Source organism: Rosa rugosa, chromosome 7, assembly GCF_958449725.1.
Source record: "Rosa rugosa chromosome 7, drRosRugo1.1, whole genome shotgun sequence".
In the NCBI taxonomy this organism is placed as follows: domain Eukaryota; kingdom Viridiplantae; phylum Streptophyta; class Magnoliopsida; order Rosales; family Rosaceae; genus Rosa; species Rosa rugosa.
This window is the reverse complement of record NC_084826.1, coordinates 22957823-23029333: the sequence shown is the minus strand read 5'-3', so window position 1 is coordinate 23029333 and position 71511 is coordinate 22957823. Positions and strand designations below refer to the sequence as shown.

Below are 71511 nucleotides of genomic sequence, written 5' to 3'. Positions count from 1 at the left end.
CTCGAAACGAAGTGCAGTACCTCATCTGGAGAATAGTAGCCCTTGCCAGGTTCATCGCCAGCCTCACCGACAAAGTGTGCTTCTTTCTTCAAAATATTGAAGACACAGCACGAAGAAGTGATACAGTGGGAGCCGGAACACGAGAACGCCTTCACACAGATTAAGCAATACCTGGCATCGGTACCGCTACTCTCAAAGCCAATACCAGGAGAGATATTATTCCTATATCTGGCAGTCTCAAAAACAGCTATGAGTGTCACACTCATGCGCAGGGAGGACACGGAGGAGCTGCCGGTATACAACTCAGGAAAGGGGCTCACTAACACCGAGACCCGCTACCCGGAACTTGAACAGCTCACACTGTCTCTAATGGTAGCAACCAGGCGATTTCGCCCTACTTCCAAGCTCACAGCATCCTCCTCACAAATCATCCCTTGAAGCAAGTATTACAGAAACCATAAACCTCTGGCAGGCTAGTAAAATGAGAAATCGAACTCGACGAATTTAACATACATTACAAACCCAGAACGGCAATCAAGGGGCAGGCGGCAGCGGATTTCATAGCTGAGTTTATCCCTCCCGAGTATAATCAGACTCCAGCAGACCCACCACAGGCACCGGCAGCCCACCGAGAGGTATGGGAATTGCACGTCGATGGCTCCACCAATAATAAGAACAATGGTACCTGTAGCACTCACTCAACGAGACCCAGTCCCCAAACCCTCTTGCCTGGGGATTTGGGGGACTGGGGAAGCAGGGAGTAGGACGATAGGCCCCACGGAAGAAAGCTCCCAGTGGCCATTTCGCCGTACACTCTCGATGTTTGCCAGAAAATAAAGTCCCCACCCAAGAGGACTCTTGACCGGGGACTTGGGGACTTGTTGATGCCACATGGGCAAAGAGGTGCAAACATCATAAATATACAGCTCAATAGCCACCAAAAGCAACGAAAAGACCACCAGGTGCTAGAAAACATGCGCCAAGCATCAGTCAACTAGCCCTTGACATGCGAAGGGAAACATTCCCACATCAAGAATGAATAAGCGCTCCACCCAATATCACCTATAAAAAGGGGAAATCTTTCCCAATCAAGTAAGTTCACTATTACACTTTATACATTTCCCTATCTTTATCTCAAAATCAAATACTAACTTAGGCATCGGAGGGTTATAAACCGACAACTCCGGTATCCCCTTGACCTATTTCTGTGTTGACAGGTATCGAAATAGAGTGTCCAGCCCTCATCTATGTGGATAGCGGCTCCCGACACCGCATCAACACCCACCGTGCCACAACCTGGCTCCACCCGTGTATATTACTGACGATAAGGCAAATTGTCTAATAGGAAAGGTGCAGTACCAAAAGGAGATATGCATGACCTCCTATGTACTGCTTCCCAAGATGTGATGTTGCTAGGACAGCCAACCGCTTTTTGTAATGAATGTATAATTTTTGCAATTTTACAATGCATTTTATTTCTTTATCAAAAGCAACCAAAGTATTATACACTACACAGTTAAATTGAGCAACCATAATACCCGCAGCAAAGCGCTAATACTATCTAACAAAGGCAATCAAATTATCATGCCAATCGTAAGACCCACAGCTACATGAGGGCAGGCTATCTAGTAATTATAATAACCGATTACATTCTTGATTTTACTAACTCGTATGCTAAAAAATTTCAAAATAATTTACCATTAATTATTTGAATGAACCTATTTATGTATTCAATTTCATTTCACAAAATTTGTGAGCGTAAATCGCAAATACTCAATATTGTTTATCAAACTTTTATTATATTCCTCGGCTTCATCCTCGATACGAGGATTGGTGGATTTCAATTTGGTTGGCGTTGCTGAACAGGCTCCTCTGATTCGTGCCTCGACCTCGTTGTGGACGGCTTCGCGGCTATCATCTCTCTCGTCGGAATAGGCTGATCTTTGATGGAGGTTTTAGGGCGGGGCTGCTACTGTTGGTGTCGATTGTGGTGGTGTCAGGAGGCGATTAGCTTCTGGTTTGGTGGCAGATCGGGTGTTGGCCTCGTTGGGTTGGCAATGACAAGACAACTCTGTTGCTGTCGAAGCCAGAGGCACTGAAGGTCGGGCGATGCATTTCTTGGGTGCCCAACGGTGGTTGGGTGTTTAGATCAAACTGGCCATTTTTTTTGGATGCTTTCGGACCCAAATTCAGCTCTTTTTGTTGGGTTTGGGTTCTCCATGGGGTTGGATTTGGGACCCAGGAGATATCTTGATTGTAATTTTGCTCAAGTTTGCTATTATCTCTATTTTGGATGTGCTGCTTTTAATTTCAGGTAGATTGATCATTTCTACATTCTACAAAGAGTCTCAGTACAATCATGCTGTGAGTACCACAATTGAGTGCCTTGGCGAGCAGTGTGTTTTAGGCTAGGACGAGTTTAGTTTTGATTGGTTCACCGATTTCTTACACACCTGGATTGCAGATTCTGATGGTTTGGTCTACAAATCTCAAGGTCGGGACAATGCTATTGTCGGTAATTATGTTGAGGAGACTGAGGATTTACCTTCAGTTTTTGCTAGTTTCTTTGTTAGTGTTTCAGAGCCTTGTTTTATTGTACAAGGACAACTTGTTGGTATAGTACACCTTCTGATTTGTCCTTTCTTAGCTCTAGGGTTATGTCGGATATGGCCTTTGTATGCTCCCCATTGGGATGCCCTCTTGAGCGATTTCTATCGCTAATTCAATGAACTTTTCCTTTTTCAAAAAAAAAAAAAAAAGACAACAAAAAAGAGATGGACCTATTCCTATTTTAGTATTTGACTAACGAGTGGAGATCGGGACTTCAATTACTACTATGTTGAAGCACTAGTTGCCTTCGAGGGACGATCCAAGCAAGCACCACTACAAGTCCATTTAGAACGTGTGCCAAAATTGCTTAATGAAAAAAAATACTAGCATTCGTTTACAAAAATTTTCGACTTATATTATGGTCTGCAAGTCTCAATCACTTTCCACAAAGGGTCAGCATTTTCTTCAAAAAGTGGAAGCCATACCCTAAGAAGTTGCTTGAATTCACCAGCTAACCTTAAATTCATTTTACACTTTCGTCTCATCATATGGTGTTGATAATTTGGTACAACTTTTTAGAATCTTAAGCACGGTTCCCTGCATAAACTCACCACATCCACCCTTACAGAATGCGCCAAACCACAAAATTGGAATAAAAAGAAAACAGAAGCTTAAACAAAAAAAAGACAAATATTGGTTTAGATTCGTTTCCGACCACTTATGCAACAATATTGTCTGATAATTCCTTATACAATGCAACACCAAACACACTTAACTAACTATAACTGTTTCTTTCTAAGAATAACCAAACAACTTCACTATAAATTACATTCTTCATTTCCTTTGTAATCCTCAGCCTTGCAATAAGCAAAGGAGAAAAATAAGAAGTTCTTTCATATTAATCTCATATTCACCATCATGGACATGAAGAAGATCTGCCTTGCCCTCATTGTCGTTGCTGCCTTAGTGAGCGTTGCCTTGGCCAAGGACACCCCCAAGGTGACCCCCAAGTCAGCCCCTGCTCCCATGGCTGCCAGCCCCAAGGCGACAGAAACTACCGGTGCTCATGCCCCTGCCCCAGCCCCATCAAGCGCCGCCACTACCATGCCTGTTGCTGGTGCCTTCCTTTTGTCCTTCTTTGCCTACTATTTGCAGTGAGCTCAGAGAGCATGAGTTTTTATGAAAAGACAATGAAGACTATGAGAGTGAAAATGTATTAGGAAGATGGGATTCCCAAGAGAAGAAAGGGTGTGTAGTTCATGTACTGATCAAGGGGGTTGAGTATTAGTTATATATACAAGCTACTTAGATTGAGTTGCCTGGATTCTTTCTATTCTTTGTTCCATGCCATAACTAAATAAAATTAGAAGAATCTGTATACGTTATGAGTCCGTGTCAATTACTTGTTTTAGGCATTCAATTACTTGTTTTAGGCATACAATGTATCTCTGTGGTTAGCCACATTTAACTAACTCAACTACCTGTTAACCACATTTTATGTCTATAGAAATTGAAAATACATGCATATTCTACTAGCGCCAGTGTCCTGTTACAATCTGAAATCTTGTTATTTCCGAGTTTCAAGTTAAATATTCAAACCACTCTTTTTACAAACAATTTATGTCAAGATGATACAAAACAGATACTTTTTCTCTCATTTTTTGAATAGTTTTCCATAAATTATAGCCAACTTAACGATCAAAAATTAGGATCCTCCATTATCTTTCTGTGCAGACATGAGACTCTTTGTCAACCAGATAGCAGTTTCTCTAGATGAGACAGCATCTTCTCCAAATGGTCTTAGAACCCCAGCAAGCTCTTCAAGTTTGTCCTGCTTTAGTAGCCGTGCACATAGCTCAAGCAGAGACTCCAGGGCATCAGCTCTTTGCTGTGTTGGATTTTCCCACTCACTCTTGGAATCATCACCACCTATTGCAGTTAGTGTACTCAGCAAGGATACATCACTGAGTGCCTGATTACTCATGTGAGCATCATCTTTTTCTATATGCAGGGAGCTATTACTATGACCTGCCTTTCTTCCCACTTCATCTTTTTCTTTCTGTGGTGAAGTATCATTGTTTCTTCCAGATGACAAGCAATTCATTTGAGCACCTTCAATATGTACATTAGAACTTTCCTTTTGTAAACAACATCTGGGTTCAACCTCGGATTTAGCTGATGAGGAGCAATTATCATTTGGGGAACCAACTTTGTCGGTGCAGCCTGAACTGTCCATTACCAGTTCCCTGCAATTTTCTTCTTTAGCTCCCTCTCCTTCTGTTCTAGCTACTTCAAGAACTTGTTGGTTTTGAAGTGTCTTTTCATCCTCAAAGTTCAGAGTCTTGCAAGCAACCTCTTGCAATTGTTTGGAATTTGTACTAGCAGGTTCTTCTAGTTCTTCATTCCGATTTGGGGTACTCTCTGATGTAGTTTCAACATCGGACATGGTAGTCTCCTTTTGGGGTATACTGATGGCGTCAGCTTGCTTATCTGCATTACAAACAGATGCTTCTGAATCAGTTGGACCATCTTTTGAGCCATCACTGGTATTAGATAATTCCAGACTACAGCTAGCACGACTAGTACAATCAGCTTGCTTATCTCCATTGCAGACAGATGCTTCTGAATAAGTTGGTCCATCTTTTGATCCATCAGTGGTATTAGATAACTCCACATTGTAGATATTAGGTTCAGATTGCTCATCTTCATTGCAAATAGACGCTTGTGGATCAATTGGCCCATCTTTTGGACCAGCAGTGGCATTAGATGGTTCCACAGTACAGCTACTAGGATCAACTCTCTTGGTTTCAAGCTTTTCTTCAGTACAAGCTGTGAATACAGGGTTGGCAATGTTTATTGAATATCTCTTCATAGCATCAGGTCTGGTCTCGAATGGATGAACCTTTTCCAAGTGCTTAGGTGTTGCAGCTTCTTTGTCTCGGCTGTCCTTGCCACCAATGGGCTTGCTAGATGGTGATTTCCTTGTAGTTTTATCTTTCAAGTTGTTTAAAGGAAATACTGGAAGAAAAACAGATGATGCATTGCGGCATTGAAGGAGGTATGGTTGTAAGTGTGGATGCCTTAATAACTCTGCAGCCTAAATAAATAAATATGTGATATTAGAAAAGGTAATGGTCTCAGAACCATATAAATTATTCCCTGAAAGTCTGGGGCTAACTAACTCACTGTTGGTCTATGTTCAGGACTCTTCCTGAGCATGCTCTTGATAATTTGTTTCCTATAATGTGGAAGCCGTACCATATAAATTAATATAACAGTGTAGCATGTAATGTAATGAGATAATAATATCTGATGAATATGAAATACTACTCACAGTGTGGAAGAATACACAATTGGAAGAGGAGAAATGGAGGAACGGTTAATTTTATTGATGAGCGCAGCCATGTCCTGTTTGATGAAGTTATCTAAGGATTTATTTACTCAAAAATCTAAAACAAAGAAAGGTTTAGTTATTGGCAGCCTATAACACACAGCTCAAGCTTATACTTACAGGAGCTCTAAATGCAGGTTGGTGTGCAGCAATTTCAAACATACAGCACCCTGGAAAGCAATAGAAACAAAACAGAGAAAATCTTATTTCTACACAAAATGGATGGACACTCCCTGTCATATTAACAGATAAGTAGCCTTACCAAGTGACCATATATCAGATTTATAGCCGTAAGGTATGTCTGCAAGGAGCTCAGGACACATGTAATTTGGAGTTCCAACAACCTATGTTGAACATGTAGGCATTTAAATTAATGGACACAAGTAAATTGATTTAGCCAAGTAGTTGTAAAGTTTAAACTTAGTTCTAGGAGCTCAGTCAAAAATACTGAGGAATGAACCTCTCCAAAAGTGGGTGGCCTCATCGAATCTAAGAAAAATGGTTGAATCTAGTACTTGGTGAGGGAAGAAAGAGACAGCCAAGCTTGTACTAGCATCTGGTAGTTTGCAAGCCAAGCTTTTTTAGGTGATAGGGTTTTAGGCGACAGTTCTGTAGGTAGAGGCATAAAGACAAAGAAATATCAAACATGAGAGTGAGAGTTCATACCGAAGAAGTAAGATCTTCTGTATTCAGTAATTTTGCTAGTCCAAAATCACCTACAAAGTCAACGCAAATATACATAATTACTAAAACAAAATCACAGGGGAAGTCAAACTTAATGCAGCATAACATTGCTTGTCTTTGCAAATCAGTATGTTTACGTACCAAGTCGGATGCCATTATCCTTTGTAAGGAATATATTTGAACACTGTAATCAATATATTTATATTAGAATAAACGTGCATAATAATTCTTCAGTGAAAGGGTATAGTATATTACCTTAACATCTCTATGAATCACACGATTAGAGTGCAAGTAGTCAACAGCTAGCAGCAATTGAGTCAACCATTTGCAAAGTTTCTGCATGGCAAAAAAATTTTAACAGTGCAGAGAAGTTGGTTGCTGTATTTTAAGTGCAAAAGTGAAGTTTATCAATTCTCACTAATTACCTCCTCTGGAAAAAATTGTCCTCTGGCCTTCTTTACCATCTCAGCCCTGTTAAAAAAATGAGTTCTTGCTATTCAATAAATCATGGTAAATATTGTGCTAGACTTTCTACTTCTTAAGTAAGTTTAAAAAGGTATTGATAAAAAACTGGGGTCCTTAATGAGGTCACAAAGGAAGTCTTAATCCTCAGGCATCATATATAATACAAGGTTGAGAAGCATTCTGAGTTGTCCATCTTTGATAAGAACTGGAACAATAGATATGGATAGTTTGACACTTCACTATACAACAAGATATTAGATTGCTAGTATATTTTCTCTGACTGAAAATCATGTGATTGTTAATGAGCTTCAAACTTCATTTGAAGAAACTTAAAGAAAGGAGGTACTATTTTAATTCGGAAAAAAAAATAATAAAATAATAACAATAATATTGTTGTTTTAATTCCTTATTTTAAGCAAAGGAGAGCAACATCATACCAGCCCAAACATATTTAAAACATGAATTACAAATGATTGTTACTTACATGTCACCTCCTTCGCAATAGCTGGTTACAATGCATACACAGTCTCCCTACAGATAATAGAAGCTCAGCATGTATATACGAAGGCATATATAGTTACAATTGCTAGAGAACCAGATTTATGTCGTCAAGCCATGTTCAAAATATGAGTAACTTTAGATATAAAAGAATCAGGCATTTACCTTGTCCACCCAAGCATCTTTATACTCCACAATATATGGATGATTTAACTTTGCTATTAAATCCATCTGCAACAGAATTAGGAGGAATGCCTTCAGTTGAGATTATGCAACTTGTTTTATAGCTTTTCTCTAAAAGGGAATTTACAAGAAAAACAGCATGGGATTGTGCAACTAGAAGGATAATCAAGGATTAATCACAATTCTGTTCACATTTATATTAAGAATGGTTCTTCTGTACTCGGATACACAATCTGAATGTCTGTGGAAACACATCCTTGTGTGTTTTCATGTGAAGATTGTTTCAAGCACATGCTTCCCAGGAGACAGTTACAAAACCAAATCATGGTATTTAAAAAGAGTAGAGAGCAGCCGAAACATGGAATATAAAAAATGACAGCATTGATGATAGCTCATGCACCTTATGCTCGACTGCCAAGAACAGGTATTTTGGATATGTGATGCTCAGACAACATAGGATGTGAAAAAAAAGAAGCCTAACCCTTTAACAGGGAACCATTCCCTTGTACAAAAAATGGAACAATATAAAAGAAAAATAAGAGACGACACACAGTTCTACATGTTTCGAGAAAGCAACCTCTTGGTGAGCTGTGCGTTTGAACTTCTCCGTTTGCTTAGATAAACGAATCTTCTTTAACACATACCTATTGGAAAAAAAATATAATCATAAATAGATACAATCAATAATAAAACGAAATTCGCAAATATGAGCTAGATACCAGTTGTCTTATCAACTAGAGAAATTATGGTTCTCAAACATCCCTTGTGAAAATTCATCCCCTGTGATGTGAATTTTGCGGATCGTAAAAAGACACATACAGGCCCTATAATCCCACTAATCTTTTCACTCGCTAAATTCTGCAGAATTATCTTGCATATGACAAGACCTACATGCTTAACTAAAGACAAATTCCCTTTCAAAAGCAAATAGGAAAATACTCTTACTTCTTTCTCTGTCCCTTACGAAGAACAAGAAAAGCGGCTCCAAAAGCCCCTCTCCCAATCTGCTCTATGATTTCATAATCCTCCATCTTCGACTTCATTTCCCCATCCTCAGTATCCATAGCCACCTAACACCTTCAAAATGGTCGACCCAATTCAGGAAATCACTCCCACACAATAAAACCAGAATCTACTTCTTCTGCAGCAAAATTTGACCCAAAACTAAAAGACCCAGAAGAGAAAGATTAGCAAAATACCAAAACAAAGCACAAATCAGCTCTGTACAGCTCCAACTGGCAAGTGAAATTCCTCAAAGTAGGAGTCTTGGGTGCTGGAGACTCTACTAAACAAGTAGAGAGATCTTATAGGTAGACAGAGAGAAATATAAGAGTAAAGGTAGACTCCACAACAATAATGATATCACACGCTAACAAGAGCACTAATATGATAATCAAAGAGTATGATGACTTACCCAAAAAAAGCAGAGAGAGAGTGAGTTGTGAGGGGTGGAAGGGCAGCCTCAATGAAGGACACAACTCTAAGCATATAAAAATACTTAATTTGGAAGTGATTGTCTACCAAATTGGAGAGTGGGGGGAGAAAAGCTAAAGTGACAGGTAGTGAAGACTTAAAAGGGAAAGCAAAGACTTTGCTTGCATTTTCAGGTTCATGGGAGATCAGGTCGATCTTCCTTATCAGCGGGTCACCATGGAATGTTTTCCAGCGCGTAGCTGTGATGTCACTGTCCTTTGACACACTCATAAATCTAACTCGTGCTCCCTATTTTTTTCTTTTTCTTTTTCTTTTTTATTCATTTGTGCGTGTCCACTTCGTTGGAGTGATTCTATAATTCAATTTAAAAAATTAGTCCCTTCATACTCTTTACATTTTTTTAATATTATCGCAGTCCATTTTTTTTGGTCGAACAAAAATAACGGCCGAGTTGATTCTATAATTCCAAAAATCAGTCCATTTCGCAGGACAAAAATAACGGCCGAGTTGATTCACCAGCATGATTTGATACTTAGTGTTGCGTCTGTCAATGGCTCGTGTCGTGTTAGGTTCGTATCAGGTCAGGTTATATGTCGTGTTGCATGAGACAAGTTCAAACTCAACTCATTTAATAACTGTGTCGAAAATTTAAATTCAAGTCCAACTTATTTATTAAATAGATTACCTGTTTCCAACCTGCTTAACTCATTTATTCCGGAGGTCGATGATAGGAAATTTCGTTTAAAAATAAAGAAATCAAATTAATTGCATTTATAAAATGATATTTTTGAATGAAACTTTTACGTAGACTAAACTAACCTATAATAAACCTATTTACAATGTAACATCTCTAAAATTATACATTCATAATAGAATTATGATATTTTATATGGACGAGATTGCTAAACTAGTGTTTTTATCTATGTGTATTGATAATGTGTTGTATATTGATAATGTAAATATGATTTACTTTTTTTAATAATTAGAAAATTACAAGGGGGTGGGGCGGGGCACGTAAAACCAAAATCTTGTGAATGAAAATGAATGAGTACAACAAAAGGAATATAAAAGCTACTACGATGTGGTTCGATCTAGCTGGTTGAACTGCTTTCATTTAGTATCATAGAATACTGCTCCCAAGTACATGAATTTTGGAAATGATTTCCGTACTTCATCACATGGTTATTGTATGTGTACATGTTGTTCCCTTTCCACATGCAATCCATATATCGGATATTGTGGAATTACCTAATATGATGTTACAGTGTATGAAAGCATACAATATTTGAGACGAAGCAAAAAGGAAATCATGCTATGGTTGGAGCATTCAACTTGATTGCAAAAAAAAAAAAAAAAAAATCAATATTTCATATTTTCACTATAAAAGTGTGAAGTAAAAATTCATTGTAGGTGACAAAAAAATTTAACAGAAATTTTAGAGAAATTTCGGACAAAATTTCGGTGTGAATTTTTAAATATATATTGTGTGTGTAGATATTTCAGAAATTAAGAATTTCGTGGAAATGTACGGAAAATTTCGGAAAATTTCGGGAAACTTCTGACGGAAATGATATAGCATATGAATTTCGTTTCGGTACTTCAAAATTACGGAAATTTCGACGGAAATTTCGGCAGTTTCGGAGAAATTTAAAACCTTGCCTTTAATAAACAGGTCGTGTCGTGTTGTGTTGGACAAAATGACATATTTAAGAGTTATCATTGCGACCCATTTAACTAAAAAAATTGATTAAATTCACTAAAAACTCTATAAAACGAAGAATATAAATAATTATATATAATTCATAAATAATTAAATCCAATAATGATGAAGAAATATATTTCAAATTTTCCAATCCTATAATCAAATACTCCCAACGACCAAAATTTCAAGAAGAAATATAGCATAATCGGATTATAAGGGTTCACTTCGTGTTAGAAGGTTGACCTGCGACCAACTCGTTTATTAAATGGGTCATGGCGGGTTGACCTGCGGCCGACCCGCTTTTTAATCGTGCGGGTTCAACTCGTTTTATTTCGTACAGATTTCAAGTCGTGTTATGGGATCGTGTTGAAATTAACAACCCTAGTTTCATGAATCATGCTTACATGCTTTATAATATAATTAGTCTACTTAATATATCTATACATTGATATATCATAAGGATGTAGACGAATCCACAATTTTTGTGACTATACGATAAAAGTAGGGACTAAGGAATATGATTAGAGAAATTTTTTCTTTTTTTAATATTTTTCTATATTTAACCTATACTCATTGAAGAAGCTCATAGAAGATGCTCTTACCTTTTTTTAATCAAAAAGGTTAACCCGGTTTTATAATTCAGTAAGCAGTATCAAACGACACATCCCTATGGGGTCGACAGAAAGAGCCGTCCTTCAAGACATACAACATGAATAGTTTATCGATCTGGGCGTGGATGTTCTTATTTGGACATCTTGTTTGGGCTACTGGATTTATGTTCTTAATTTCCTGGCGGGGGTATTGGCAAGAATTGATTGAAATTTTAGCCTGTCCAGAGTACACCAACCTTTTAGGAAATTCACGCACCATTATTTTAACAAACCTAAATACTCGTAAGCAATAAATAAATGGACCAACCGAGTACCAGTTTTTGCAACCAAACTAACAAACAATATTAGATGAGAATGCAAGTGCATCCTCCATACCAACTTCCACAATCGGATGCAGCTCCTTTTGCATAGCTCGTGCTGCATCTCCATTCTCCATCACTGCTGGCTCAAAATGAGATTTACCTTGCCCTACATCTGCATGGAATTTCCATTTCTTTGTTTTCTTTGACTGCATATCTTTCTAAGGACTCGAGCACACTTGGGTTTATTCTTGCTTCCCTTTGGATGCCTGACTTTCTTTTTCCTTGGAAAGACCACCAATTTTCCATTCTTGTGTTGAAGAACCAACTGTATCTCATCATCGACTTAAAGTAAAAGTTCAGATGGAACCAAATATCGCTTCCCAGAGCGACCAAGATCTGCCACCATCTTTCTTTTGAGCCCTAAGATAGAAGGGTGCACATTAGATGTTTCCATTATCATTCGATCAGCACTCTCCACCATTTTCAACGATGGAAGCACCACCAATGGCATCTCACCCCCAGAATTGACATCAGTAACCTGTTTTGACATAATTGAAGCTGTCGAATTTTTCAAGAATTCAGTCATGTTAAAACCGGCAAAAGCTTGGACCGAGAAGGTTTGAGCATTTGTGGTCTTGGACTGTAGCACCTTATGGTCTGCATCAGAAACAATGATGCATGTGTGAGCAGCGGATGTCATCCCAACAGTCACTAGAACACCACTGCTACCTCCAGACTAGTCCGCCTCCCCCTACCTCTTGTCTAGGGTTACAGATATACGAGCTCGAAGCCAAGGACAGCCCGGCTAATATTGTTGTCGGCGGCTTCGCAAGGATTTTTTCTCCTTCACCAACAAGAAATCACAGCCAAATGCTTGATGCTTAAAGAAGCCACAATTTCTACAGCAGCCCTTGATCTTTTCATAAACAAAGGTTAGTTCTAGTTCCACCACCGGCGAGAATTCAAACAACTTCCAAAAACTAACTCGACGTCGGACATCAAAGACCAGACGAATCTGCAGCTTCTCCTCCTTCCTATGAAGGGCAGTCTGATCAAAACGCAGAACATGACCAATAGTCGAACCTACCAAATGCAGGGCCATCTTGTTGCGTAGGATCAAAGGCAAACCTTTGACCGCAAGCCAGGTCTCCAAGAGGTTCATAGGGACATCCAACACTGACCCCATACCATCAAACTCTCCAAGAACGAGCATGTTATTTCTATAGAATCATGGACCACCATGCAGGATCTTATTCCTCTCCGCTTCAGGTTCAAATTGGAAAACAAATCGATCTCCCACGTCCTGAATAGTCATACTAGATTTGATCCTCCAGATGATGGGAATTGTGCCTTTAAATCTTGAGAATTTGGCTTTGGGTCCAAGAAGTCTACCCACCATATACTATCTACTAGCAGAGCCTCTAGCCTAGGACTGTCAATTCCGACACGACCCGATAACACAACTCGAAACTCACACGAAATAAAGCGGGTTGAACCCGCACGATAAAAAAGCGGGTCGGCCGCGGGTCAACCCGTCATGACCCAATTAATAAACGGGTCGGCCGCGGGTCAACCAACCAACACGAAGCGAATCCGTATAACCCGATTATGCTATACTTCTTCTTGAAATTTTGGATGTTGGGAGTATTTGATCCTAGGATTGGACAATTTGAAATAATTTTTTTCATCATTATTGGATTTAATTATTTATGAATTATATATAATTATTTAAATTCTTCGTCTTATGGAGTTTTTAGTGAATTTAATCAATTTATGCATTTTTTTAGTTAAATGGGTCGCAGTGTTAACTCTTAAATGGGTTATTTTGTCTAATACGACACGACCTATTTATTAAATGAATTAAGCGGGTTGGAATCGGGTAACCCGTTTAATAAATAGGTTGGGTTTGAGTTTAAATTTTCAACACATTTAGTAAATGGATTGGGTTTGGGTTTGTCTTTTGTGACACGACATATACCTTGACCCAACACGAACCCAACCCGACACGATTCATTGACAGCCCTACTCTAGCCCCACCGATCCAAGAGAAACGCGAGGAGAGTTAGACAGAGGAAGAGCCGCCGTAAGACTAGCTGAGGAGGAAGCCATTGAGGCGTGAAGGTTTGGTAGTTTTTGTCGAAGAGTTTTTCACTAGAAAACCCAAACAGAGAGACGGCTAGATTTTGTTCACAAAGTTGTGATATTTCCTGTTAAAAGTTAGCTTTTACTTATTCACTATTAAATATATCTTTTTTTTTTTTTGAAGGAAATGTGGATTTCATTGATGCATGCCAAGATGGCCATTACATATCCTTCTGCTGCCTTCAGCTAGGCAGATCAAGAAGTTGTAGCAGAACTACTGTGATACATAGAGAATAGACCACCTATATTCGAACTAACCACTCATTTAAAGTGAGCCTAGAAACTATGGATAAAAACATAGAATATAGGCCCCAACCACATAGGGTTTTGAGGTTCCTAAAACAAAGGAACATAGTGTAATTAGACAAAAAAAACTAAAAACATAGGGTTGGGCCAAGGGCCTAAACCCTAGCCCAAATAGCAATGGACTAGGGCAAAACCCTAGCCCAACAGGGGTAGTCCACCAAAGGGAAATTTACTCCAGACCCGTCAAGTTGGGTCGGGCCAGTCCACCTTCCTTCACAACCCCGTCGTACGTCACCATCCGGCCAAGCTCCAGCTGATCCACATCGCCCGACCTGCATGTTCCCGATCCGCCTCACCACCGCAGCGACCAAGCCGCCCTCACTGACCTGCATCAGCACAGAACAAACCATCCCGGCGAACGAAGCCATCCTGAGTTCACGCCGCCGCCGCGACCTGCATCAAACCAGAACAACCGATCCGGAGCCAAGCATCGCAATCGCACGCCGCCAATGAATGGCACCACCGATCCAACAAAACCCAGCCGCGGGGATCGATAAACCCAACCGTACGCACGATCCACCCTTCACCACCATCCCAGCCGAACTCCCTGACAAAAACCCGAGCAAAGCCCTTCAACAGCCCTATGGACAGTAGATTTCCCGTCCGGCAGCAAACCCTATGACAGCGGTGAGGCCATAGGCCATCTCCGACGTCCGGGCGCCGCCGGAGAGAACAAAGTGCAAGCCCGAGGCGGCCTTAATGGTTAATAGTTCTTAATATGTAATAGAAGCCACAAACAATTGTGATTTTATTGTTTAGTTCTTCTATTAAATATATCTTATACATTGATTTTGCTAGTTTATTCTCCAACACAAGTCAAAAGTAATTGCTAGTAGCGAAATTACAAAAATGTGTCCTCTGACTCCTCTCAACCCTCTCTTATTTTCAATAGTGGTGGCTTCTCCTTGTCATCACCTCGGAGGTCCATAGAATCAAAATATTCTTATTTCTCTGTTTCGATTTTTCGTTTTTCTAGAAGATTTGCCCGGGGCTGTTCACTTTGCTCGAATTTTCAAACATTTTGAGAGCCGTGGCCGTGTCTCGGAATTCCTGTTTGGTTTTTCAATGAAGAATTCTGCTGACTCTTGAAACTTATGCGTATTCTGATTGATCCAAGTGTTTTGGCAATAGGGGTGTGGCTTGTTGAGCACTACATTTTTGAACGATTTCAAAATTGGGGGTTTGGGGCAGGGGGATGATGCTATACATGTGTCTGGTGAGGGTTAATATAAATGCATTTATACTCGAGCAATTTCACCTACTCATGCATTTATAGCCACTACTAAAGCAATTTCACTCGCTCATGCCCTTGATAAGGTTAGTCCTGCTTGTTGGTGCTATACTCCAGTGGGTGAAATTGTTCAAAGTAGATGCTCTCTCTAGGATGCCCCTAAAGTTGTGTCATTATATGTAATATCACTTTATATAAATAATTTTTGGTTATCGGTACCCAAGGTGTTATATATTTCCATACAAGACTTGAAATCATCATATGAGATTATGGGGTGTACAACAAAGCTCAAAAGCCCTTGATGGGTGAGACGTACCGTGATGATTACGGTTTTTGTTTTTCTTTTCCTGGTCGGAATGAAAACCATGAGGTACACCGTCAAACATGAAAATGGGTACTTGTCCTTTACTTCCAAACAACCTTTGGTGATCACAGCTTTCAGAACTGTGACTAGCGGCACCAAATAAAAATAACGTTCTTCTCATTAACGACCAGAAAAATCCAATACGTTCTTTATATAAATGCATATAAAACCAGAGGAATAACAACGAAGAGACGGCAGCTATTAGCTTACTTAGTAGTAACCACTCCTAACTAATGCAATCATGCAACTAACAAATACTAGTAGTATGTAGCAGTCTGTCAACTGATGGATATACTTCATTACTACGTGGTTTGATGAGGAACACAGAAAAGGAATCAACACTGAAAAACAACTTCAGCAACCCAACACCAGAAACCTTTGTACCAAACAAAGCTTGATTGAAGAACAACAATGATTCTGAAAGCAAGTATGTTTATGTCAATAGTTTGTGCTACTGTTTTAACATTTTGAAGTAAACAGCTACAATACCCGAACAAGCTTAGATGAAAACAGTATGTAGTTGCTAGTTTGGCCTGAAGCTGTAAGAAACAACATGCCTTTTTAACCCTCTAATCCCTTTCTCTAAACAAGAGCACAGTAAAAAACATCAATATCATGATAATACAAGAAAAGCTACTTTGAAATCCCATAATGAAAATCAAATGGCAAAACAGCAAAAGAAGAGAGAGAGAAAGAGGGCAAGTAGATTTCTTTCAGCGAGTTTTCCCATTTGCATACTTCCGAATACAGCATCAGGCAACATCTAAAACTATCAACATATGGAAAGCTCACATACAAAAAGGCACAGATTTAAATGTCTAACAAAACACGCTAAAGTTTTGATAGACAGAAATTCGAGCACGTCATCAATTTACTTGCGCTTTGATTTTCTGGAGGACCTTTTGCTTTCAAGCTTTTTCTGTGTAGCCTCAAATTCTTCTTCTGTGGGTTCTGAAGCATCATTACTCCCGCCATACTTAGAGACTAGGTTAGAGAACATAGACTCAAACTGGTCTTTCCTTTCATTCCTACGCTGAGATATGATGGCATACAGATCTGGTTCTGACTGTTTACTTGACCTGTAAAATGTAAGCATGCAATTTTTATTTCCGGATGAGATTAAAATATATGTGAGCAACAAAAGAAACTTGTAGCAAAAGTACTCACTTGCTCTTCCTCTTTAAAGGACTAGTAGGAGGTTTTGTTTCAGATACTTTCTTTGCCCATTTTGTGTAGGCTTTGGTTGATTTCAGTTCTCCTACAAAAGCGAGCAGGATGGAAAAGGGTGAATGTCAGCAATATGACATATACTTCAGCACACCTTTAACGATTCAGTACAGCAAGAATTCATAAATGTCAGAATTACTTGAACATTTGAGACATGCATCTTTCCATGCATTTTGGAGATAGTTTGAAAGAACCAACAGTGATAGTTTGGACATGCTCAACAACTAATAAAATACCCATTAATTAGATAGAATCAAGATAGAGGAAGAAAAATCAAACATAAAGAGTGATACATGTGACTTGATGAACATTTGGCTCGTAATCTATGTGGCGACCCCATTGATTAGAACAAGGCTCTAATATTTCTCATACCAACAACCATTATTTGTTCCCCAAAACCCTTAAGCAGAGAAAGTAAGACTCCAGCAACTGGCATGATCCTAATTACATTTAACTATTGCCAGGAAAAGCATAAGGGGTTATCCCATGAACATGGAAAGTTTCTGAACACCTTCAGTTGCATAGTGGATATATTAAGTTGAAGATATCAGCTAGGCTTAGCAGGTGATGTTTGAGGTCCGATACATGTTAGACACTAAGTATAAGACATAAGTTTGTGGTTGGATTACAGAAACTTTTTTTTTTTTTTCTATCTTTTTCTCATAAAGAAGAAAAGGTACTAAAACCCCATTTTGGTAGAATGATTCAAGAAAACAGAACCGGATTTTGATTCTGAAACTTAGATTGATTCGGAGAAAACAAATACTAAATACAATTTGTTTGAAATAACTAGATACATTTTAAGTCATATATTTGAAATGACTAAGTTTCAATCCTTCATTTGCAATCCAAGTGTTTCTTCATTTCTTGCCACACAACTAGAAACTATACTTCTATGCATTATTAACACTATATTCAAGCAATTTAATTATAGCATTGAAATTCCAGATTTAAACATTTCAGACAAAACAGAGGCTAAAAGATATCTGCACCTGAAGCTATTGCCTCATCAAGAATGTCCTTAAAGCGGTGTGAATCAAGCTTAGGATCTGAACAAAGCATTGAACAGAAGAGTCTGCAAGGGGAGGGAACTGTAAGCACCAAACAGGAAATCCAAATTGGGAAAAGATTTATACAATGCTAGTACCTGTTCATATTGCCCTTGTACTTGCTGTAGAGCTCAATCAAATCTTTCTTCTCAGAATCAGATCCCCTATAGTTTGCTTCAAACTCTTCAATGTCAGCTTCAGTGACCTATAAATCATGCATCAGTTATCATAAATCTAAATAAAGCATAAAGGACATTATATTACATCAGAAGAGAACAAAACATCCTGACCTTCTTATACATGGCTCGGAAATATTCGTGCAAATTCTGAGCAACATCACCAGCAAGGTCCTGCTCATGTAACAAGACTATCCAAATAAGCACTACTTGAAAAAATAGCAGCACTGGAATAAGTGCAGTCATTATATACTTTCTCAATAGTCAAAAACAAAAACAACAGCACTGACATATTTTCTAGTCATTTCTAGCGATTAGATCCTATTTAATACATAGAAAACCACCATCAAATGATATCATAGATAACATCTAGAAAACCATCGAAAGAACTCACATCATCGTCAACGCAACCAGTCTGGTCATACAGTGCTCGTTTCTCCTCATCCCCGAGAATCGAGATCACTTTTTGTAATTGCTGAAATTTCTCTTTAGCTTCCTATACGGACAAACATGAACAATTACAATCCACAACAAAACCACATCTCAGAGAAAATTACAAAATCACAAACTTTACCGACTCTCACCTCATCATCAGGATTTTTATCCGGATGGAGTCGCAATGCTAACTTATAATACGCCTTCTTGATTTCCTGCTGAGAGGCGCTTCTCTCCACACCAAGAACCTACAATTCAAACACCCAATTTTTCCAAATTAGGGCAACAAAAACCCTCACAGATCTAAATTTTTGCTTCGCTAAGAAAAAGAAATGAAAAATTCTTATCAAATCGAATCGCAATAGAGTTGTGGAATACCTCGTAGAGAGTCTTGTTGTTACTTGAAGAGGAGGCGTTGTGATCTTCGTCCATTGGCTGTTCGTCTTCTCCGGCTTCTGGTGCTTGCTTTTGCTCAGAAACCCTAGCTCTCTTTCTCTTTCCCATAAGAGGTTTCGGAATTTGAAATTGGAGGATCCTGTAGGTAAGAGTAGGGGACTGGATTTATATGCGAATGTTTGGGCCTCCGATTTGTTCCCGCCAATTCGCACTCCACTTTACACTTTTCCCGCCGTGAGAGTATGATGCAGGAATCAGGGTTCAGTGGACGGACCACTCATTTGGGCCGGTTCATTGTATATTTGGGCTTTTGGAGTTTACAAAACCCGATATGAATCCGAACTTTTTCAGTATCCAAATTATATATATATATATATATATATTTTTGGAAATAATATCTTAAGTTGCCAAAAAACAAAATTTTTCGAGAAATTAGCTATAACCAACTCGGAGGCCTCCGAGCAATACGGAGCGACCTCAAGAGTGCGAAACCTAGGGTTTCGTTGGCCGCGGCGACCGTGCTGTATCCAAACTAGGGGGACGACGAGAAGACGGAGGCATCCTTGATTAGCGTCATCAGGTGCTCTGGGATTTTGTTCGACGGCTCATTTTGAGGCAATACGGCTCCGAGTTGCGGTGGCTTTCTGCTGTGGTGGCAGTAAGGGTGTCGTGTTTTCGTTCCCGGGGGTGACAGGCTCCGGTCACGGCGGCTAAAGGCTATGGTGGTGAGAGTGTTGGATTAAGACTTCGGATTCGATAAGCAGTGTGTTCCGTGGTGCTACAGCACTTGGATTCTCGAAGGAGTTTCGGCGGAGGATCTGAGGAGACACCTCTGAGCGTCACTTGTTGATTCCAGGTTGGAGGTCAGGAGGTCCTCTCTTATCTTCAACGATGGTGGAGGGCAGAGAGAGGCCGCCAGAGCGATGAGGTTGGGTTGCTCTCTGGTTGGTCCTTCCGGCTGAATCTTTGGGGCCGAATGGTGGGGTGCAAGATTGACCTTGGGCCTCAGCTTCCCTGGGCTTCGGTTTGGTGGGCTGGTCCTTGGGTTGGTCCTTGCCCTATTTTCTACCCTTTGGGTTTGGTTTGGTTTGGGTCGTTGGGGGGTGAGCCTAATTTGCATTTTGCTTTCGTTTTGAATAAGTGCTCTTATCTTATTTTGCCCTTGGTCGTAGCTGTACGCTGGCTGATGAGTAACGATGTACACCAGGAGGGTCTTAGGTGGCAATGCTTGTCATGTCAGTTGCTCTGATTTAGGGTTGGATAGGTGTAGGCTTTTTATTTTTTGCATTTTTTTGGTTAGTTTTTTATGGCTCTGCTGTATGCAGACTGAAGTGTACTTTGAGATGTATTATGAAGGATTCTTGAATCCTTCTAGCTTGATGGAGAGATGTCTTTAATATAATGGAACCTGATTTCTCTTCCCTCAAAAAAAAAAAAAAAAAACAGAGAGAGACAATATTTAAAAAAAATTTAGGGTTTCAAGTTAAATGGATTCAAAGGGATTTTACCGCACGGATCGGAATTCGAAATTCTCCCATTTTCATCCATTAAATAATACTTAAATACTTGAAAAGTCTGTTTTAAATTGTTGAGTTGCAAATAGAAATATTTAGTTTTAGAACAATTCTTAGGTTCACCCCTAGGGTGAATGACCATATTCACCCTCTCTTGCAATTAACGCATAATAACTTTATAATTTTTTAATCCAATCATTCATGTTGTATAACGTAATACAAAGATTAGCTATGTAAAAAATCAATCAAATTGAAGATTTCCGATTTGTGTTGTTAGAACCATCCATTTGTTTGATTCAATTAGATAATTAAATGATTTCCGATTCGATTGATTTTTTACAGAGATGATCTTTAAAGGATAATTTAATATATAGACCGTTGGATTAAAATTTATTAAGTAAAAATATGTTAATCGATAACGGGAGTGAATATGCTCGTTCACCCTAGGGGTGAACCTAAAAATTGTCCTTACCGAAATATGATTATGAGTTAGTAAATGATAAAACGAATAAAAAAGATCAATTTGAGAGGCTGTTCCTGAGGGGCCGAACAAATTTGTAATTTGAATTAGGGAATCCCTATCTCTTTTTTTTTTTTTTTTATCCCATCGTAATATTTTACATCGATCGTTGAATGAACTCATTTGAAAACAATTATATGCTGACAAAATCATCAAAGATTTGGATTCCTTGTACTAGTGGAAATGTGTGGACAAATAGAGTCCCTATTGAGGCTTCAAGGGCCTTAATGTTTGATATTGTAAACTCAGGATGCCAGAGAGGCTTCCTTTTTTAATTTATAGTCTTTTCGTATCAAAAAAAGATTTGGATTCCTTACTTCTATTCAACAAGGTATGAAAAGTTCCTTTATTTTGTCTAAGCTATTGTTGAATCCTTTCCTTGGAATAAATAGAATAAAATGGATTGATATTGGTACGATCCGACCTATTATCAGAGATACCGTGCTCTCCAAAGAGCAACTCTTCTCAAAATCTCAAAAAAAGAAAAAAAAAAAAAAAAAAGGAAAGGTGTTGAGTTGGAATCCCATTCTAACTAATAATTCTTGTGGTTACAGAGGATCTAGCTATAGGAGGACAAGGAATGGAGAGCTTTCCCCCTTTTACACCCGACTCTTTGGTCTTAAGAATGCTGGTTTTAAGAATGACTGATTGCCCTTCTCCAACCCTTACTACCCAACCTGAAAGCGGACAACTAATGCGGTCCGCTTATTGAACAGCGTTCTATGGTCGGTTTGCGACCCCTGGATGTCGAAGTGTCCAAAATCAAAAAATTATGAACAAAATGAGTTCTCTTAAGGAGTGACATTTCGCTCTGTTAGTGTTTTCCTGAAGCTACAAAACTGATTGAGCATCGTTATGGGAGCGGCAGCCTTCTTGGGTCAACAACTCTGGCATAGTTTCCTTAAGGAGACCTTGGTAGGCATTTATCTACTCTCTTTTCTTAGCATCTACTCAACCAATAGAGATCTAATGCTGAGTTCTGATAAGGCAACGTTATGGTGGTGGGCTTTTGGAGTTGGATCAGTGATGGTGTTTTTGGAGAGGGAGCTAGAAGCAATAAATTCTTATAGAGGCGGTATTGTGTAGGATAGAAGGTGTTCGAAGTCGTCCCTACCGGAGCTCTCACCAGTTTCCTGTCTTCCTACCTTGCTGCTTCAGGGCTACAACTTAGAAGTGAGTTGTGTCGATGTTAGAGACTTGATTGGGAGCGAGTGGTGTTTTCTTTTCAAATATATATGTTATTAGTGGCGCAGGTGGTTGTGGTCTCCTCGAGGGCTTTTGGTTGCCTTAGAGTGATTGCAACGGTAGTAGTAGTGGTGGATTGGCTAGAAGAACAAACTATATTTGGGCTTTGGCTCTTTTTTTTTTCTTTTTTTTTAATTAGGCTTCAGTTTGTGTGTTTGGATTGTTCTTGAGCACAATTGTTTGGATCTGAATTTTGGGGGAAGTGGCTTTTGCATTAAAATATGAGATTCGGGTTGCTTCGATCAAGATTCAAATTTGGAATTTTTTTTTCTTGGGATCAATATCCATAAAGTATCATAGGGCTTATTGGTCAATGGAGTCTACTAAGAAAAAAATATTGTTAGTGTCTTACTACTTTACTGACTTTACTGTAAAACCATAGTTACATGCTCACAACATATGCACAACAATCATAATAGGATTAAGGCTTACCTTCAGCAATAACAGTCATGGATTCCATCTTATGCAACTGCTTAACTCGATCACTGAATATAGTCTTCTGTTACTTACCAACTTGCTTCTCAATGGACAGAACTTATGCAATAGTCGTGGTAGTAATCAGGGACCAATTCATCTGTATATATATGAGACTTAAACCTCAAGAAGCTTCCCATTAAAGCATTCCTTGTCGGTTTAGGTTTCACTCTTAGATTCCTAATGTATCACAACTTGTAGCCTTTCTTGTCGACTAAGCAATGAATTACTATCCTTAATGAATTGATACACTATTCATTAAGTTACTAGTATTGATTTACTGTTTGTATCCATGTTAAACTAGGATTGATATTAAGCTAATCATCAATTACTTTATGATGATATGTGTTATGTCCATATTTGATCTTACAATCTCCCCCTTGGACTCACACATATCATGCTCGATGATTTGCACCAGAGAACATCAAAACCTACTTAACTTACTGAAGTGCGCGCCAGATAACAAACTCAAATCGAAAATCCATTCCAACATGGTCAGATCACAGTTATTTATGCAGAGCAAGAAACAATATACATTTTAACAAAAATGCAGAGTTTCAAAACCACTAACATAAGCTTCTGCAATCCACATATGTTCAACCAGAAGTGATACAATATATGTTAATGTGTATCAACAAGTAAACATATATTAGGTCCTACTTTATGTTTCTAAATCCAGAAACTCAAGCAAATTCACTGAACACTGATGGCTTAAAAATATTGCTTGAACCTTAACATCATGCTTCACATGATTTAAGCCATCTGATAGCAAGTATGATATTCAAAACAAGATGATAATTTCCAAAATAAAACAATAAAGCTGCAGCAAAATCATAACTGGAAATACCTCAAAAGTTTATTGATAATAATAAAATCTGTCATTACAAACAAGTTGTGATAAATAAAGTCAAAAGACCACAACTAAAAAAATACAAGAACTCAAAAACCTTAGAAATTTAAATTGCTCCAACTGGATTAACTCTCTACTGAACCTAAGCATCTAGACTAGCTAAAACTCCAATGTTGGCTGTATGCTTCTGGAATGCTGCTACTGACAATGCCTTGGTGAAGGGGTCTGCTAGCTGTGAATTCGTGTCAATGCTCAAAACAGCTATCTCACCATGCTTAACCCTTTCTCTAACACTGTAATACTTTAAATCAATATGCTTAGAATTATTTGATCTTTTACTGTTCTTGCTAAAGAAAACTGCAGCTTCATTATCGCAATAAATCACAAGTGTGTCTGCCACAATGTGACTTAACACTTTGGTCTGCATCAAGAAATTCCTGATCCAAAGTCCTTCACACACAGTTTCATATACTGCAATAAATTCAGCTTGCATGGTGGAGGTTGAAACTAGAGTTTGCTTCATGGTTTTCCAAGCAACTGCACCTCCTGCTAGCATGTACACGTATCCACAAGTTGACTTCTTGGAGTCTGGATAATTCCCTGCGAAATCAGAATCTGAAAATCCAACGAGGTTCAGATCCTCCACTTGCCTATAAACTAGCATGTGACTTTTAGTTTTCTGCAGGTATCTCAACACTTTCTTCCCAGCTACCCAATGTTCATGGCTTGGATTAGACTGAAATCTTGATAAAATCCCTACTGCAAAAGACAAGTCTGGCCTAGTGCAGACTTGTGCATACATGAGACTTCCTACAAGTCTAGCATAAGGCTTTGACTCCATATTTTCTTTCACAACATCACTTTTGGAACTTTGCTTCTTGGTTAGTTTATCTCCTTTGGACATGGGGACTTCTCCAGTTGCACACTTCTCCATACCAAATCTCTTCAAAACTTTGGTAATATAATTCTGTTGAGACAAACCAAGTAGTCTCTGTGCTCTATCTCTTTTAATCTCAATGCCTAGTACATAGGATGCTTCTCCTAAGTCTTTCATGTCAAAATTCTTTGACAGAAAGCTCTTGGTGTCTTTAAGCAGTTTAATGTTACTGCTAGCCAAAAGTATATCATCAACATAAAGTACTAGGAAAATAAAATTGTTCCCAACTGTCTTCAAGTAAACACACTCATCAACAAGATTCTCTGTAAATCCAAAAGTAGAAATCACAGAATCAAATTTCTTGTACCACTGTCTAGAAGCTTGTTTAAGGCCATAAATTGATTTTCTTAACCTGCATACTAAGTTTTCACTTCCAGCTTGCACAAAACCTTCTGGCTGCTTCATATAAATCACTTCATCTAGTTCACCATTCAAAAAGGCTGTCTTAACATCCATTTGGTGTAGCTCCATATCAAAGTGAGCAACTAAAGCCATGATTATTCTAAATGAGTCTTTTGTAGAAACTGGAGAAAAAGTCTCAGTAAAGTCAATGCCCTCCTTCTGTGTAAAACCCTTGGCAACTAATCTTGCTTTATGTCTCTCTATATTGCCATTTGCATCTCTTTTGGTTTTGAAAACCCATTTACAACCTATAGGTTTCTGATTTGGGTCAGGTTCAACTAATTCCCAAACTGCATTTTGACTCATGGAATTAATTTCTGCTTCCATTGCTAGCTGCCATTGATGAGATTCACTACTTTCAATGGCCTGGTTAAATGTAGTTGGATCATTGTCCTCTGCACAATCTATTTCAATTTCTGCTTCTTGCAGATAAACAATGTAGTCACTATCTTCCCCCCCATAAGTTGGTTTTCTTGCTCGCTGTGATCTTCTAGGCTGAGGGTTGTCAGTTACGTGGTCAGTTACCTGACCAGTGACAGTTACTTGGTCAGTTACATGGTCAGTGACATGATCAGTGACAGGTACTTGACCAGTTACTTGGTCAGTGACATGACTAGTTACAGGTACTCGACCAGTGACTTGGTCAGATACTTGACCAGTTACATGGTCAGTGACTTGTCCAGTGACAGTTACTCGGTCAGTGACATGGTCAGTTGCTTGACTAGTTATAGGTACGTGATCAGTTACTTGGTCAGTTACTCGACCAGTGACTTGATCAGTTACTTCTTGTTCTAAAGGCAATGCTACGCTTATATTCTCATCCGACACAATTTCCTCAAAATCTGAGGATAAATCCTCAAGGTTTGTATTGTGAACTTTTTCACTTAGAAACTTTACTTGATGTGTTTCAAAAATTCTAGGTGAATGATAAGCAGAATATAATTTATAGCCTTTAGATTTATCTGGATAACCTATAAAATAGCAACTAACTGTCTTAGGATCAAGTTTATTCAAGCTTGGATTATAAATCCTAGCTTCTGCATGACATCCCCAAACATGGCAGTGATGAAGACTAGGTTTTCTGCCACACCAAAGCTCAAAAGCAGTATTTTCTATGGCTTTGCTAGGTGTTCTGTTGCAAATATAATTTGCAGTTTTTAAAGCCTCACCCCACAGAAATTTAGGCAAACCTGTTGTACACATCATGCATCTAACCATGTTCAAAAGAGTCCTATTCTTTCTCTCTGCAACACCATTCTGTTGTGGGTTATAGGGTGTTGTATATTGAGCTTTAATTCCATTGTCTTGTAAAAACAAGGCAAATGGACCCTTTTGTTGGCCGGATTCAGTGTACTTGCCATAGAACTCACCTCCTCTATCTGATCTTACTGTTTTGATTTTCTTTTCTAGTTGATAAATATAACTGTATCTAGAAAAGTCATCAATGAATGTGATAAAATACACATTTCCACAGATAGTTTGATGCCTAAATGGTCCACATATATCAGTGTGTATGCGTTCTAATAAATTTTGGCTTCTATATGCAGTCTTCTTTCTAGTATTAGTTATTTTTCCCTTAAAGCATTCAACACAGTCTGTTAGATCAGAAAAATCAAGTTCATTTAGGATGTTGTTTTTCACCAAAATTTTCAGTCTCTCTTTTGAAACATGGCCGAGTCTTCTATGCCATAAAAATGCAGACTTTTCATTTAGTTTGGTTCTTTTAACACCTGTTAAAGTGCTAGTACTGTTAGTGTTATTTTCAACAAGTAAAATTTCTTGTTGAGCCATTGAACAATTTAACTGTAAATAATCATTCATAATAACACCAGAACCAATTTGAACAGAATTTTTAGAAATAAGAATTCCATTACTATCCATAACAAGTCTACAACCAGATTTTACTAAAAGAGAAACTGAAACCAAATTCCTTCTCATGGAAGGTACATAAAAAACATTGTCCAGAACTAATAATTTTCCTAATCCTAAATCGAGCTTTAAGGTTCCAATAGCCTTGACTGCTACTCTCATGCCATTTCCTACACACAGGTTCACTTCATCACTTTTTGGGATTCTCCTCCTTATGAATCCCTGCAAAGAATTAGTAATATGAATAGGTGAGCCTGAATCTATCCACCAAGACTGTGGTTCAACATTTATAAGATTAATTTCTAAGGAAAAAACTGTATTAGAAAAAATCTTACCCTTTTTGGCTAACCAGTTCTTATAGCCAGTGCAGTCCTTTTTCATGTGTCCTACTCTTTTGCAAAAGTAGCACTTGAACCTGAATGGCCTGTTTTCCTTGGCCACTACAGCTGTTGAACTCTTAGTTATGGCTTTGGTAGGCTTGAGCTTATTCTGGGGCTTTTTCCTTTTAGGCTTCTCAATGAGGTTAATGGTTGTAGCAGGTTCCTTTTCTTCCTTGATCCTAGATTCCTCATCCACACAGATGGATATAAGTTCATCTAGAGTCCAGTTTCCCTTTTGAGAGTTGTAACTGGTCCTAAGATGACTAAAACTGTTAGGCAAGGAATGTAGTGCATAATGCACTACTTGCTCATCCCTAACCCCCATTAAGAGTTCCCTGAGTCTGCCATTTATATTGATCATCTTCATAATATGTTCTCTAACTCCCCCTGAACCCATGTACTTCAAATCATGAAACTCCTTGGTTAGCCTAGCTGCTTCTGCTTTTTCACTTTCTTTAAACTTAGCACCTATGAGTTCCAGAAAATCTGATGCTAGCTCAGGCTCTTCTATACTTCCCCTGACAGTCTTAGACATAGATGTTCTAATGAGGTTCTTAGCCATTCTATTGGATCTATGCCACTTCTTGTAAAGGTCAGTATCTTTCTTGGTGCTCTTTTCATTTAACTCTTCAGGCTTATCCTCAGTAAAGCAGTAGTCTATGTTCTCATGCATTCCCATATAATTTTCCACAGAGTCTAGCCAAGCTCTATAGTTGGTTCCAGTTAACATCAAGACACTGTTCAAGTTCATGTAAGAGTTACCTAAGGAGCAAAACAAAAATTCGAGTGAGTTCTCAGTTTGTAAAGAAAATATGTTTAAGTTTTCTGTGTTTTATTTAGCTTTAAGTAACCAAAACAAGAACATACAGAAAACCTAAACAACCATACTTGCATTCATGTCAGTCCATAACAAAAACAATATTAAGCATCACTTTTGAGCAGAAACTTAATATCCTGGAGTTCTTTATCAATATGCCATGTTCAATGAAAACAAGTTATCCAAAGAAATTTATCCACATCTTTAGACAGAAGAAAAATTTCTAAGTATCCGAATTTATTTTCATCAAGCATGCATACTGCTGTTTTGTATTCTAAAACCACACTTGACCACTTCTTTGGAAGATAAAATTGAAGCGTAGTTTTAAAACACAAAACACAATTTCAGTTTTGTTACTCGATCAGGTACAGTTACTTGACCAGTTACACGTACCTGATCAATGTTTTCTGCCAACATCAATGAAGGATGCTTTGTGCATCATAATCACTTGTGCCAACAGAAAACCACAAAACATATGAGCTCTTTTACTTTACATTCTATCCAGATTCATCCTTGTAAGAAAGTTAAGCTCTTGTATCTGTCAATTTTAATAACGTGTAAACAAAATCTGGGAGATTTTTGTTCTTCATACAAGTTCACACAATCACAGATACAATACCACATCATCAATCAATTCAACATGCATATTCAAGCATAACCAAAATTGGTTCGATTCCAAGAAACCACAGAACAATCAAGAAATTGTAAATTTCATCCGGTCACCATCTACTCTAGCCTAACGCACGCCGGGAATGCTACTAGGGTTCTTGGGCACAATCAAAACTTTAATTATCATGCTATGAATCGAAAACAATTTTCACAGAAAAACCTGTTTTTGCTTTTTCCCCAATTTGCTGCTAAAAAATCATAGCGGAAGCGTGAATTTTATAATTAACCAGATGCAGCAGTCGACTTAAGTAACTTACCTTGATCAGGTACCTGACCAGTTACTTGGTCAGTTACCTGGTCAGTTACTTACTTGGTCAGGTACCTGATCAGTTACATGACCAGTGACTTGGTCAATAATCTGATCAGTTACTTGACCCGTAAAGCAAAAACCCTTAAAAAAAAAATTTATGTTTGTTTTGCAAAACCCTAAAACAATTTTTCATATTTGTGAGCCTATGCTCTGATACCAATTGTAAAACCATAGTTACATGCTCACAACATATGCACAACAATCATAATAGGATTAAGGCTTACCTTCAGCAATAACAGTCATGGATTCCATCTTATGCAACTGCTTAACTCGATCACTGAATATAGTCTTCTGTTACTTACCAACTTGCTTCTCAATGGACAGAACTTATGCAATAGTCGTGGTAGTAATCAGGGACCAATTCATCTGTATATATATGAGACTTAAACCTCAAGAAGCTTCCCATTAAAGCATTCCTTGTCGGTTTAGGTTTCACTCTTAGATTCCTAATGTATCACAACTTGTAGCCTTTCTTGTCGACTAAGCAATGAATTACTATCCTTAATGAATTGATACACTATTCATTAAGTTACTAGTATTGATTTACTGTTTGTATCCATGTTAAACTAGGATTGATATTAAGCTAATCATCAATTACTTTATGATGATATGTGTTATGTCCATATTTGATCTTACATTTACTCCTTCCTAAGCTTCACTTAAGAGGTGATTAATTTCAACAGTTTCTCTTTTTGACAGCCCTGCAGGGGGGGTTACTGTTGTAATGTTGTCTTTGCTTATTGAATACAATATTTCCATTCTTCTTTAAAGAAAAATACCAAGCGAACTCCGATTGTAAAAAGAAAACTAGCTTGTTCACCTGGCTGCAAGCCCTTCCTCTTCTTGCTAACTTTAGATGCTCAATTGCTACTTTTTTCTGATTATATTTATGAAATATAACACTTGCTTTTGTTTTATTAAGGACCAGAGAGAGTGAGGCTTAAATATAACCAACTTATGGATCCGGAAGATTATATAATGAGTAAGTACATCTAAGCAGTTTGCACTCAAACGGCAACACATATTTACAAAATACTAATTCTCCTCACACTATTCATTGACTTAGTAACAGTGTCGGCTCGGTTATGAAATGCGATTTTGCCTTTCTTTTCCCGCCTAGGTATAAAAACCCTCTTCAGCTTGCGCTCGATCTTCTTTCTTCTCTCTCGCTCTCCTCACACTCTCTCTCAAAACGGAACTCTCTCAAATCTTGATCAAATCAGTTGATTGAGATTGAGCCAGTTGCACTGCTTTTATCTTACAGTTTCGGTTGTTAATTGACAGAGACAGAGAGAGAAGAATGCAGAGGTTAATTTCCAAATAAAATAGGATTATGCCATTTGTGATTGCTGTTCAAGTCGAAAGAATAAGTCTCCTGTAAGTAAATTTTGTTAGTTCTTCTTAATTAGTTTATGGGTTCGGTGATTGGGATTAAATTCTACACTAAAGTTTTAGTCTTGATTGCAATTGGGTACTTTTGCTTTTGTTCTTTTATTTCTGCTATTAATTTACCATCTTAAACGAATTCCTTTGATAATGTTCCACCATGTCTTCTACTCAATCAGCTTCTTTTGTCATTTATCCAGTTGTCTTGATCTCTCTCTAATTCACTTACTCCAATTCTTCACATTTCAAGCCTCAAATGGTCATTTTCTTCTCAATGCATAGTTTCTCATAAAGAAAAGGAAATGAGATAAATATAGATGAAACATAATAAAAGACAAGTTAAATTTCAAGGTTTTTGGGCACAATTACAAAGCAAATTGTGACACAGTAAGACGCTCAGCACAAGGGAGAAATGTGTGGCAAGCGCTCCATAAAAAGATCTTGACTTTGTTCGGAATCTTAAGACTCCATATAGTACTCCAAACATTAATGAAGTGAAAAACATCACGTTGCTTCCACAACGATCTATTTTAATTCCATTCTCAACCAGTAGTCCAATTTATCAAATAGTGTTTATTTTCATTATAGTGCCACACTACAACATCTCCATCACTTCTTTCACATAAAGCAATAGCTAAAATTTTCTCAACATCTCTTTAGTAAACTCACTATTCCACATACATGGTCTGGATATTAGTTGGTAATAGTTGCATTAGGTTCCATGAATCTCGGAGTTACCACCCTAAAAGTCCATGTAGAAAGTAGTCATTTATCTCTCTAAATCTTGATATTTTCTCCAGAGCTCACTCTCCATCTAACCCCCATCACTCTCCATCTAACGCCCACACATAGTAAATTCTTCCGCAGTACCAGATTACACCATACCAAGGACGTTTTAGGTCCCCCTCTTCTCTGCAACGCTAGTGCGTAGTTCCCATCTACAACATACTTGGCCTAAAGAACTCTGTTAACTAACGATTCAGGGTGCAGCACTATTCTCCAATATGTCTTAGCATGGCCCTTGCGCAAGGATGACACGCATAAATCGAGAAATTGTCCAAATTTTTTTGTTTAGAATATAAAAAAAAAAATGTCTTTGCTAGAAGAGCTTAATTAAAACAACCAATTAATATCCTAAAATCCTAAACCTCCAACTTTTTTATTTTTACAGAGTTGCTCCCACTTACATCAGAGAATTCCCTTCTTCGTGCGTTCATTACCCCACCAAAATCTAGCAACCTTGGATTGATAGTTTAGAAACTTCTTTTGGCAATTGAAATACTGACTTGGTGTACGCTGGAATAGCTTGAGCTACAGCTTTCATGAGAACAGTTTTTCCTGCTTTAGATAGTAGCTTGGTCTACCAACCTTCTAAATGCTGCTCCGGTCGCTCATTTATCTTTTGAACATATCTGGTTTCTACTTGCTATTGTTAGAAGCCCAATGTATCTTTCATGAAAAGGTACGACCGACATCCCCAACATCTGTGTCACCTCCAAATCTCTGCTCCTCTCCTAATCCCATCCTAGAAGCAATGGTAGATTTTTGAAAATTAACTTTCTGCCCTGCCGCACCTTCATATGAAAGTAGACACTGCTTGATACAAATAACTTCTTAGAGATCAGCTCTTCTAAATAACATACCATCATCAGCGAATAGTAAATGAGATATCGCTAGACCTCTTCAATGACAAGAGCCCCATGAATAACACCCTCACTATCTACCTTCTGTAGTAAACTTGTGAGTCATTCTGAACAAAGCAAAAACAAATATGGTGAGAGCGGATCTCCTTGCCCCAAACCTCGAGAAGTCTTAATCAAACAGGTTGCTTCCTTACTCCAACGTACACATACACTAAAAGAGACAAAACGAACACACCTCATAACAAGAGAAACCCAGTTGTCAATACAGCCCAATCGTTGCATGATATTCTGAAGAAAGACTCATCTAACACGGTCGTATGCCTTACTTATGGATGTTTATTTATCAATTATTTATTCTATTTATATAATAAATAAAATAACTGAATAATATAAAAAGTAAATTTTTAACCTTGACCCATCAAGTAGAATAAACCTAGTCTTTTGGGTAGCCCAAGTGGTAAGAGGGGAATTGGAAATTGAATTAAAATTATGATACACTAGCGTCATATCCCGTGCGATGTCCGGAGTAATATAGTAAAAACTTAATATTTTTTAATCTCAAACTTTTAGTAGCTAAAGAGAATAAAAGTTAAGAAACTGTCTGCAACAATTTTTGAATTGAAATTGTATTTTCGACCCACTTCTTTTTTTTGTTTTCTAATTTCCTTTTATTTGATTTTAATATTTTACCTTTAGATACTTTTTAGGGAAAATTACTGGTCACACCCTGTACTTTTCTCTTAAAAATAGTACGTTCAGTCTCTCGTCTTTTTTTTTTTTTTTTTTCTGAATAAAGGGCTGGTGCGGCTGCCCTCAAGCCTTAATTAATGAAACTGTCGAATACAAGGGGGGGGGGACATTGAGCCTAAACCCCTGATTACAATAAGCATCTAGAGAACGTCTTGAAATACTATCATGAGTCTCTACCAAATAATTGTATTCAACTAGGCACCTGATTACAGTACGTTTAGTCTCTCGTCTTTTAAATTAAACAGTTTAGTCCTTATTCTATTTAGTTTTCACACAATAGGTCTAAAATGACTATTTTACCCCTCACTTCCTTTTTTTTATTTTTTATTATGTTCTCTGCTTCTCTCTCTCTCTTCCCCTGCCGAGTCGACTGAGCGAGTCACCACCATCTCCATCGCCTCGAAGACGCTGAGTTCACCACCGTCTTCGCCGGAAGAGGACTAGACAGAGGTTGGGGATGGAGATCTCGTACCCGGAGTTGGAGGCGAAGCTAGGCTTTTGGGACTAGACGATGGCGTCCATCCACGGCGGCCTCGCCGTTCCTTTCACTCACAGTCAAGCAAGACCAAAACTGACCCGCCAGAGAAGTCACTCAACCCTTACAACAACCGCAACGTCGTCTGGGTTCTCGGGTTTTGATTCTGATAGTGGCTCCAAGGGATATCGGCTGTCGCGGCCGTCGATGTCGTCGCCGCAGGGAGTGGGAAATGATCAGGGGATTGGGTTGGGATCTGCGTCCGGCTTGGTCTCCGAGCTAACATGACAGGACCCGCCCCGAATTTCACCCTGAAATCCGAGGTGGCCATGTGGGGCCCACCTTAGGAATAACTCTACCGAAAATTCAGCAGAGTCACCCCTAAAAATGGACTACCCAACCTGTAGAATTACAATCACACTTCTAACAAATCATCCATAATCTCCTGGAGCCACCCTGCTCCCCAAAATCCAACAACTCCACAATTTACAACTAAAAACCGAACATTTCAACATACACAGGGGCAACACCCAAACTTTACAACAATTGTCCCACAGGTTATCAGAGCAATCTAAAGAAGATTAAGAATTCATAATACAAGTAGGTTCAACGATTAACCTACAATATGAAAACAACAGCAGCAGATGCTATGCCCCGAATCCTACTATGCCGAACCAGCTACTCTGCAAACTGGGCATTTGAAACCGAAGGGCCCAGGGGAAAAGCACATAAAACGTTAGCGTGAGTGGACAAAATAAATAAATAAATAATTGTAAAGAAAAGTGGGTTTTGTGCTTTTCCACATTTATCCCTTTTAAAAACCCGATGCATGCAACTTTTAAGAAAAACACATTTATCAACAAATCCAAGATTCTCGTAAAAACACACCAGCCCCGCTGGTTACGATAACATCGAAATCCAAAATTCTCGTGAAAACACACCAGCCCCGCTGGTTACGAAAATAATGGACTAGCCCCGCTAGTCAAGTCACGAAAAAGTATGGGGAAGAAGTTATCACCATACGAGAAGGGAGCCTCCCAGGCTCGGGTCGGAGTGTCCCACACTCTGGAGCATCCCATGCTCTGCTCTTACTCACCCACAAACACATAGTAAGCAGGGAGGAGTACTAATAGGCTAGCTAGCAATAAATATGACGACCCAGGTATGGCGGGTAAAAACCATTAAAATCCAGTAAATCTATAAGGCTTCCCCATGTCCCACGAATAAAGAAAACACGGGTACGATTCCCAACCGTACCCGGAAATTCTCGTAAAAGTCGTATAAAGCAACAGCGTGTCCCACACGCTAAAAGAATAGCTAGATTATTAATAAGGCATTCCCAATGCCAAAATCGAAAGTCGGTAAATAAAGAAGAAATATCACTCCATCGAAATCCCATTTCGAAAATCCTTTAAAAATCTCAAATCGACGAATAGAAATATAATATTTAAATCCGGAAGTCACCTCGGAAAAATGATTCGTCGACAATCATCATAATTCGTAAATCCAAATTAAGATCCGAAACCAATTCATTTCCGAAATCACTTTATAATATTTCATAAATCTCAAAACCCAAACAAATCTGAAATCACTTCAGAATCCGAAAACCAAAATCAGTAAGAATAGCAAATCATCATATGCTCAAAATATAAAAGATGATAATTAAATAAAGCATTTCTTTAGAGAAATAAATGCATGCATCAATATTCAAAAACAAACGTCCACTCACAGTATATGGCTAGCGTGGTATCCAAGCGTAAGGATCCTCGTCGAGCGATGAGTCAGTATCTCGTCCTGTACACAATTGTATTCCGTAAACAACAATTCGATAAAACAATACGATTCTATAATGAATCCCGAAAACCCCACGTAAACTAGCAACTCCAACTCCTTTCGACTTCAAGCCAAACTTCACCATTTATATCAATCCATCGATTAAGGTATTCTATGACGGAATAAGGGAAATCCGAAGGCCGGATTCCCACAAATCAACAACCGAAACTCCACACTTTCAAAATTCACAAACAATTCCAAACTCCTCCAAAAATTACCAAACTTCATAAACAAGCTCTACTCAAATTATAGGATTTAATGGGCTAAAAATTGGAATTAAATATCAGCCCTACGCGCCACCCACAGTGGCGGCGAGTGGGGCCCACGCGCCGGCGGCCACCACCTCCGATGGCCACCAAATTTGGACAGTAGCTTCTACTCAACAAAACTAACCATTCATTCAACTACAACATCTCACAATTTTACCTTTAAGAGCTCAGATTAAGCTGATGAAGTTTGCCCAGAAAATTGCTTCGGACCCAAAGATGTTCTTTGTCGATTCGGCCTCCACACAGCAAATTGGAATGCAAGGCCTTAGGGGAAATGATCTTCGTGGAAAACCCAAGCTTCGACGGCAAGATGGTGACCGGAGGTGGCCGGAATCGCCCGAAATCGGCAAAAACTACAAGTTGCTACAGTAACCTTCCCAGCTCAAAATCGAGCTCCTCCGGCCAAATTTCTGCAAAACACCACCACATATGCAACAAGGGGAAGGAGACGAGCTTGGGGATGCCCGGACTTCGTCGTGGGTCGGCCGGAGGGGGAAGAAATTGAAGGAAGAAAAACGGGCCGAAGGGAAGGAAAGGGTCGGGGGGGAGAAGAAGAAAGAGTTACCGGGGGCTAGGTAGATTTTCCGAAAATGGAAATCTACCAACAGTAACTTCCATATATATATTAATTACCATGAACAGTAACTTTCCTTTTTCGCCTATAACTTTCGCATATGAGCTCCGAATTTTACGAACCACATATGCACGCGCTCGGTTTAACATCCTCTACAACTTTCGTGAAGAAACTTTTCTCAAATTCTGACCCGAACAAAAAGTCAACTTTTAGGGCCACTAAAAGTGCTGAAACGACAGTCAAAGTGAAAGTAGTTGTCGTTTACCGTCCAAATGACCAGTAAACGGGTGAATTTGGGTCGGGACGTAAAATAACAATTTCGGCTGACAATCTGAATCTTCCGGCGCCATCTTTCTGAGCCGAGAGATAGAGAGAGAGAGGAAGTGAGGGGTAAAATGGTCATTTTGGACCACATTGTGTGAGGAGTAATTTGTTAAAATTAGGATAATAGAGATTGAACTGTCGACTCCCTAAAAGTACAGGGTGTGACCGGTAATTTTTCCTACTTTCTATATGAATTTAAATTTATTTTATTCAAAGAACATATATGGCAATTCAAGATCAAGGATTCACGACACCAAATAGGCAAATAGAGATAAAGGATTCGATTGTCTTCTAATGTTTAAAAAAAAAAAAAAAGGAGTTGACTGTTAAAAGGTTATAGATAGTAGTTCAGTTGGCAAGTTGACTGTGCTCCTTAAGCAAGTTGAGGGACTTGAGGCAGAGGTCTCAAGTTCGAGCCTTGTGTATGGAAAAGACTATGCGGGGAGGGCAAGCCCACCTATTTGGTGTACTCGATGCCCGGAGGGGGGGTGTCGCTGCGTCTTTGGCGCGGCACTGTGCTGGACTTCGGATAAAAAGGCCATTGCGTGCCTCCTTGTGGTCCTTCCCAGTACCTCCTTTTTAAGAAAAAAAAAAAAAAAAAAAAAAGGTTATAGATAGTAGAGATAAAATGTTCGATTCTCCTCTAACGATTTAAAAAATAAAAAGTGATAGAGCCAGAGACCCCAGAGTCTTCCAGATTCCAATGGTCTGTTAGTTAATAACTATGACCCAATAACTTAACGGGTGGACTTCTTCCAAGTCTAGACTCCTTTCAACAGTTGGGGAGGAATGGCAATACCACGTAATTACGGAATCCTATAAGGGTCGGTATTGTGGCTCCACCGACCCACAGCGGAAAAGCTTTTCGCTGGCGAGGAAAGGTGGAAGATTTAAATAGCCACACAAGACGCCACGAGCCCCCCCCCCCCCCCCCCCCCCCAAACCCAAAGCCTCCAATCTCTCTTTATCTCTCTCTCTCTCTTTCTTTTTTGTTTATTTTTTTTTCTTTTCTCCCCCGATTCTTTTTTTTTTTTTTTCAAAATTATTCTTCTACTATCTCGTAATAATCTCCCGGATTAGGGTAACAGAATCACGCCCCCTCTCTCCCTATATGTGTTGTTTGAATTTGATTGATTAACTTGTCTAATCTCTCTCCAGTTCGGGGTTTATGAATTTGATTTTGCTAGTTTTGAATTAATTCTCTCTTCTTCTTCTTTTTTCCAGGAATTATCTGGTTCGATTTTGTGACTGAAGATCGGCCAAGGCAACCAGGTGAGAGGTTTCGTGCTATCTTAAATCGATTGTTTTGTGGTTTTAGGGGTATAATTTCTTTACTGATATGCATAGCTGGTGAGTTCTATAATTTTTTTTTTTTTTTTTTAATGAGTTGTTGAGTCGGTTTATATGTTTGTGAATTTTTGTGTATGAGGGCTCTGATCGTGTTCAATGAAATTAGGGTATCGTTCCTCTGTAATTGATGGGCTTGTTTGTTGGATGAAACTGAACCAGTTCACATTCTATTGAAGATGATGGTGGTAATTATAGGAAACTTGTGTCTTTTATTAGGGAGTGTATGATTCAAGTTGGAATCTTTTGGGAGGAGGTGTATGTTTTGAACTCAGGACATTAGATTTGGGCAGAGCAAGTTTAGTCGGTGAATTAGACATGTTGAAAAAGCCCCAGTTTTTATTGCTGGAAATCCCTTTTCGTTTGAAACTCGGGGTTGGATGTGGCCTTTCTATTCTTGAGAAGGTTGTAGGGAGAAATCGAATTATGAGCGAGTTTATTTCTTTTGGAGAAGTAGGGGTTTGGTTATATCATTCCCCAAGTTCTTATGGAAAGAGATTTGGGGAAGAGGGCCTCCTTAAACTTGAAATTTGAGGATTCTCATATTTTTTTAGCATTTAGTTTTATAGTCTGAACCGCTCAATCTCTAGCTACACATATGAATCCTACAAAAAATTTAGCTAAATTGGAAAAAGTTTAACCATTTGATTAGCATCATATTCGTTACAATTTTATCCTACAGATTACATTTGTTTACACATTTTCGATGACCAAATGATCATGAATTTGACTGATTTTTTATAAAGACAATTATTGCATAGGAATCTAAATAATCAATGGTTGTTGGATTAGGTTGCACAATAATAAAAAATAGTAAATATAAAAATTCTTTGTGTGTGTGTGTGTGCTTGTGTATGTTTATATTTATATATACATATATTTTTTTCATTTCTTTCTTTCAGTGGCTGACTAATGAATGGTCATTATTTTAAAAATTGCGTTATGATGTTGTTTTGCAGATTAACAAAGATGGACTCTCACGATGAAACTGGATGCCAAGCTCTAGACCGCCCCATCCTTTGCATTAATAACTGTGGCTTCTTCGGAAGGGCAGCTACAATGAATATGTGTTCCAAATGTTACAAGGACATGCTTCTAAAGCAGGAGCAGGCCGATCTGGCAGCAACATCCATTGGTAGCCTTGTGAATGGCAACAATAGTGGCATTGGCCCTGTTGTTGCTAATGCTGTCAATGTGCAAGCTGGACAAGTTGTGGCAGTGGTTATTTCAACAGAGCCATCTTGTGGCTCATCCTCAAGCAAAGTTACTGATGAGGTGAAAGAAATAGCGGGACCAAAGAGATGCACTACTTGCCGAAAGCGTGTTGGTCTAACTGGGTTCAATTGCAAATGTGGAAACACCTTCTGTTCAACTCATCGCTATTCTGACAAACATGACTGCCCTTTTGATTATAGGACTGCTGGTCGGGATGCTATTGCTAAAGCCAATCCTGTTGTCAAGGCAGAGAAACTTGATAAGATCTAGGAGTCATGTGCTGAAGTGAAGATTTATGTATGAAATGATGACGCTTCTCTTTCTTGGCTTGTTCTCTTGTTAGGTCCTATGGTAGAAATGCTTAAGTCATGATAATGAGGCCATCAGATAAGGAAATCCTATATTCCTTGTTGGTGAAATATTCCTTTGCTTGTTCCAGTGTGTAAGTCTTTGGATTGCTGGTTTGATGAACTTCTTTGGAGTTATTTTGCTATGTATTGCTGTTTGGTATGCATTCCTTTGTGGCAGTTAATGGAAATATGTAGTTTGCAGCTTTAAGTTTGGTGGTTCTATCATTTCTATGCCGTTAGAGTTTCTTAAGCAGTTTGTTCAGCACTTTCAGTCTGGTTGTTCTTGAGCATCTTAGATTTGAATTTTGACTTCATTTTGTTAGAGCTCATATATTGTTGGCAATGACTTTGATGTAGATGTCTCTCCTGACGTATTTGGTTGGGAGCTCATTGAGTGGGTAAAGAATTCCCACTAAAGACTTGTTTGGTGACTGTCTTTTTTATATGTTTTGCTCATCATATACATGTTATGTTGGGTTGGAATTCCTCCCAATATTTTGTGGTCAACTGATTATTTTACAATTATTTTTTGGTAAAGCATCTGTTTTCTTAAATCACGTGATAGCACTTGAGTTTTGCATTCTTGTTTATACGTGTTAAAGAGTGAGATTTTGCATAAATGTATGGGGGTGTGTTGGCAAGTGTTTTCTCCTTCTGCTTTGCCAAAGCCGTAAAAATAATCTGGTGTTAAGTTTGGTTTTCGTCTTAAGGACTGCTAGTTTTACACCTTTGGGATAATATTTTTTAATTTATTTTTTTGGGCACCCTTTGAAGGTTTTGGAGGATGAGTTCTGTAATAACTGATGAATGACATATTATCTTTTGTCATGTCAAATCAAGGATTTAATTGTGTTCTTGAATTCTTGTTGATTTTTTTTTTTTTTGAATTCTTGTTTATATGTTCGTTGCATTGTTTTATACAAGTTGCATCATTTTTATTTCTTTGAGATTCCTTGATAATTTTTCCGTATCATTCATGGGTGACTTCAGTTTATTTTTGGGTCTGTTAGTGCTTCCAAGGTCATTTGCGATTGCTAGGTACTGGGTCCAGCTGTTCTAGTGTTCTATTTTGATGGTGGCTACCCTTTCTATACTCTTGGACAACTTCATTATGGGAGTTTGAGTTAATTTATTTTATGTTATTACTGAGTGGATCTTTAGATTTTGTCATCGAAGGGCCCTTCCAAAGATTAGTTTGACTAGTATATGTTTTTCTTTTGGTCTGAATTTGACTATTGGCTTTCTTCAATATTTTTTTTCGACAAAGGCTTTTTTCAATATTGAAGTATGTGTGTTATAACCATGAATAATTTCATAATTTGGATATATTTGCTTTCTGACGTTGGGAATGCAGATGGGTGGTAGGTCTGCACCATGCTGGTATGTAGTGGTGTCTCGAGTGCCAGAGGATTGGTGCATGTAGACTTGGAACACCATTTTTTTGTGTTTGTTTTAACAAACCACATTACCCCTTCATAAGTAATTTTCTAATGAATATGTGTATGGAAAGGAGTGTGGTTTGTATTTAGTAATTCTCTCTTCCAAACTTGGAAGTCTTATGAACGGTCAACAGTGTGCTCTCTGTTTTGCCCTGCCGGCCTGCCCTCTGTGTTGGCTTTGACGGTATCGCCCCTCCCTCCTGTACTTGCTAGATTGTGGAATGCATCTGGGGCAACACGGCCAGCGTTTGCACCTAGAAGCTGGTAGTATAACTTGTGAACAACCCAAAATCTGTTGCACTGATCATATATATATAAGGATCAAAAGATCACGTCCTTAAACTCTTAAAGTGAGGATGTTTTTATTTTTAAGATGTTCTTTAATGATCACTACCACTCATTCTTTAGTTATCTACACATGAATCTTATAAAAAATTAGCCAATTTGAAAAACGTTTAACTATTTAATTAGCATAATGTTCGTTTTAATTATATCTAACGAACTACATTTGTTTACATAATTTTGAGTGACCAAATGATTATGAATTTGGTTGATTTTTTGTAGACACAATTCTTGCATAGGAATCTAAAGGATCAACGGTTGAAATTATTGAATTATGTCATATACTAGTATAAATTGTAAAAATTCTCAAATTTTTAAAGTAAGGATGTCTTCCCTTTATATATAAATATATATATAATTTTGCTCAGGTGCGGATATCTGATATCCGTACCTAAGCAAAAGGTACGGATTTTCGGTTTTTACCCAGTTTTTTATCACACATTTACATCTTAACCGTTCAGTTTTTAGGTCCTAATGTATATAGATCATCTCTACAAATTTTCAGCCAAATTGATGATCGTTAAGGCATCCAAAACTGCAATTTACACGAACGAACCGAATCTGTCGAACAGGAACCGTTCGTGTTCATTGTTGTAAATTGCAGTTTTGAATGTCTTAACGATCATCAAATTGACTGAAATTTTGCAGAGATGATCTATACATTAGGACCTAAAAACTGAACAGTTAAGATATAAATGATCACACAAAAAGTGGGTAAAAACCGGAAATCTGTACCTAAGCAAAAGGTATGGATATCCGCACCTAAGAAGCCATATATATATATATATATATATATATATATATATATATATATATATATATATATATATTTAAAGGATCAAGAGATGACGTTATTAAACTTCAAAGTGAGGATATTTTTATTTTTAGCATGTATTTTAATAATTTAAACCACTCATTCTCTAGTTACCTACACATATATGAATTCTTAAAAAAATTAGCCAAACCGAATATCTAACCGATTATATTTGTTTACAGAAATTTTGATGATGATTATGGATTTGGTTGATTTTTTGTATACATAATTCTTACATAAGAATCTAAAGAATCAACGGTTGAAATAGTTGAATTATAAATATGAACTTGAGATTATATTTGTTTACAGAAATTTTGATGATGATTATGGATTTGGTTGATTTTTTGTATACATAATTCTTACATAAGAATCTAAAGAATCAACGGTTGAAATAGTTGAATTATAAATATGAACTTGAGCTATATATATAGCCATGTTGTAGAGAGGGACCTCCTCACTTTAAAATTTGAGAATTTCACTATTTTACACTATCAATGTCATGACATTGAGTTTTGTTTGTTTATACCTCGTTCAAGTTTGTATGTCTCGTTCTTTGTCAAAAAAAAAAAAAAAAAGTTTGTATGTCTCGTTATACAAGTCAAGCTTGAGCTCTAGTATGCGTAGCTCATGAGCTCGTATTTAATTACAACTGTAGAAGATAGTTTGAACTCAACATCGCTAGTCAAAAAGTGTGATCTGCTCAAGTTTGTTTAAATAATTAAATTTTAGATCTTTTGCTTTTATAATTTTCATCAATCAAATAATATCTATTCCTTTGGTTATAATACTAATTAAATAAGGTATTGAAAAAATCTATTCAAGCTGAGAGAAGATTACATGGTCAAAGTCTATTCTTTTTTTTTCACCTTGCTAATAACAAAAGTATTGAAACGTAGTCAAAGTCTAAAAACCTCAAGAGATCAAAAAACTCAAAATTAGAAATTTTAGAATAAGATTACACCGAGTTTAAGCTCGAACTCGTCGATAGCCAAGCTAAATCAAACTCAAGCTTCAAAAAAAGCTTGCAAGTCAAGCTCAAACACTACTAATTAAGCTCCAACGAGAACAAGCCAAATGTGAACACTTGATATTGGTTTGGTTAAGCTTGTTTACGTCCCTAATGACCACCTCTAAGAGCCTTATAGAAAGAGTCACTACAAAAAATCTCACCTACTCATTCGAAAGAACTGACAGTGGAGTCCTGGAGGTGCGGTCCCTAGCTTCCTTCCCGGATTGTCTGGGCTAGGTGTATCATGCCTAGGCTTCTAGGTGAGCCTCTATTAGTGAGAGTGAGAGTGAGAGTGACAATCCAAATTGAGACTAGCTAATTGCTTAGGGTGAGTTCATCCATTATGAGGGTTTTCTCAAATCGGACTCGACAGGAAACTGCAGTTCTCAGATCTTTTCTTTCGACATGCTCTTCTAGCATTCGATTGGTTTTGCAGACTAAGCATCACTCAAAATGCCGTCGTCTTATATGGAGTACAATTATGGAGGTTTGGGAAAACATGGAAATTTACAGTGCCTCAGTGGTAGACTACTTTACAACAACAGTATTCCAGTTCTCAGCAATCGTATATCTGCTTGAAATTAACATCACTGCATGGAGTGTAACTATATTCAAGATAATTTATTTAATATTACCGATACATTCTACTTTGATAACTAGGTAAGTGGCACAAGGGATTACCATCGATCATCATGGCAAGCAACATGAACAAACAAGTGTCCCCACTCTCCACCGTCTGCTGAAAGCAATGTTGGTTTGGATTGTGCATTATTTCTGCTTACTGTGTTTGCCATAGCTGCATTGCATATACATTAGGCTATTACCTTTCTTTATTGCAATGAGTTGGTATATGATAACAGCAACTTTCTCAATTCTCACTCCCCCACCACCCCCATGCTTGTTTTCTTCATCAAAGACAAAAAGGGCTCCCTTCAAATCCTTTTTTGGGACTTGGGGGTCAAGTTTTTCTAGGGAACATTACATGCAAATGACATATTTATTTTATGTCTTTGAACCTTGGATGCTCTAAAAGCTAACTCTTTTGGAGCAAGAGAATCCGAGAATATATGTCACTATTATTTAATTATATGATTAGGGTTGAAACAAACATCGTTTTATTGGTTGACATTAGTCACAAGCCAATATAAAAACCAGAGGTAGAATTTGAGTAAGATTTGTGCTAAGCATTTTAGACCTGGAATTTCGAGGCATTCATAGCTCGATGAGTTTAAACGCCATGATCGATGTGTAAAAGTAGCAGAAAATGCATGGTTGACTGGGATTTGTCAAGAAAGAGAGAATAAACCAAACAGTAGTTTACAGTTGTAGTTTGCTTTTCTAACTACAGGTTATTTCTAGGTATGATTGTGGGTGTCAATAGCTGGGATTGGATCATTAGAAATAACTATTGGCAACCCTTTTTTCTGGATCTACTCGTGGCTTTTATCATGGCGCATTGACCATTTAAGTGGAGAATTATTGGGTAATATGTACCTGATGCAACTGTTTGGCATAAGGTTGCTGGCCATTGCGTTTTCTCTACCCAATTTAAATTACTTTCACCTGTTTGGGATGCTCACTCGATAAGTAGATAGTGTGCTTTCTTTACTCTTAATCATGAAATTCTATTCCTTTAAATCTTAAATTTTAGGGGATGAATAAAATGACATCGACATAAATGACACTGTTTGGCCCTTCAAGTCTTTTGGTTTCGGTTCGATACGTATCATTGGCAATTCAATCTCCGGCAAGAGGTGGTGTAATTGACATCACTTGGCTGTTCTTTTCCCTCTCTTTTTCTCGACTTCTAGAGGAATAAACCGCACAATTGACTAGTGTCGGTACCAATATTCACCAAGGAGCTCAATTTGATAGTTGATGGAGGGGAAAACTCCGACCCTATGACACTGAGTCCCAACCCTATATTCAATTCAATGGTTTTGTAATCCTAATAAATTGAAGGAAGTTTTACTGTACATTGATATACTGATATATCGAATAAACTTAGTTTGATACAGTAGTAGACTATTTTAATATAGAAGTAGAGTAGTCACAAACTAGTTTATTAATGCATGGATTTAATTTACCTGTAAATCGAAATAATTTACTTAAAATACCGGTACATTAATGTATTGCAAACAAATTCTTAAATTGATTGAATCGTTCAATTTAAGAATAATATATTTAGGACAATAATCAAAAGCGTATAAAATAATAGCGTCTGACTAGTACACAAAGTTACTTCCAGGCTTCTAGTATAGGAAGAAATTGAAAGGACATAACCTACTTGTAGGAAATGAAAGGACAACTGAGCTTTAATGGCTTGCTCAACCGATTATATTATACCATGTAAAGCATCATGAAATGATGAAGTTGATGCACTAGTGTGACCCTTTTCTTTTCTAGGTGAGTGTCAAATGCATTATAATGGAGATGGGGATTCTTATGCAAATTGAGGCATCTTATGATGATAGAATAGTAATGCCCTCATCTTTTCCATCTTTCCTTGAAACTTCTCTTACAAGCTGTGTTTGTTTGTATGAAACGCAATGATGAGCTATTTGTAATTGTGTTACTATATTTGTGCCCATACAAAATAGTTGATTGGACATTGTTACTCAATGAATGCAAGTAATCAAATCCGCCCTACGCTTTTCAGTGTAATTGATCTCAATAGAAAGAGCACCGTAATATGGCATATGAATATGATTAATCGCCCTAACCAATTCATTGTATTATGCTACTACACATAAAATATAATAAAGGGACAATGCCGCTTTTGACTTAGATCAGGCTTGATTCTAATGTCTCTTCATTCGGTATATTCTCAGAGTTGATTACGTTCGAACATATAAATTCTGGTTATTGACAACGTCTTGTTTTCAGGAATGTGCATTGTGTGAAGGATTTGAGAACGGAACCGGTCCTTCATCAGTTGTGGCGGTTGGTCTTTTTTGTTCATGGGCAGCTATGACACAATGGAGTCTGCTAGAGATCGATCTTCCAATTGGTGACTTATTGATACATAGAAACATGCCTTCACCCAGGGCTGACTTTGCCAATCTAGTTTGGACCAGATCCGGCGGTTGGTGTTTTGGCTAAGACATTTTATGGTGGCAGTGGTGTGCAGAGCAGGTTTCATGTCTCGGAGCGTGTCGATGTCTTCGTGCCTGATTCTTCATATGCGCCTTGGGTATTTTTTGAGCCTACTAATATGATTACGCTATTAGGACCTTTATGAGGAGTGTGACTTGCTACTCTCAATCATTATTTAAAACTTTGTTATTTGAAGCTGTAAGTAGAAGAATTTTTATATAATTATTTGATCGAAGAATCTTTCAGTCATACCACAATTACGTGCATTGGTTTATTTACTTGCGTGATTAGAAACTTTATATATTTTGTAGACTTTTTATATTTGCATTGGTTTATTTGCTTGCGTCATAACATTTTATAGGTTTGGTTTACATCGGTAAGCCATATTATTGCACAAAATTACTTTGGTTATTAGTATTACAGCTCGATCATAATTTATTAGGTAGACTTTAGTGTAGAAGACCTAATTAACAGATTAAAAATTGGTCAAAAGAACAGAAAAAAAAAAAAAAAATAGGGAAAATCGTCCAAACAGTGTCTGAACTTTTCCAGACTATTAATTTTCATACCTATACTTTAAAAAACCTCAAAATGGTACCTGAAGTTTTAGCCCCGACCCAATTTCCGTACCTAGCAACAGTAAAATCGTTAACAGAGTTAACTTTTGGGGGGTAAATTTGGAACTTCAGATATTATCGCCAAAAAAAAAAAACTGCCCATGGCTCGAACTGAGCAGCCTAACTCGCGATTTGCAATTGCCATGTCTTTCTTTCTTTCTTCTTCTTCTTCGAACTGCTGCTGCATCGAACCAAGTACAAAGCTCTCTCTCTCTCTCTCTCGACTTCGTGCCTCACGCCACCGGTGAACCCAAACCCGGCCACAACCCTCTCCAGATGCGCCCGCCCACAGAGGTGTCTCTGCGCCCCTGAATTTGATTCAACCCTTTCTATGATTTCGATTTCGATTCTGATTTGTTTTTGCAGGAGTTGGCAAATCATGCCTTCTTCTTCAGTTCACCGACAAGGCGGCAAGTTTCTGAGCGCCGGCCTCAACGAGAAAGATCTCCGATCTAGGGCGGCTGGAGAGACAGCCTCGACGAGAATAATCTCCGATTTTCTGGTCGGCTGGAGCGCCGGCCTCGACGAGCGCCGCTTCGTCTCTGCCTCCAGAATCACCACCGTCGCCGACTCCTCCTCCAACGTTGTGGGTCGGATTCGATTTGTTGCGCTGGGTCGAGCCTTCTTCAAGCTGGTCTCTATGGGTTTGTGGGGATCCTCCATTGCTTTGTTGGGCTTGTTTTGGTTCGAAGAAAATGTGACTACTGAAGCACGCAATCTTCTGGGTCTGATCAGATGGGTTTGTGGTCTGAAAGTTGAGAGCTTTGGGAAATGTGGAGCATGAGAATGAGGACGAAGAAGGAAAGCAAGAGTCTTTGAGTTCTTTCTTAATCTCACTCCCAGTCCACTCCATTACAGTCCTTTACCAATCTGATCTTATCTCTTTTTGTGCAGTAGTATGGTAAAGAAATTGGGTAGCTTTAGCCTTTACTATAATCTTCTTGCATAAACCCAAAATGCAGGAAATTATGCAGATTTTCTGGGAATAGAGCAAAAGAGAAGGAAATTGGGTTTAAAATTGTTTGTTTTTTGTGTCCAATTTATCGTTGTCTTGTGTCATATCATAAAGATATAGAGCCAAATTGATTTTCGTTGTTTCCAATTGTTGTTTCCAATTGGGAGGAGTTGTTGATGAACATTGAATGAAGACGAGAGAGATGGCAGAGAGAACAGAGGACAAAGAAAAGATGGAGAGAGAGAGAGTCATTGTATTTTCACGGAATGAGGAGTTCAGTAAGGAGCTTAGTAAGAAGAAGAAGAGGGGTTTCGATTCGGGTTGTGGTGGTAGAAAGATGAGGAGGATTTGAGGTCGGAGAGGAAGAACACGAACCAGGAAGAAGATGAATAGTGAAAGGACAAAAATACCCTTCAAAAGTTAACTCTGTTAACGATTTTACTGTTGCTAGGTACGGAAATTGGGTCGGGGCTAAAACTTCAGGTACCATTTTGAGGTTTTTTAAAGTATAGGTATGAAAATTAATAGTCTGGAAAAGTTCAGACACTGTTTGGACGATTTTCCCAAAAAAATATTTTGTAGATTAGAGAAGGTACACTGACATTGGAATCGTTCGCTAGATTTTAATTTTTACCACAACACCTGTCATTCACCTCCCACTGACCCACTTTCTTCACCATTTCACATTTTCACTTTTGCATCCTGAAATGTCAACTTCCAAAGGTAAAGACTACACAGAGCTTCGCGTTGGTATTTTCACCATGGAACTTCTTTTTCGCTGGATATCCCATTTCCTTTGCATACCAAACCAATTCAAAATTTCAACCTACATTCGTCTTTTAACCAAATATTCTTACTTTTCTTCCATCTCAACAGTTTTTTTTTTTTTTTTTTGTTTAATTCTTCATTTCATTACAAGGAGAAATTTTCTATTACTCTCACCAAATTCTTTGGTCACTTCGACACTTTTTTTTTTAACCCTCTCTTTCCAAACAGGCAAAGTTACTTATTTTGCTTACATATATATGCAATAAACACATTCACCACCAACATCACATTTATCCATTTTCGTGTTGATATTTTTACCATAAGTTACCACTTTATTTGAAGAGAAAAAAAAAAAAGGTTATTTTTGTCACGGTAAGAAATTTTTTTATATACGCCATTCACGTTTGTTTCCTTAAACCACAAGGATCAATGGACTTGGGTTGGCAACTTGGATGTCCGAAAAGATATGAAATCCCAAACCTTCTTCACTTAAATCATCATAAAATTGCTTTAGAAGAATTTAAATCTATTTCTGTAAAATTTCTCAAGAAATTAACATGCTTATCTTTTCATCGGTATGGGGCCCACATGCTAATTGCTTATGAGAAAGTACAATTAATTCTTTTTTTTTTTGAAAAGGTACAATTAATTCTTTGAAGTTGCTAGTCTGCACAGTTTATTTGTGATGAATAAAGGGTTGCAAACGTCTTTAAACTCTAATCGTTCTTAAGCACAAAATTCTGATCCTTTTCAAAAAAAAAAAAAAAGCACAAAATTCTGATTTCCCAAATTTAACCTATGAAACTCAAAAATAGAGTAAATGACTCAAAATGACAAGAACTAAGCACAAAATCCTACAATTAAAGGTTTAAAAATTTAAATTGTGAATTAGTCCAAAGAAGGTCGGTCATTTTGAAGTCATTGAGTATCACACTTGGCAAGCTAACATTACAACAAAATTGAGTTACCAACCTATTAACCCCTCGAGTAATCCATAGTGCTTGTTATCCCCATAGTTTGGTCATTTGGTTGAATCTTTATTCTAAGTTATCTTCTAAAATTGTATTTGTACAATATACAAATACACTTCAATCTCAAAACTCAAGGATGAAAAGAGAAAGAAAAATAGGAGGGTTAATTTCATTTTTACCTCTATAGTTTTTTTTTAATTAAATAAACAACTCATATACAACAACTAGTTTATTGTAAGTCGAACTCATGACCTTTCATTCATAAAAAAGGGGCTTATGCCACTAGACCAAATGATACTGGACTATCATTTTATTCCCAAACCAGTTGTGTCATTGCACATTTTTACAAATTTCTTTTAGGTTTCAATTTATTTGTTAACTTTTCATTAATTGTTAATGCGGCTCTTATGGGTTTCATTTTTTTTTTTTGGTTGATCAAAGCTTATGGGTTTCATTTATTTTATTGATATTGTGACGGGCGTGCCACGTGGCGGTAAACCCAGCCAATCAGTGTCTATGCAAAAGGATATTTTGGGTATTTTATTTTAATTAAACATGGGTAGTTTAAGAAGATAATTAAAAGACAGATAAATATAATTGACTGCTCGTACTAACCATGTGCAACGTCTGCCCTATATAAAAATTTCTCTTTGCCTTATTATACTGCCACATCAACAATTAATAAATACCGTATTTATTTATTAATAAAATCAACCCTATTAAAAAAAATTAATGAATACGTACAATGAAATAAAAAATATATCTAAAATTTAGAAAGGTAAAATTAATTTAACCTCAAAGTCTAAAACAAAAGAAAAAATGAAGTGGACTGTTGTCTCTATCTGCTCAGTCGCCGTTGTCGTCACTCTCTCTTAGATTCCCTCATGCGCAGTGCTTCCTTCCTTCACGAGGACGACAAAACTAACAAAGGACTAATGCCCGCTGACTGCTGCTGCTGCTGCTGCCACCCTCTCTCTCTCTGTCTCTTCTTGGTACCTCTGACTTCTCCAATCTCCAGTTTCTATTTTAATCTCAACGACACTGCATTTTTCGCTTTTCTTGGTGTACCTCCTCTGTTGCAGCTCATTGTTTGGTCTTTGGTCATTCCATTTTACCTTTCTACCCTCTCTTTTACAGGAGGGATAAAAGAGTTTTACATGTATGTGACATTGACTCTACATTCTACCCCTAAATCGAAACAAGGTCGTAGGTGGAAGGTCAAATCATGCCCCTGTCTTTTCTTATTTTGGTCTGATAGAAATCATGTTCTATCTTTTGTGCCTGTGAATTATATATGTTTCTTAGGATTCTTTTCAACTAATCATATTGTAATTGAATATAGAAAATAGAGAAGACACAGAAGTTCACGGATGGAGTTTTGAGACTGCAGATTAGTTATCTGGTCACTTTCTAAGCATTTAAGTACTCCATTGAAATTTGTTTCATTTTTTGAGTAGATGAATCCAAATATTTGACTTTGTTTCCATTCTTTTTCATTTCTTTAAAATCTTTTGTAATTGTTCTCGTTTAATTTTTTAGGTACTTCTTACACCGTTACACATGATTTTTCGGAGATCTTTTTTTAGGGTAATGTTATATCGTCATGTCTGACATACCTTTATATTTTACAACATTAGTTGAGTTACTCCTTCACTTTGCTCTGTTGGGTACTTCAAAGAATATAGAAGAAAAAAATGCAGAAAGTAAGAATAGGGCACCTTAAAACAGTTCATTTTGAATATTTTGGAGGTAAATTTGGGTAAATCTGACTATAATATGAAGATTTCAAGTTGAGTTATTCACCAGAAAGTAAGATTCTATTTTCAAATGCTTTTCCTGCCCAGCTTCATTCATGAGAAAAGAAAAATAGTTTAATGTGATTTCAAGTTTATGAACTGCTCTACTTTACACCAAACCTAGCATTGGCCTTAAATTTTGACAATCCTAAAAAGTCATGTGTTTGGTCAGAAAATCCTATAAAGTTATGACGACCCTTTTTGCACCTTTGCTAATATACCCTTGAATCCAACCTCGACCCTGTCTCTCTCACTTCACTGATATATAGGAAAGATTGAAAGGAACAAAACCACACTCTCAGAGTCTCACCTCCAATGGCTACAACCTGCACATACCCATTGCTTCTCTCTCTCATCTCCACATTCTTCATTCTCACTTCATCATCATCATCACCACCATCTGAGGCAGACATTCTTCTCACCTTCAAAGCCTCCATTAGAGATTCTTCAAACTCTCTCTCAACTTGGTCCAACACCTCTGAGATCCATCATTGTAATTGGACTGGAATTACTTGCACCACCATATCTTCAGTACTCTCTGTAACTTCTCTAAACCTCCAAAGCTTCAACCTTTCTGGTGAAATCTCATCTTCAGTATGTGAACTTCCCAATCTGTCCCTGCTCAACCTTGCTAACAATTTCTTCAGCCAACCCATTCCTCTCCATCTCTCTCAGTGCACTTCTCTGGAGACTTTGAATCTCAGCAACAATCTCATCTGGGGTCCAATCCCAAGTCAGATTTCTCAGTTTGGTTCTTTGAGAGTGCTTGACTTGAGCAAAAACCATGTTGAGGGAAACATCCCACAAAGCTTTGCCTCACTCAACAAGCTCCAAGTTCTCAACTTGGGAAGCAACTTGATTTCAGGTAATGTGCCTTCTATATTTGGAAATTTGAGTGAGCTAGTTGTGCTTGATGTGTCTCAAAATTCATACTTGATGAGTGAGGTTCCCACTGATATTGGGAAGCTTGTTAAGCTTGAGAAGTTATTCTTGCAAAGCTCAAGTTTTCATGGTGAAATTCCTGATTCTTTGGTGGGTATGCAATCTTTGACTGTTTTAGACCTTTCCCAGAACAACTTAACTGGTAGGGTTCCTCAGACACTAGGGACTTCTCTTAAGAACTTAGTGTCTTTTGATGTTTCAGTGAATAGGCTTTCTGGGTTATTCCCAAATGGTATATGTAGTGGAAAGGGCCTTATAAACCTCAGCCTTCATACAAATGTGTTCAATGGTTCAGTACCCAGTTCTATTAGTGAATGCTTAAATCTTGAGAGGTTTGAAATTCAGAACAATTTGTTTTCTGGTGATTTCCCAGTTGAGTTATGGTCACTACCCAAAATAAAGCTCTTAAGAGCTGAAAATAATGGATTTTCTGGAGAAATACCTGACTCAGTGTCGAAGGCTGGTCAATTGGAGCAAGTTCAAATAGATAACAATAGTTTCACTAGCAAAATTCCTCAGGGTCTTGGGTTAGTCAAGAGCTTATATAGATTCTCAGCTTCTTTAAATGGTTTATATGGTGAACTACCTCCAAATTTCTGTGACTCCCCTGTTCTGAGTATTGTAAACCTCTCCCACAATTCTCTTTCGGGTCAAATTCCGGAGCTTAGGAAATGCAGGAAGCTAGTGTCTTTGTCTTTGGCAGACAATAAGCTTAGTGGGAATATCGGGTCATCTCTTGGTGAATTACCAGTACTGACTTATCTTGATCTTTCGGACAATATGCTTAATGGTGAAATCCCTCAGGAGCTTCAGAACTTGAAGCTTGCGCTCTTCAATGTCTCCTTTAATCAGCTTTCTGGTAGAGTCCCCTATTCTCTTATTTCAGGTCTCCCAGCTTCGTTTCTCCAAGGAAATCCAGAACTTTGTGGGCCAGGATTACTCCATTCTTGTTCTGATGACCCGCCAAGGCACCGTTCTTCTGATCTTACAACCTTGACATGTGCCCTGATCTCTGTAGCCTTTGCTGTTGGAACTCTGACTATTGCTGGTGCCTTTATTGCTTATCGTCGATATTACAAGCAAAGACCTCAAACTGGCTTATGGCGTTCGGTTTTCTTTTATCCTCTGAGAGTCACCGAGCATGATTTGATAATGGGAATGGATGAGAAAAGTTCAGGAGGAGGTGTTGGAGTATTTGGTAGAGTCCACATTTTAAGTCTACCAAGCGGGGAACTTGTTGCTGTGAAGAAGCTTGTGAATTTCAGGGTCCATTCATCGAAAGCCTTGAAGGCTGAGATCAAGACCTTGGCCAAAATCAGGCATAAAAATATAGTAAAAGTTCTTGGGTATTGCCATTCAGATGATGCAATATTTCTGATATATGAGTTCTTACAGAGAGGGAGCTTGGGGGACTTGATCTGCAGACCTGATTTTGATTTGCAGTGGAGTGTTAGGTTGAGAATTGCCATTGGTGTTGCTCAAGGGCTGGCATACCTCCACAAGGATTATGTTCCTCATTTACTCCATAGAAATGTCAAATCGAAAAATATCCTTTTGGATGCTGATTTTGAACCAAAGCTCACAGATTTTGGTCTGAACAAAATTCTGGGAGATGCTGCCTTTCAGTCAACAATGGCTTCAGAATCTGCTTTCTCCTGTTACAATGCACCAGGTATGAGAAGTAGGAACGTAGTAAATCTGATTTCACAGTAATGTTGCTCCTAAATATACTCATAGCGATATTCTTGTTGGCATTGTTACAATTTGTGTGCATCTTATGTATTTCAAAGCAATCACTGCAGTGGTTCGGTTTGTTATATCAACTTACCCTATGAGCCTTGAATTTTGAACTTTGGAATATTTCTCATTCGAGGCTTATCTAAGGACAACTTAAGTCCAGAGCTAAGTTGACATTACATTGCATTTTTACTTAACTTATTAGCTATGCAGCTGATTTATTTTTGCTTAACCTTAGTGCTCTGCCTTGTTTTGCAACCATACTCTATCATCTTGACCAAACCTTCCCCAACAGTTTCTTGTTGCTGATATGCTTCCTTTTTTTAAAAATATATTGCGTATTGATAGATATGTTAACTCAATTCTCTTGTGAGGCGTGATATTTTTTCTTTGATTGCAGAAAACAAGTACAGTAAGAAAGCAACTGAACAAATGGATGTGTACAGCTTTGGTGTTGTAATATTGGAGCTAGTGACGGGCCGGCAAGCGGAGCAAGCTTTACCATCTGAGTCTCTCGATATAGTGAAGTGGGTACGACGAAAGGTCAACATTACAAATGGGGCGGTCCAAGTTCTCGATCCCAAGATCACAAGTTCATCCCAGCAAGAGATGCTAGTAGCTCTAGAAATTGCTTTGCATTGCACTTCTGTGATGCCGGAAAAGAGACCATCAATGTCTGAAGTTGTGAAATCACTTCAGTCCCTCGACTCGATGACTCACACTGCTGTTGTAGACTTTTCTGCCTTTGAGGAGCATTCGGTTGTCTGAGCAATGAGTTATAAGTGAATGGGATGTTGTTTGCATTCATGTAAACTGAACTTCATTCTATATAGCGACTTTTGATGAGTAAAAGAAGACAGGGTTGGGAATGGTTTTTTTTGTCTGTTGTTGAACAGAGAATCAAGGGATTTGGTTAACACTAATAATGAGTATATTACAGTGTAATGCCATTATGTATAGTGGATCGGAGTCTTGAAGCTTTTTCACACGTATCTACTTGTTCTTAGTCCTTATATATACTGTTCAGCCTTTATGTGGATGAAAATTGGATTTGATGATCTCATGGATGCTCATTTATATGCGTACAAGAGGTTTTACCCTATATCTTTTCTCAACAGAAGGTTTATGCAGTCAGAGACCTCCAATAATAAACATCACAAGTCAATACGTCCTGCTTTAAAACTTTGAAATTTATCCCTTCTACTTTAGACTTCCTGCATAACAGACCTGGGAGGTAAAGTAAAAGCACATTGTAAAATCGAAAAGATCAATTTATATACTTTTCCTAGCCATTCCTTGACAATGACAGCCCCTACAATATTCCAAGGAATAAAGGACGCAGAGCATAAAGCCCGAGCATTGAGCAATGTGTGAACATATGAAAGCTAGTTTCCGAAGTATGATCAATTCATGTAAACGACATATCATTTTTCACTCAAACCTTCTCTCGTAGGCAGAATGCCAGCATAAGCTCTCCATGCATGTAAAGCTAACTTCCCTGGAACCTATGCACTCTAGATAGCCTTCCACAAGGCCTTATATTGATCCAGCGGCTGTGGAGGAGCTAGTAACAACCCCAAAGTCATGTCCCTCGCTACATAATATGCACTATTTGTTGTAAAGAAACCCTTCTTATGGAAGTGTCAGATCACAAGATCAGCCAGTGCTTTACTAAACAGAATACTAAGAATCCACCAGTGAAAACAACCCCTCCAATGTCTCTGTCTCAACTCTTAGTAATAGGATCAACTAGGCAGCTCGCCCGCGAGATGTGGCTGGTTTGTGTGAGTGCTTTTCTTTTCTTGAAATTTATACGCGATAGAGTAACAATAACAATATAAGAACTGTCAACTGAATATCTCATCTTTTACATATCATGAAAGATGGTATTTTAACCAGGCTTGCATATATACATATTTCAAAAATGGAAGTGTTTTTTTTTTTTTTGATAAAAGGATAGCTTCATTAACTAAAGGCCAGAAGGCACATACATCAGATGCTGTCTCATACCTAAAATCTAGATGGCACAAGCCGCCAAGCAAAAGACAAGTACCTTCACTGTTAACACATATGCTCACTTATTGAGCCTAAAATACAAGAAATCAAATTCTCACTACTAACCCCCTTTGAAAAGAAAACTTAGTCGCCTAGAGACCTCAATTGGTGTACAACTAAGTAGACTGAGAAGAAAGTAATAAGGAACCCAATTTCCAGTAGTAGGCAAAGGAACCAGGAAAGTCTAAAGCTTTCCTTTGCCCTTATCTCTAGGGCTAGAACCTGAAGCACTGGCTGCAGGGTAGGTGAGTCTCAGAGGGGCCGCTCCGGCCTTCTTCCCAGAGCGTTGGCTCTTATTCCTGCTGCCCAGCGGCCTACCCATCTTCTTCTTGAGAGTGACAAGAGGAATATCATTGTCGTCTCCAACCAAACCCAAAGCATTAGCCTGCAAAGTTGGAATTTTACCACCCAAAATGGTCTTGAACTTCTTCAGAGAGGGATCACAACCTCCATTCCTATCCCTTTTCTTTGAAGCCACGACATCTTGTTGCATATCCTGCACTATGGCTGCAGTTTCACTTGTACCAGAACCAGTCGCACCATTATGGGCCAAAAATGAACTCAAGGTCTGCTCCAAAGCATGCTCCGTCCCCGAAGTTATGTTTTCGCCATTACCATAAGCCGGATCCGAAATAGGAGTCGACCCGGAAGGAGAAGTAGAGGGAGGGTTAGGGCGTTCAACACGACGAAAGATTGGGTTCTTCTTTTTGGGGATAGATGAGGAAGCAGTGAAGAACTCACGCTTGTTCTGAGCCGAAAAAGAAAACAACCCTCCTGAGGTTGACGACCTCGGAAAGTTCAAAACCCTAGATGACGGAAGTGGAGTATGCGGCTGCTCACATGCAATCCCAGCATGCGTGACCAGTCCACACTGTGAACATCTCCCTTTCAGATGTTCAAATTGAAATTGAAGCACCGGTTCGACGCCGACATCCAAGAAAATCTTCCGCTCAAGCAAGAATGGTTTGGAGATATCATGGGTGAAGAAGATCCGAATCCCACCCTTCTTGAATTCCTTCTTATCATAGTCTAAGAAACCACCCAAGAGAATACCGATAAGAGTAAAATTCTCAGGTTCTTCATACAAAGGAGGAATCCCCGAAACCCTAACCCAAACACGTAGATGCTTGAATTGGGCTTCATGCAGGGGCTTCACCCCATCATAAACTTCAAAACACACAGGAGCTCTATCAAAAGACCAAACTCCTCCACGTAGTATCTTGTTCCGATCACGAAGTGATTCAAAGGAGAACAGGAAGACATCGCCCGCCTTTTCCTGAACCCCAAAATCCTTATCCACCATCCAAGTACGGTGGAAGTGAGCCTTGAAAGCTTTGGGATCCACTGGCTTGCGGGTCGGGTACTTGCAACCTTCTTTCTTCTACCCCCCTTTCTTTATCATAGGGAAGACCAAATTAAGCCGAACTGTGGGGGTTCGTGCTCACTCCAAGCTTGAAGCTTGTAGAGTCCTCCAAACTTAGAGTTTGTTGAGATAAAACGATCGACCACAAACATCATTGTTTCGATATAATCCAATCCCTCTTGGAATCGAATATCTTGGAAGCGACTAAGCTCGGAAGTTCCTAATTTGTTGGAAGCGACTACGCTCAGAAATTTTTATTGTTTTAGTGGTAGCCTTTTTCGCTCCGAAACTAACCCGAATCTTTTGTTGTTTTTCAGGATGAGTAACCTAAACAAGTTGAGCTTCGCTCCACTAGAGACAACAGGCGCAGGATACCACAAGTGGGTCCGTGATGTGTGCCAGCATCTTAAGGCTGATGGGATCCTAAGTACGATCCAAGAGCCAAGTCAGAATGTGCTTACTCCTCAACAAGCTACCGCTTTTGAAGCGAATAGAACTACGAGAGAGGCAAATGAAGCTAAAGCCATAATTCTCATGACAAGACACATGAATGACGCGCTCCAACATGACTACCTCAATGAGGAAGACCCCAGAAAACTATGGGTAGAACTCGAGCAGCATTTTGGCAACGTTCGTGACTCCCTGCTTCCTGATTTAGAAGTGAGATGGCATAGCCTCCGCTTTTGTGATTTTAAGTCTGTACTTGACTACAATTCGGAAGCACTTCGTATCAAGTCTTTGATGGAATTCTGTGGGCAGAAAATCACTGATACGATGTTGATCTAGAAGACTCTCTCTACCTTCCTCGTCTCTGCATTGATGATAGCCAAGAACTATCGGATTGATGTCAATGCTGGACGCATCACAAGATTTCATGAGCTAATTGGAGCCATGAACGTAGCTGAAAAGCACGACAACATACTTCTGAAGAACTATAACTCTAGACCCGTGGGAGAAAAGCCAATTCCAGAGTCTAATAATAGTTGCGCCCCTAAGGGAGGGCGCCAGGAGCGAAACCCTAAGGAAAAGAATTATTCTGGATGTTCTGGTCCATATTCTCGCCCCAAAGAGGAAGGAAACAGCCAAGATAGGCGTGCACGGAACCATAGAGGTCAACGTGTGAAGAGAGAGAGAGGCAGAGCCTCCGGTTATGGTGGTGGCACCACCAAGGATCATAGCCGTCCCCAACGCGCCTCCATCAAGGGAGCCTGACCATGATGATGCTTGTCTTCGGTGTGGAGCGTCCGGACATTGGGCTAAAGCATGTAATGCACCCCAGAATGTTGCTAACGCGTACAAGACGTATTGTGAAGCAAGGGAAGCAAATTACATGGAGCAAGAAGATCAAGATGACGATCTCGCTCTAAGGGTTGAAGACTTCAATGGCCAAGATCCAGAGACCGGTGATTTTGATTAAGTTTTTTTATTTTCCAAGAGATGTAATAGGCAATTGCCATATATGTTTGTAGTAGATGCCAATGGTTTAGTCTTTCTTCAAAGTAGGCTCACCCAAAGTAAGTGTGATGTCTAGAAAGGTTCTGAGATTAGTGGTACTTAAGCGAGCCTTGCTCCACCGACATCTCTCTACTCACCTGGTCACATTTATTTTGGAATTACCGAAAGAAGTTAGACGACTACCATTGTTTTGCATTAGCTAGCATTTTGGATTAGATTTTCTTTCGTCAAAGAGACAATGATGTAACTCCGTTGGCTTATGAATAAAATTTCGAGTTCTTTTCATGACTCCATTTTGATTCTGAGCATATTACTTTGTGACTACGATGGCTGGGCCATCAGTATTAATTCAAGGACATGGAATAGCCCAAGTTCCACTTGCCAAATGGCACCTTAATTACTGTCACAAAAACTCTCTACGCTCCTAGGGCAAATCGCACCTATGAATAGCCAACAGATTCCATGCGAAAACGTATGGAGAGAACGGAAATGAGTTCGTTTGCGATACCTCTAACAATTGCGAACAAATGCGCATCTTAGAGAAGTTTATGTGTCTCTCTAGTGGACTCTGTGTCACTATTCGAGCTATTAAATCCAATAAAGTCATGAGAGAAGATCTCTTGGATTTAGACACATAATGACTTTGTCACGACAGGGTAGGTCATCCTTGTCATAATATGATGATCCGTCTATTAAAGACTTCACACGGACATCCGTTCTTTCCAGCGAAACGAAGCATGAATCAAAAGTTGATTCCTGGACTAAGTGTGACCGCCGCGCCGTCAACCACCAGCCTAGGGCTGGCATAGTCCTTATCCATGACGCCATGGATAGTGTACATCATGGTGATGGCCCCCCAGGTGATGCTGCAATCACCAACTTTGCTTCAAATAGCGTTTCAGAAGCTCAGGCCCAACCAAAATCCTCATTGGTTGCTTCTAAAGCCTCTCGCTTGTTTACAAAGCCTGTTCCTTAGGGAAATTAGGACTGAGACCGTCCTATGCAAAAGATATGACAATACTCATTATGTTCTTACATAGAATCAGTAGGGATTCTGTGGACTGATACAACCAACTTGCGGACGTTTAAATATCTCATAATGTTGGTTGACAAGCAAACACGTTGGTCACGTGTTGTGCCATTGTCCACTTGTAAATGTTGCTTATGCTACACTCCTAGCACATATCATACGACAACGGGCTCACTCCCCGGATCATCCTATTCCGTTAATTGGACTTGATAATGCTAGAGAGTTTACATCGAAGACTTTCGATGGTTATTGCATTGGGACTGATGTTGGACATCATATTCTTATGAACACACCCAAATGGTCTCGCGGAAACGACTACGATGGTAGTCAGGACATTGGTAATGTGCACCAATCTCCTTATATCCGCTTGGGGTGATGCAATATCGCATGCAGCTATGCTAATTCGTCTATGACCCACCGCCACTCAATCTACCTTTGCGTTACAGCTAGTGACTGGGTACAAGTATTTTGTACTTACGCACATTTGAGTGAGCCATTTATGTGCCAATTGTGCTACCACAGCGCACTATGATAGGTCCTTACAGACGAATGGGCAATTACGTACGTAGGATTTGAGATTCCAACAATCGTCCGCCACTTAATGTCATTGCTAGGCGATTTCCTTACCGCTAGATTTGCGGGTTGTCACTTTGATGAGACAGTATTCTTGTCGTTAGGGGGAGATAAGAACATGGATGTTCCGCAAGAACGACAGGAATTGTCGTGGTCTGTCCCCACTATGTCTCATCTGATCCCCGTTAAAGTGACGAGATCACACAAATATGCTGCAAGCATTGACGTCCCTACGAGAGGACGTAGCGCCACCCTACACTGAGGTAGGCATGGCGCCAACGGCATAGAGAGTGGCACTTTAGCGTTACAGGCCATGGCTCCAGCTAGGATGCGTGGGAGGCCCGTGGGTTCGAATGATACTTTGGCACATTCCAATCCTTTGATCATCAAAACTCAAAATCCGTCTCATGGGAATCTTCCGGGTTATGGTTATCGTTGGGGGACGCCTCAACGTCAGAACCTATTCCTGAGAATGTAGAGCTCTATGAAAATTACACTAGTGTACATGAGACGTGGGATAGAAACTCCATCATAATTGATGATGTAGTTGTGCATTTTGTTGCGCATGAGTTTGTTGAGTCTAATGATATCGAACCACGCTCCGTTGATGAATGAATGCCAACGTAGAGAAATCTGGCCTAAATGGAAAGATGCGATCCAAGTTAAGTTGGATTCTCTAACGAAGAGGAAGGTTTTCGAGCCAGTGATGCCAACACCTCCTAACATAAAACCTATTGACTAATGGGTCTTCGTTAGAAAGCGTGTTGAGAAAAAGAGATGGTAATATCGCCTTATGGCGCAAGGCTTCTCACAAAACATTCTCGTAATGGATGTCATTGCAATCCACTACCCTGTCAGTTTGGTAGGTTCGGAATAACTGAATATGCGGCTTACAAATGTGGTCACTACGTATATATATGAAGATCTAGATACAGAATATACATGAAGGTTCATGGTGAACTTCATTTACCCAAGTCAAGTGGCTCTAGACCACGGAGCGCGTTTTACAAAGAGGTTGAAACACTCACTAAAGTGACTACTTGATTGGGAAGGGATATGCCTGCGCGTTTCCATAACAAGTTTCGGATTCTATCGCGGTTCATGTTGGACATGATCTTCATTGGAAGCCCTTAAAGAGTTAAGGGAAACCGCTGAACACTTGAAATCCGAGTTTGAGATGAAAGATTTTGGGAGAACACGATTATGTCTCGGTTTGGAACTTGAGTATCGTGTCGATAGATGCTTAGGCATTTTGACAAGGTCAAACCTTCAAGCACCCCCATGATCGTCTGTAGTCTTGATCCTAAAAAGGATCATTTTTGTCCGAAGGAAGATGACGAAGATGTGCTAGAGGCAGAAGTGCCTTACTTAAGTACAATAGGCGCATTATTATACTTAGATCAATGCACAAGACCGGACATCTCATTTGCAGTGAACTTGTTAGCTAAGGTATAGCTGTGCGCCAACGCGACGCCATTGGATTGGTGGAAAAAGATATTTTTCAGTACTTGAGATGTACGATTGATATTGGCTTGTTTTATCCCTACAGAGAGATGATGGATTTGGACCCATCACACACCAGGAACGCCGCCAACACTGGCCTGCATCCACTATCCCCAGCCCAAAACGACATGTGTTTTGGAAGGTTTTGCTGATATTGGGTATCTCTCTGACCCATACCAAGGTCATTCCCAAACTGGTTAAGTGTTCACCATGGGTAAGACCACTTAGCACGATATCTTGGAGGTCTACAGAATAGACCCTAGTCGCTATATCTTCGAACAATGCAGAGATCATTGCTCTTCATGAAGTGGTTCGTGAATGTATATGGATTGGATCCATAATTACTCATGTTCGAAAAATTGTGATTTGAAGTCTACCACAGATGAGCCTGCGAGCATTTAGGATAATGCTGCTTGTTTTGAACAAATGAAGCAATGCTACATCAAAAGCGACAACACTAAGGATAATCAGTAACAACAAACTCTCCTCAAGATCAAAGTGAATTAGGTTCAATCTGAGGACAGTGTGGCAGGCTTGCTCACTAAGTCATTGCCTAAATTCCACTTTCGAGGAACATGTTGGTAGCATCGTTTGCGGAAGTTATCCGAACTCCCATGACCGTAGTCATCAGGGGAAGATGAAGACATCAGGGGGAGATGTCTACATATATGGTCTCGAAACGTGAATGGTGTGTTGTGCTCTTTTTCACCGAGGTTATTTTTGTCCCACAGGGTTTTTGTTACTCGGCAACGTTTTTTAACTAGGCAACGAGAGAAGCACCGCGTTTGGGCGACACAAGGGGGAGTGTTTAAGTAAATCCAAATTGTGTCTGGCCCAAACTCTAGGTTACTTGACCTAGTGGTAATAGGGTTTTAATTAGAGATAATCTCGGAGAATATCTTAGAGATATCCATTCATTGTATGATTATCTTTCATTGTAAAATTCAGATTCTATGCATTGTAATCCTCTATATAAAGAGGCCCCTATTATCAATGAGAATACACAGCAATTTTCTCTCAATTCCCGTTTCTCTAAAACACTTCTCTGTTTATTTTGCTTATTTTTATTTTTTTATGGTAAATTTTTATCTTTTATTCTTAAATTTACAGTTACAAAATGGTTTTTTTTTTGTTGGCTGTCCTGTATCAATTTGCCCCAATTTGACCATGGTACTTTTTAGCTCTAAAGCATTTTTCTGTATCAAAATTTTACTCCAAGCCTCCGAAAACTTAGAACCGGCGCTGGTCTCAACATTACCAACAAAACTTGAATAATTATGGCAACCAGAGCAACTTTTAGAAATTAAAAGGAAATAGATTTTTTCTTTTAATTATCATGAGGAAATTATTATTTTAATTTTAGGGTGACAATAGAACTTAGTTGAAAATAATTGCGTTACATTTAGCTCCACCATTATAATATTGAAGGATAAGATATGTGTCCTAAGGTAATTGGCCGCCAAGTTTACTTTATTACAGTATAGATATAAATGTTAACCATGCATCATGAAAGTTGTACAAGTGTTATCACCTAAGTTCTCCCCCGTGTGGTTGTTTAAAATCTGAATTCAAAAGATAAAATCCACATTATTAACTTACCAAATTAGACTTGCATTCAACAAAAAAAGAAAAGAAATAATTAATAAATCCGACTTGTAACGAAAATTTTCAAATTGGAAGAACTGGATTAGTGACAGTTAAGATGCCTCTGACATTTGACCAAAAAATTTGATATGCTGGCATGAAATACACTTGCAAATATTGCCAAAATAACATAATTAATTATCAGAATTAAAGAGCCAAGAGTTGCAAAAATCACCCTTTATTTATCACTTGGGGACTCTATTTATACAACCAAATTATAACTCAGGTCACATAAACGCAAATAACACCTGCAGGTGCAATAGGTATAGTTCATGAGTATTACTTTACTTTCTGCTTTTCTTTTTCACTACTTTTGTCCTTGGTTCACATTTTTGGGTTTTCTTATATATCTACCCTCTTCTGCCCTCTTTTCTCAAGCTTTTAGGGTTGTTGAAGTTTGGTGATCTAGAGAGAGAGAAGCTGGTTGCTACCTTCACAATTTCTTCCCCTTAAGATAGTCACCCTTTTAATTCACAAAAGCATAAGGCAGGTATATATGTTGCATACTCAGATCAGATCAGTACATCTATCTTACTGAGTTATGGTGGATTCTTTCTTGTTACCTTCAGTTGATGAATTGCATATATATCTTATAGAGAATGGGTTTAACTCTCTCAAGACGAAGAAAATTTTTGATAAAATTACTTCTTTTCATTTTGTACTGTTTTTGCAAAGGAGTGTTACCTACCACACTAGGTAGAAAGATTTCCATGTATAACCAAATAACCAAATCATAAATTTGTTTCCTATTTATCTATCAATTTAAGAACAAGTACTGTTTTATTAAATTGTTATGGTTCTTAATTATCGCGCGCAGTTAATTTCTTTACAACCTTTTTTGCACATATGCATTTACCTACTAGTTTTAGTTAATTAAAGGATCTGAATGGGGGTAGAAAAATGAAAAATTGCTATCGATTCCTTAGATCTGAATGGGGGATCTAGGTTTAAGATGTCTATCATCCCCAAGGGCCGGGGGTTAAAACTTGTTTGCGTCTTATGTGTGATTCTATAATTTCAGCATGTATTTTTTTTTTTTTGGGCTATAATCACAGCTAGCTTACTCTTAACTATTCTATCTTTTTGGGCGGAAAAATTACACATTTGAAGGTAGAAATGTGCAAAAGAAGTTGTGATCATTGGCTCCAAAGAAGTGAAAAATGAGATCCTTTTCGGGTTAGGGTTTGTTATATTTTACATTGCAGTTCGTTATGTTTTAGCACCACGTATCCTTTGACTTTAACGGTTAAGAGTAGTACATCCTATAGTCATTAATATATAGTGACGTATCAAATATTCAGTAAATCTAGTGCATTACGTAAAATTCTGACATAAATTAATTGTTGTTGACTATTTTGTAGCGGTTGGATGCCATGTGATTTATTATTATTACAAACCAAAAGATTGTGTGTGCAGGAGATTGAAAAAGTTCACTGTAGGCAGAATAGTGAGGGATTACATTTCGCTTGATTGTGACCATATCTTGAACTTTGCTCGGAGATTTCAGTGTCATAGTTTGATAGTTTAGGGAAAAAAAATTGGATAACAATATGTTCAGTGATTGGATGAGACGACCCTTCATATGCACTTCTCCTTTGTATGTTGATTGTCTGATAGCTTAATTTTTGTTTCATTTCATTTGCAGATCCTAGTTTCTCCAATTGTTTACTGTTGTTTTTGCAGGATGTCGATGAACAGAGATATCTTCCGTTTCCATTCTTCCGAGTCCATGGACAGCAATTTAAACTTGCAGCCTGATAACCCATTTCAACTTCCAAGTTCCATAAGAGATGCGCCAAATGACTGTAATTTTACTGTTGCTAACTATCCAGTTCCATCACCATTGCCTTTGGGAGGTTATGAGGGTTTTATAACTGGGGCAAACAACAGCACTTCTGGAGGGAACCAAACTAGGTAGTGCTTACTTCTTTTAACTTGATATATTACATTATTTATATTCTTCAAATTTTTTATCATGTCCACCTATTGAACTCTTAATCAATGTCAGCCACAATTTACTCAACAAAGAGACCAGTGCTAGTGGAAGTGGAAAATATTCTGCGGCTACCAAACATAGACGATCCCAAAGAAAAGGCAAATCATTTGGTAACGGTAGCTCCATGTATCGAGGTGTTACAAAGTATGTTTCAAACTTTCAATCCTAGTCATGTATTATACAAATATTAGGGATTCATTTTCGACGTCACAGACACATCCACACACAAAGTGTTCAATACATGAATCCAGTTCATGGTTTAAATATATATATATATATATAGAGGCCGGTTCTGAAGTGGACGTCCGCACTTTGCTAAAGTGCGGACGGCGATGCAGCAGCGGCGTTCCAGGCGGCTCGGGGCTTGGCGGACGGAGGCCGGGTCTGGGCAGCGTTCGAGGTCGGAGGAGGTCCGAGTTGCAGGCAGCAACCCGACCTGCAACTGCAGGTTTTCTGGGCAGCGCTGCAACGACGTCGCCGGCGACTCCACCGACTGCAGACCTCTCCACCCGACCCCTGGCGTCCTTCAGGCAACCTCCGCCGCTCCGTCGCGCCCCTAGCCGAGCTGCAGCAGCGCCGTCCGCACTTTAACGAAAGTGCGAACGTCCTCTTTGGAACGCCTCCGTATATATATATATATATATATATATATATATATATATATTTACAACATTGAAAATAAATTTGTTAAAAAACTTGTGATAATGTTGTAGCTGGAGTAATTACCTCTAATAAAATTAAGATTACACAAAAAATGACTCGCGTTACCACAATGACACAAATTTATTATCACATGTATATGAATATATGACATACATGTATATATCATAGAATATTCCTATATATATATATATATATGAATTTACAATAGCATATGGAAATATAAACGCATCTTTTTTGAAAAGCATAAAGCTTTGACATTGATTACTGTTCTGCAGGTACGAAAATGGACGATGTGAAGCATTTATATGGGATAACACGGATCCAGAAGAGAAATCCAAGACAAGTACTACCAGATAGGCAGATATTATTTGATTATCCATTTACCATTTTGTTCGGTTATGTAAATCTGTAATATTTATATGCTAACCTATTTTGTTTTCTTATTTGTATCCTCCACGAATGATGCGACAGCTTATGTTGGTGAGTGGACCTTGACTGCAAAACTATTTCCTATTGAACGAATCTCGCATTCCTCCACACTAGAGATCGGAAAATATATGTTATTCACTAAGTTGAGACTTCGCAGCAATAAATTTCTCAGTAATGTTTTGAACATATATATATATTCTCCTTTATATTTTGCAGGTGGATTTGAAGTAGAAGAGGATGCAGCTAGAGCTCATGACCTAGCTGCTCTAAAATTATGGGGAGAGTCTGCGAGTTTGAATTTTCCGGTATGCTACTTACTGGATTTTTTTACAGTAAATATTTATTTCCATTCTGTAGCTTATAGATAATGAGTAAATGAATAATTAAGTCATCCTATATATTGTTGTAGTTAAGCAACTACGTGAATGACCTGAAAGAAATGAAGTCATTTACGAAGAAGGAATACTTTCTACACATCAGAAGGTAAGTTAGTACTGGTATAATTGATTAACCAAAATGTAGTCTTCTATGGAATATCATGGCTTTTGTTTCCTTCATTGGAAGGCGGCAAAGAGTACTAAACCTGATTAATTGTCTTATCTTAATACAAGATAGTCAGATGAGATTGAGTAGAATCAATTTTGCATTGTTGTTCAGTAGTTATTTTTCATGGCTTCTCTACTAACTGACTGTATGTTGATTCTTGCCAAATTCCAGAAGCAAGACGGGTTTAGCCAAGACGGTATCCAATTACCGTGGAGTTTCGAGGTTCTCTCTCTCTCTAGCTCTCTCTCTCTCTCTCTCTCGCTCTCTCACTCTCACTTGACTCACTTTGAAACAGGAACGCGCACAACAAAAAATGGCAAGTTAGGTTAGGAAAAGGAAAAGACATTGATAGCATTTACGTGGGAACATTTGGTACATCCTATCACCCTTAATTGGAATTGTTTGCTTACATCACATTTATGATTACAGTGAATGAACAAACAATTTCAATTTGTCTTATTTTCAATAATTTTTCCTCTGTTTAATTATTCTAATATTGAATCAGATACCGAAGAGCAAGCCGCCGAAGCATATGACGTTGCAGCTATAAGGGTGAAAGGGCCGAAATCAATCACCAATTTTGATAAAAGTAACTACGATGTCAAACAGATTCTTGAAAGCCCAAAATTTCTAATTGATAAAGGTGCATCGAAGACGTTGAGGCGGAGTTCAGTTGATGATGTGCTTCAAAAGAGAAGAAAGACTCGCAATGACTCCAGCTCAACCCCTAGTGCCCCACCACCACTTCACCCAATAGATCAAACTCAACCAACGGCAATCGATTCAAGCCTTCAATATCAATTTCCGATCCCTTACCTCCAAGTTCCAGTCCCTCACGGTTACCAAAACCCTATCTTTGAAGCAAACCGAAGTTTCAGTCCTCAGTATGACTATGGTGGAAGTGAGCCAATAGCCCAGCTTCAACCTTTCATACCCTTATTGAATCAAGAGTTTCCATCTCACCAGTATTGTAACAGCAATTCCCAGCACCACCTTGATCAAACCCCTAGCTCCCAGTTCCTTCAAGACACTCAGAACCCTAATCTTGTTGCTGGGTTGAACAACCTTGCAAGTGATAGCTGTACGGAAGAATTTTCCAGCAGTCAGGTTCATGAGGCGAGTTTCGAGATGATGGGGACGAACGAGGGTGGTGCTCACGGTGATGGTAGCAGTCAAGTAGTTGGAAATCTTGGTGATCCTGTGTTTGGGCTGGGCAATTCTGACTTGGATCCTGTTAGCTGGCTGGAAACGTTCTTGAGGATGAGCCCACAACGTCCTGATTCTAAGGTGTGAAAAAATAGGGTTTATGAAATATAGCGTCCAGTGATGTAGTCAAACTTTGATAATTAGTGTTTTGATAGATCTGTTTATTTTGTTCAAAACGCTAATACCTTGATAGTATCACTATCATTATCACCCACAAAGATCAATATCAACTAATTGCTACCATGCCAGAGGAGCACAGCGATGAAGTAGCAACACCTTAGCATATATCAAGTAAACTAACCAACTTCCCATGAGTAATTGCCTAATTTGCCAAGAGATACGGTTGCCATCGCATTTTTTCTAATTAAAGCTCCGTTTAACTAAAATTTCAACTTTTAATTATTAAATTTCTGTTAATATTTGTCTTTCAATTTTGCTTCGTCAGTTCTCTTTATTATAGTAGACATTCAAATGTAAACATGCATCAATCAAATTCAAAATACATGAATTGTAAATGGTAAGTGGCCGTTTCAAACTTAACTCAAAAGATATAATCCTCATTATTAACGTACATACCAATTTAGCCCTGCCATTCAACACAAATTATCTGGAATCATTAAAATCCAACTTGTAACCAAATTTGAAATTGGAAGCAGTGGATTAGTGAGAGCTTAGATGTGCCAGAGATTTGACCAATGTTTCATTCAAAAGTCGCATGAATACCAAGTATTAATATTGCCAAAACTGTTTAAGGATATCTCTATTTGTGTTTGGCCCAAACTCTAGGTTACTTGACCTAGTGATAACAGGGTTAAATTAGAAGGATCTAGATTCTTATTCAATGTACGATTACTTTCCTTGTATGATTGAGATTTTATACATTGTAATCCTCTATATAAAGAGGCCCCTATTATCAATGAGAACACAGTGAATTTCTCTCAATTTCTGATTCCCTAAAACAAAAACAACTTAATTGTAAATTTGTAAAATTCAATAACCAGAGGCAGATATGGTTAGAAAAATTATCCTTTATTTATCACCCTTTATCTAAACCACCTGATACAACTTGTTCATACAAACGTGAATAGCACCTGTAAATGCTGTAAGTCATATGAATTTTTCTTCCCTTTTCTACAACCGTTTCTCTCCTTTTCCCTTTGTTCAAAACTTCAAATACATTTTGGTTTTGCTTTTATATATATCTACTATCTTCTCCCCTCTTTTCTTAGGCTTTTAGGGTAGTTGTGAAAATTTTGTGCTGGGGAGAAAGAGATCTGGTTGCCACCATTTTTTTGCCTTGAGAAAATCAGCACTGTAATTCACAAAAGAGAAGGCAATTGGTGCATTGTCAGCCCAAACCAGTAGGTCTATATAGTTTACTAAATTCTTTCTTGTTACCTTTAGTTGACGATTGCATGTATTTTACTGAACTTGATTACTAATTAGAAAGAGTGATTTCTCAATTAACGAAAAGAAATTTTATCAGAACTTTCTTTCATTTTGTGATTAATTTGATTATGTTTTTTTTGCAAGAGCGTTTAATTTTAATTGCTTCGCAAGAGTGACTGCTTTTGCTTTTTCTCAAGTATATGGACTCAATTTTAAATTTGCAATCTCATAATTGTACTTTAATTAGTGAAAACACACTAACTATTTAACTTATAATGTTAATCTATTATAAAAAATAAAAAAAACTTATAACTTTTTTTTGATACGGAAAAGAAAAAGACCAGGTATATATAACATCATAATGTTCACGTACATCTATATATTTAACTACTGGGTGTGTGTGTTTGGTGGGGTGGTAAGGCTTTGGTCTCGTATATAAGAGGTCAGGAGTTCGAGCCCCATCAAGGGTGGGAATGGGGTGGGGTTTTTTTTTTTTAAAAAAAAAAAAAAAAAAAAAATCTATATATTTAACTACTCCAATATTCGATCTCGTCCGGCGGCGCCCCGACCGGTGCTGGCCTCCGGGTCTTGCCATCGTCTTGGGGTTGCAGCCGGACGGGCTTTGGATCTGATTTAGCCCGAGAATCATCCATGGGTGGTGCGCTTCGGGTTTCTAGACGACTCGGTTTTGGGGTTTTCTGGCCGCATCTCAATCGGCGGCGGGGTGTGTTGATCAAGACCAGCGGTTTTTCAGACCGCTTGAGCTGTGGCGGCGTGTCTCAGGCATGAGCTGTGGCGGCGTGAGGCACGGGGTTTGGGCCGAAGCGGTAAGTAGTCGCGGCGGCGTAGATCGGGGTGGCACGGGTCGTGGCAGAGCGGGTCGGGCAGTGCTGCAGGGTTTGTGGCGTACGGCATGTCGTCAGGAACGCTGGGATTGTGGCAACGACTTGTCGTCGAGGACGGATGGGCTGGGGCCAGATCAGCTTGATGGGCTCTGGAGTTTGGACTATTCCTTTGGATGCTCTTGGGCCTGCTATTTTGGGCTAGGGTTGTTGCCCTAAGCCTTTACTATGTTTTAGCTTGTCTTTTACAATAAATTCCTTTTATTTAGGAACCAATGCACTAATGTGCACCCAATGTCTCTTTAGCGTCTCTGGAGTAGTACCGAAGGAGGATATTCGGTATCTCTACGTATTTGATTGTGCAATGAGTGAGACTATATGTATGTACCACTTATGGGTACTACCACTAGCTTCTTGTCTGTCTATAAATGACAGCGGAAGGGTATGTAATGGCCTATTCTGGTTTGTGATGAATATACTGTTTCGCCCCCCCCGTGACATTACTAAAAAAAAAAAAATCTATATATTTAACTCTTACAACATGACAGGTATAACTTTTTCAAAAAAAAATGATCAGTGCTAGTGTAAGTGTCAGAAACCCAAAAGTTCCCAAAGGAAGTGTAAAATCACATTCGGTGACAGGAGTTCAGTGTATCGCGGTGTTACTAGGTATGTTGCTACATCCTTTAAAATTTGTTGTCATAAAGCATAAGAGAAACTATGACATTGGCTATTTTATGTATGTACAAAACTGGAAGATGTGAAGCATTTGTATGGAATAACATTGATCCACAACGGAAAGCCAAGACAAATACTGCCGTAGTTTGATTTACATTTACTTTGCTCGAGTAATTATTCAATATCCAAAGTTGTCTACTAAACTCTTTTGTTTGCCCTTCCCAAACTCAAAGTAATTTTTTGGATTATTTTTTCCTTCGCCTGTGGGTTTTCTCTCTCCTTTGCAGGTTTGAGAGTCGGTTGCGATCTCTTCACCCTTCATGGGTGGTTTTTGCTTGGGCTTGTCCCAAATCT

The 71511-nt window shown here is 38.5% G+C and overlaps 5 protein-coding genes and 1 pseudogene across 7 annotated transcripts; 4 read left to right on the top strand and 2 right to left on the bottom strand.

The window, feature by feature from the left end:
• Positions 1-4092: 4092 nt before the first annotated feature.
• On the bottom strand, positions 4093-9450 carry LOC133720303 (serine/threonine-protein kinase Nek6). 3 transcript variants are annotated; one of them, XM_062146557.1, is made up of 15 exons: positions 9186-9450; positions 8971-9074; positions 8717-8848; positions 8349-8415; positions 7754-7819; positions 7575-7621; positions 7051-7096; positions 6881-6961; positions 6767-6809; positions 6608-6657; positions 6204-6285; positions 6062-6111; positions 5885-5958; positions 5737-5788; positions 4093-5647 (listed from the first exon to the last, which is right to left on the bottom strand). In XM_062146557.1, the coding sequence occupies exons 3-15, from the start codon at positions 8833-8835 to the stop codon at positions 4256-4258; spliced, it is 2169 nt and encodes a 722-aa protein (XP_062002541.1). In that variant the 5' UTR covers positions 8836-8848; positions 8971-9074; positions 9186-9450; the 3' UTR covers positions 4093-4255. The 3 variants fall into 3 exon arrangements, with proteins under 3 accessions (XP_062002541.1, XP_062002543.1, XP_062002544.1); XM_062146559.1 differs by having other exon boundaries at positions 8971-9056; XM_062146560.1 differs by having other exon boundaries at positions 8971-9053.
• Positions 9451-16549: 7099 nt separating this feature from the next.
• On the bottom strand, positions 16550-19384 carry LOC133722660 (chaperone protein dnaJ 6-like). The gene is made up of 8 exons (XM_062149526.1): positions 19129-19384; positions 18900-18998; positions 18710-18811; positions 18430-18489; positions 18238-18344; positions 18083-18165; positions 17031-17121; positions 16550-16942 (listed from the first exon to the last, which is right to left on the bottom strand). The coding sequence occupies exons 1-8, from the start codon at positions 19252-19254 to the stop codon at positions 16735-16737; spliced, it is 876 nt and encodes a 291-aa protein (XP_062005510.1). The 5' UTR covers positions 19255-19384; the 3' UTR covers positions 16550-16734.
• Positions 19385-31527: 12143 nt separating this feature from the next.
• On the top strand, positions 31528-31586 carry LOC133724037 (U6 spliceosomal RNA; annotated as a pseudogene).
• Positions 31587-37319: 5733 nt separating this feature from the next.
• On the top strand, positions 37320-39507 carry LOC133721246 (zinc finger A20 and AN1 domain-containing stress-associated protein 8-like). Its single transcript, XM_062147811.1, has 3 exons — positions 37320-37468; positions 37613-37659; positions 38694-39507. The coding sequence occupies exon 3, from the start codon at positions 38704-38706 to the stop codon at positions 39217-39219; it is 516 nt and encodes a 171-aa protein (XP_062003795.1). The 5' UTR covers positions 37320-37468; positions 37613-37659; positions 38694-38703; the 3' UTR covers positions 39220-39507.
• An 11812-nt stretch (positions 39508-51319) lies between these two features.
• Positions 51320-54777, top strand: LOC133722201 (probably inactive leucine-rich repeat receptor-like protein kinase At5g06940). The gene is made up of 2 exons (XM_062149020.1): positions 51320-53720; positions 54186-54777. The coding sequence occupies exons 1-2, from the start codon at positions 51422-51424 to the stop codon at positions 54551-54553; spliced, it is 2667 nt and encodes an 888-aa protein (XP_062005004.1). The 5' UTR covers positions 51320-51421; the 3' UTR covers positions 54554-54777.
• A 10315-nt stretch (positions 54778-65092) lies between these two features.
• On the top strand, positions 65093-68335 carry LOC133723066 (AP2-like ethylene-responsive transcription factor PLT2). Its single transcript, XM_062149899.1, has 7 exons — positions 65093-65322; positions 66343-66410; positions 66713-66801; positions 66906-66979; positions 67214-67264; positions 67338-67414; positions 67548-68335. The coding sequence occupies exons 1-7, from the start codon at positions 65093-65095 to the stop codon at positions 68333-68335; spliced, it is 1377 nt and encodes a 458-aa protein (XP_062005883.1).
• Positions 68336-71511: the final 3176 nt, after the last annotated feature.

Coding starts and splice junctions, on each gene's coding strand:
- LOC133720303 (XM_062146557.1), bottom strand. CDS start 8,835: ATGGATACTGAGGATGGGGAAATGAAGTCGAAGATGGAGGATTATGAA. Junction 6,286..6,607: donor CAGAAGATCTTACTTCTTCG/GTATGAACTCTC, acceptor TGTTCAACATAG/GTTGTTGGAACTCCAAATTA. Junction 5,789..5,884: donor ATTGTGTATTCTTCCACACT/GTGAGTAGTATT, acceptor TCCACATTATAG/GAAACAAATTATCAAGAGCA.
- LOC133722660 (XM_062149526.1), bottom strand. CDS start 19,254: ATGGGAAAGAGAAAGAGAGCTAGGGTTTCTGAGCAAAAGCAAGCACCA. Junction 18,812..18,899: donor ATAAAAATCCTGATGATGAG/GTGAGAGTCGGT, acceptor TTGTCCGTATAG/GAAGCTAAAGAGAAATTTCA. Junction 18,166..18,237: donor TACAAGGGCAATATGAACAG/GTACTAGCATTG, acceptor CTCCCCTTGCAG/ACTCTTCTGTTCAATGCTTT.
- LOC133721246 (XM_062147811.1), top strand. CDS start 38,704: ATGGACTCTCACGATGAAACTGGATGCCAAGCTCTAGACCGCCCCATC.
- LOC133722201 (XM_062149020.1), top strand. CDS start 51,422: ATGGCTACAACCTGCACATACCCATTGCTTCTCTCTCTCATCTCCACA. Junction 53,721..54,185: donor CTCCTGTTACAATGCACCAG/GTATGAGAAGTA, acceptor CTTTGATTGCAG/AAAACAAGTACAGTAAGAAA.
- LOC133723066 (XM_062149899.1), top strand. CDS start 65,093: ATGTCGATGAACAGAGATATCTTCCGTTTCCATTCTTCCGAGTCCATG. Junction 65,323..66,342: donor TCTGGAGGGAACCAAACTAG/GTAGTGCTTACT, acceptor ACTGTTCTGCAG/GTACGAAAATGGACGATGTG. Junction 66,980..67,213: donor TACTTTCTACACATCAGAAG/GTAAGTTAGTAC, acceptor GCCAAATTCCAG/AAGCAAGACGGGTTTAGCCA.